The following is a 72,089-nucleotide window of genomic DNA, read 5'->3' as shown; positions in this document are numbered from 1 at the left end:
AAAGTGAGCTGAAGTACAGTACATGCACTTTCCCTTGTACCCTGCCTTCTGTAACACAAACTGGTTTTCCAGTTACAATTTTTCACCAAGTAACTTCTTACTCTAAGTCAGACACTTAGGAGTCTATTCATGAAGCAGTGAAAAGAGTGCAGAAGTGAGTCTGTGGAGAAGTTGTCCACGGCAATCAATCAGCTTCTCCGTACAATTGTATAGTATGCAAATTATAAATGTTACTCCAATGCTTATTGGTTGCCATGGGCAACTTCTCCGCTGGCTCACTTCTTCACACCTTTCACTGCTTCATGAATAGATTTCTTAGGGTTAAATTTACTAAAGCTACTAAAATTGAAAATTAGTGATGTTGCTCACAGCAACCAATCAGATTCTGTCTATCATTTCCTAGGATGCAGCAAAGAAAAGATAGACAGAATCTGATTGGTTGCTATGGCCAACATCACCACTGATCACTTTTAGAAGCTTAAGTAAAATCACCCCTTACTGTTGTTGTTTTTGTTGTTGTTGTTGTTGTTGTTGTTGTTGTTGTTATTGTTGTTATAAATATGGAATCCTACATCTCTCTAGAATTTAACATGACAAAAAAGCCTTATAAAATTGTGCAAAATAAGGCAAATCTGTTCTCTAGTTACTGTATAAATCTCTACAATGAGTTACTCTATACATCTCTAGAATGTCTATTAAACATAAATGTGCTATATTGAAACAATATATGTTTGAACTATATGAAACTGGACAATTTCAGTATCTTCCCACAGTATAATTTAATGTTGTAAAAATCCCCAAACAGAGATGTTACTGGACATAAACAGTGTTTTGTAGTTGGAGAATAGCTGAATTATTTGTAAGGGTTATTCTAGAAAACTGAAGAAGAAAAGCAAAACCAACACAATATGTATTGTACTGTGTGAATGCCTTGCTGGGATATGGCATCTCAGTAACAATGTGGTGATAGAAAATAAAGGATTTCATAACTGAGCTTTTATGCTCCCATCCTCCATCATATATACTGTTTTTTTAATGCTATTTTAAAAGTTTTTGAAGTTCAATTATGCTGTATGTCTTCCATAAACAATAATTTAACCCCCACCCACCAGTATTTTTAACTTTCTATTGTTATCTATTCAGAAATCATGGGGAATAATAATTTACATTATTAATAATAATTTTTTATTAATTGCAATGTTTATATCACTCTTTTATTTTCATTTTAATGTTTTATTTTAAAACTTACATACTGTAATTATGTAACAATAATACAATTTAATAATTTACAAATAATTATTCAACTAGTGTATGCATTTTTCATAGTTGCCTGGATATACTAAAACTTACAAATCTTACCCATTAACTTACCCACTCATATGCAGACATACCACTATTTTGGGGAAAGTCTGAGGCAATATTGTAGTACCATATTGAATATAATTAGAGATGTGCGCCGACCCCCATGTTTTGGTTTTAGTTTTGGATCTGTATTTTTTTTATAAATTGATCAAAACAGCTAAAATCATGTAGTGTTGGCCTTTTTTTGTTCCTATAGTAATAGTACCCTAAATAACAATTATTTCCAGTCAATATTGACAACCTCACAATATTTTTTTCATTCAGTTTAGAAAAGGCTGCAGCAAGCTGGCTGGTTACTACGCGACAGCGCAGTGGCACAAAACACCAATTTATAGTACATTGCCAAACAGCAGCGGAAGAAAAGAAAAATGGCTCAAGATGGAATTGTTCTTGGGACCTCCAACCCACCCTTATGTTAGATATTAAAAAGTACATGCACAGTTTAACAAACCAAGCACTTCAACAACAGGGACTGCCACTTTTGTGGCTGAAGTGTTTAATTTGTTTTGGCCCCCTACAAAACAAGCTAACAATCGACTTAAGACAACTAAATTAACAGTGCTATCAATTATCTCTACAGTGACAAGATGGCATTGTCATTATCATCCTCACTAGCATCAGTGTTTACATCATCTTCATACAATATTATTTCACCCCTGCTGGAATCCACCATTACAAAAGTCTCTGTACTTTGATGTAATTGCAGATAAAGGTCTTCTTTGTGGAATTTATAGTTTATTTTGATGAACATCATCTTTTCCACATTTTAAGGAAGTAGCCTTCTACACCGATCGCTCACAAGTTTCCCAGCTGTGCTGAAAACTCTTTCTGAGTACACACTGGAGGGTGGGCAGCTTAAGTAATGCAAAGTTAGTTTGTACAATGACCTCAAAATTAGCTTTTTTTAACTTCCAGTAGTCAAATGGACTACATCTACAGCACACATCAGTTGTACAAGTTGTATGGCACCTACAGTACACACAAGTTGCGTACTTACAGTGCTTATATTTATGAATGCCATTCAGCATGACACCTATTGAGCTTGAAAAAAAATAAAAACAGCTTTTTAAACAACTTTTTTTAATTAATGACAAATCATGGTGTTAATGTTTATGAATGCAGTAGTGTATGGCACCTACAGCACACACAAGTTGTACAAATAATACATATATTATTTAAACTTTTTTCACAATTGATAACTTGCACTGCAGTCACAGTGCTTCTATTTATATGAATGCAGTGTGGTACAGCACCTACAGCACACACAAGTATAAAAAAAATTAAACTTTTTTTGCTAGGGGTGCCAGCCCAGCACTGAGAACACTGCTGGCACTCCTGCACTGCTTACAATGCCAGCACTCCTGCACTGCCGATACTGCTAGCACTTCTGAACTGAGGACAAAGTTGGCATCCCTGCACAGCCAACACCGCTGGCACCCCCACACTGCTGACACCATTGGCACTGCTGACACTGCTGGCCTCCTGCACTGAGAACAGTGCTGACACTACTGCACTGCCGACACTGCTAACACTTCTGCACTGAAAACACAGATGGCATCCCTTGACAGCTGATACTGCTGGCACATCCACACTGCTGACACCATCTCACTGATGACACTGCTGGCCCCCTTGCACTGAGAACAATGCCATCACTCCTGCACTGTTGACACTGCCAACAGCCCTGCACTGATAACACTGCTGGTACTCCTGCCCTGAGGACAGTGTTGGCACCCTATGTCACAGTATGTGCATTATTGGAGTAGCCAACCTGTACTGTATCTGATGCACACTGTATCTGACCTGCACTGTATCTCACCCGCACTGTATCCGACACACACTGTATCTGTATGTGTATGCATATGGATTGTAATGCATATGCGCAAGGCCAAAGTGCAAAAGAATTCAGCAATTTTTGGTTGCTAGGCATACGCAAGTTGATTTACAGGAAAAATGCAGGCATTTCCAAGCATTTTCAGGGAGGGTGTGTGACATCAGCTCTGACCCCGAACAGCCTGTTGCTATCGCACTGCAGGAGGAGGTCTTGGGCTACGCACAGACTGATAAAAACATTTGATGATGAGTGAGTTGCGAACAGATTTGCAGTTGACAGGTGTACACATACCCCATAGTATGATTGTTGCTTTGTTTTCTCTGGAAAGTACTTGTGAGTTGGTTTTAATGGTTATTTCTTATAGATTACTGATTTGCAAAACATTTTAAAAATAAATAACTGCCATGTGTTTGTGTGGATCTAGGGCAAAAAGTCGACAATGTCTTGGTCGACAGTCACTAGGTCGACACCATATGGCTGACATTGACACAAGGTCAACATGATCAAAAGGTCAACCAAGTACTTTAAGGTTGACACTGGAAAAGGTTGACATGGACAAAAGGTTGACAGGTTCAAATGGTTGATATGCCAGTGGTTAACACACACATATAGTGGACACATGTTTTTTTGGGTTCTTTCATGTCTTTTGACTTTTTCCATCCTTGACTGTCCACATCACAAATCATAACCTTTAGTAACCTTGTGTTGAGCAGAGTGGAGTGAGACACCGTGCCTGAAGTGTGGCGAGCGAAGCCAGCCCACGAGAGGACGCATTTCTACAAATTGTGGTCCCAGATGAAAAAACTAACCACACTAACCCCAAAAATGCAAAAAACTGTCTTGACCAATTTTGTGTCAACATTTGTATGTCAACCTTTTGATCCTGTCAACCTTTTGTCCATTTAGATCTAACTTTTATAGGTCGAACTTTTGTCCATGTCGACCTAATGCATGTCAACTATTTCGGTTCAACCTAATCACTGTTGACCTAGTAGATCTTGTATACCACACTCATGTTTGTGCCGCTGATCTGTTGCTTGGTGTAGCCAGCCAGCCTTTGGTCTATGTTGGTGAACAATATTGTGAGCTGTGAGGTGGTCAAAATTGAGTGGAAATTAATTTTATTGGGGTTAATTATACTCTAGGAACCAAAATGGGCTCAAATTTTGTTGTTTTAGCTTTCTTTTTTAATATTTGGTGAAAAATCCAAAACCAAAACGATCCACGGCAGAAATCCAAAACTGTATGATGAAACAGTACCAAAACCAGCAAAAATTGCTGGTGCACATCTTTAGTGATTTAAGACTTTTTTGCTAATTTTTGGGTAAAATACAAAAACAAATCCAAAACCAGTCACAACCTAAACCCAAAACAAAATAAAAAACCAAAACAGACGCTGAATTAGAACCAAAACCAGCAAAAATGGTCTGGCGCACATCTCTATTCTGTAGTTGGAAGTTATGCAATTGAAACATTTTCCACATTGGAAAAAACACCCTTTGTTTTTGTTATGGTCAAAGAAGCTAGTGTGAGGCCTGTTGTTGATGGATGGTTATTGACAAATTTCTTTTTCAGATCTGTCGCTTTCTGAAGTCTACTCTTGGGGTTTGCGATAACTACTTTGCTACGGTTCCATCTTTAGTTTGAATGGACCAGTGTTTATGTAGAATCTGATTGATTTGCTTCATTGAGGAGCTGTACTGTGTTGTAAATCATAAGTTCAAATCACTGTCTGTTTTTCTTTCTGATCAAAAATCTAGTTGGTTTCTGTCTTTTTCCAAAATCTCTTGAAATGCTTTTTCCACTAAGGACTCAACATATTTCTTATGACTGAATTTGTTTTTGAGTTCATTTCTATGTTAAACAGTATAAAACACTCTATATCAGTACAGTTTCTATGGAGCCTGGTGCATTGACATTTAGGTATATTTTCTAGCCATTTTGAATAGTGTTTACTTGGCAAATGTATGAAGTGGTTAATGTCGATCTTCTTTCTGTACACTGTTTTCTGTTTTCTGAAACACACTGCACTAGGCCAACCTCCACATGTTACCCAAGTTACATCAAGACCATTTCATCAATACAGATTTGTTATCATACATCATTGCTGCATTTGCAGCAAACAGCACCTCTCTGAAAACTACTGTACATTTGTCAATGTAGAAACCATCCTCCAGCCTGAAGCCCATGAATCTGATAGAGCCAGGGTGCAGAGGAAATAGACTTAAAGGCAGACTCCACATGGACCTTGCCCAGCAACTCCCCAGGACCTGCGGCCTTAATGATGTCAAGAAAAGTTAGAGGATTGATAACACATCCTGGACAACACTTCCGAATGGCATTATTAATTGACCCACCAGGCAGATGGGAAAGGTTCTGGATAAACCAAAACTTACCCGGCACCATCTTTGGCACAATGCAGACCGGAGATGAAAAAGGTCCAACCATGCAGCCTAACTGAACCTCCTTCATCACCTTGTCCTTCACCACTGTTGGCATGTCAATCGCAGAATGCAAGTTCCTAGGGGAACCCACAGCAACAGTGCCACAAACAGCGAGCCTAAAACTGACAACGGAACCGTCCAACAAGAACTCAATGTCCTCATGCAAGGGATATGTAGACAACAAAGAGTGCATGGCACCCACTGCATAGGAGACACTGCCTTACTTTGGTGCAGCCCCATCACTGGACTTTGCAGATGCAGGGAATCCCACGGGAAATTCCTTGGCTGGGTGGGAAGCACCGCAGCATGACCTCTGCTCCTGGATGCACTTACAGCATGGAAAGGATGACTGCATAGCCTTCTGAATACACTGCACTTGGGTTAGGTTGAGTGACCTCCAACCACACCTCAATTTCCTGTTGTCCAAATGCCATGCTGTGAAGCCCGTGAATGAAGTACAAGTAATGCACAATATGCATGGCCTCATCCAGTCGCTTTGTCATATTACATGCAGCAAAAACATAGAAATCCTGCAGCCAATACAAGTAAGACTTATGCACGTTTCGCCTACACTGCCTTTTTTTTGCAGCGGGCAACGGCGTGACAGCTCTTATAGATAAGCGCAAAAAACATCAATGTATTTTCCTTTCTCAATGCACTTGCACATACGTAAATGCAAACCCCACAAAACTGATGTATTAGCACACTCCCCCACATTACCATGGCTAGATGAGGAACTGTCACCTCTGCTATCCCAGTGGTGGTGACTGTATCACTGACTGCAAACACTTGCACAAATGCCCGCTCCTAGCACACTTGGCCCCAAGATGCTTCCTGGCTCAAGAGTTTCTAGAGGTAGATGCAGAGGAAAACCAGGTCCCATTACTGCCACTCTCACCTGAATAGGTCACTGGATCCAGGATCAGTGGCAGCCACTGCTTCGGACAATATTCCCCCAGAACACAGGGCCCTAAACATAAGAGGGAGACACAGGGGGGAACAAGTGGCAAAGCAGCTGTCAACCTATGCCAAAAAGAAAGCTCAGCCACCACTGATACTGCCCTAGTAGGCAAAGAGGCCTGCACAACAGGATGAACAGGAGCACACAATGCAGTGAGTTGAGCCACCAGGGGTACAAAAAAATCCTAACATCACCACTAGGCCACACAATGCCAGGCAACATAGAAACAGCCAACATGAGTGTCAGCGGCCCAACCAAAAAACCAGCAAGCCAGCTATAGCTGGTAAATTGATGAGCACTGCTGGCCTAACCATCGGAAGTAACACTCCAGCAGGTGCAACAGGTCGCATGCCTAATTTAGAGTAACAATTCACCCACTGTTTACTAGGGGAGGACCAATGACTGGAGGACCTGCAATCAGCAGGCCCTGCAAAATCCCCAGCCACAGGAGTCACTCAGCTGCCACGCTCTTGATCAGCCCACGCTCCATGTGTGAGAGGCACCATGTCCAGGGGGCCACGCTAACCATGGACTGAGCCAGCAAACACAGGATCATCAGTGCTGGAAGATGGCTCTTGGTACAAAGAAGACACCAGAGCCCTCTTCTGATGTGCCCTCCTTCTTGTACTCACCACCAGCTGCTCTGCAGGCAGTGGAGGGACCGGATATGCAAACCCACAGTTCTGGAGGTCTTGGCCAGCCCAGCAGGCAGATGCCGACTGGAAGGACACTGAACATGGGATGATAGCCAGGAGGGTGAATGGCCCTGGCTCAGGTTAGCTGCCCTTGCCGAGTCAGCAAACCTGACCAGGGATCCCACAGCATGCCAAGGCCAAGACATTCTTCCCAAAAGCAAAGAAGACAGAAAGGGAGACAGGGAAAAAAAGTATGCAAGGACAGAAAAGAGCAAATCAGAAAGGGAGAAATGAAAGGAAAAAGGAAGACAAAGTCACAAACAATTAAGGTACTCACAGAAATACGTTTGCTCAGCTCAGGATCAAACTGATAAAGAGGCAGATTCCTGCCTCACCTCACACAAAATGGATGTCACCTATCAACACACCCCTAAGACTCTGCATTGGATAACACAAACTAACGATGGAAATACCTAACCAATCAACACCCTGTTCAGGTACACAATAAGTCACATTTCTAGGTGATTACATTCCCTCCTGCTCATTTCCGAGCACTCCCTCATCATTTGTTGTGAAGATTGTTTTAATTTCACAGACTAAATGTGATTACTAATAAACTAATTTGGAATTATCCTCAAGTGTTACTGTGGGTTATAGTCTATTTAACACCACATACATTTAAGTTTAAGATTAACTGGTGAGTTCTTATTTTACTTTTAATACTTGCAATAGAGTAAATACAAGACATTAGAGAAGTTCAAGTAGTATGTTTTTTGGTTCCACAATCAATAATGGCAATATGTTTAGTTAGCTATGACATTCCAAGGACAATAGGAAATGTCAGAGAGTATATAATATTAATAATGATAGTTTCACAGTGACATTGTATCATCTGAAATGATATTAGCTGTGTTTTCTGATTCACTAGACCAAGTATTATGGTGAAATTATTCATTATCTTTAGTGGTATACTAATTGTCTTGCTAGCCACAGGTATTGAGGTTTTTTGTTTATCAGTATAAATTATCATAGACTCTGAAGCTATGTATACCATAAAATACAATGTACTGTATTTGGATTGGATTGTCAGCAGTAAGGGAATATAACAGTCAGGAAGAAGTTTAATACTTTTTGTAGAAGGGCAACAACAGGACTAACCCCACTTTTCCTTCTTTATGGAGTTGGGGCCCTGGCATTTACAGAAAATGTATTTAGTTTCTTCCTCATAGGACATTTGGACAGAAAAAGCACAGTATTTGCACAGTATAAACACAGATACTGTACATCTTTCTGCAGCATTGTCATTCCTGAGTGGTCAAAGGTTTTTGGACACTGCCTACATCAGGGGTGGGGAACCTTCGGCCCTCCAGCTGTTGTTGAACTACACATACCAGCATGCCTTGCTATAGTTTTGCTATTTGGCCATGCTAAAACTGTTACAGGGCATGCTGGGATGTGTAGTTCAACAACAGCTGGAGGGCCAAAGGTTCCCCATCCCTGGCCTACATGCATTAGTTTTGGCTTAAGAGTTTTTGCCCCCGGTTCACTCGGATATGGGACACAGGAAATGTGTCAGTTTAACTAAAGAGGGTCATTTGCTTTCTCAGCTCACAGTTGTCATGGAAACACTGACAGCACATTGGCTCTAGTTTTAGAGTATGCCTCTTGCTCATGGACATTTTTATAATGCTTTCTGCAAAATGTGTCTTCAGCTGGGTACAGGGGCGGATGGAGTCAGCTGCAGCCGTGCTCCAGCCATTAAGGGGGCACTTGTACTCCATTGTCTCAGCCAGCTTCCAGGCCAGGTCACCCGCATCAATGGTGCTGTGCTGTTCACTTGTCCCCTGCTGTGCTCCCCAGGCCCTTACCAGCTGTGAATACAGTAACAGACAGTCTGGTAAGCCAGTGCAGCTCCACCTCCTCCAGGCTCCTGCTATGCTACCCTATCCTCCAGGGCAGGCAGAAGCTCCACCTCCCACACGAGGAGGGTAGCAGCTGCTTATAGTCACAGGGGAATAGTGGCTCACAAAGGGGGTCTCAGGGGGCCTGTCCAAGGCATCCCTCCTTCATGGGGCCATCCTGAAGAGAAAAAGAAGAAACAGAAATTGGCAGTGTCCCAGCAGGGGGCGGGGCTACCGAGTACTGTTTCCTGCAGTCATGCAGTGCCATATGGGACATACCTGTAGGAGTGATGGAGCTGCCACAGTCCCCACTCAGTGACACAACTGTCAGTATATGTAAGGTATGAGGACTATTGTGTCTGTGTAACTACAGTATTCATGTATATGATTACATATGTGTCTGAGTAACTATGTATGTGTCTGTAAATATATATGTGTATGTGTGTGTCTATGTAACTGTATCTGTGTAACTATATGTGTCTCTGTGTAATCCTGTCTAAGTATGTCTGTGTATTTAATGTGTCTGTGTATATACAGTATGTGTCTGTGTATATGTAAGGAGGAAATTACCAAGGTAATAGGTTCGGCGCTTTTAAGATGAGATGCTTCACGTTAAAAGCTGCTGTTTAAAGGGGTAGTTAGCCCCTGAAGATAACAAGAGAAAACAGTATATACAGCGCTTATAAACTGGATATGGAAAAACAATTATGTTTTATTACATAAAATTTGTTGCAACAACTAATTTAAAAATCAATTCATAGATGTACATCAATATATATGAAGAATATAAATAAACTTCAAAATATAAAATAATAAGAAATAGGGCAGGCACAGCAATAAGTTTGGTATATTACCATACAGGAAGTTGGGCAAAGATTGTTTGTATGGACTCCAAGGAACTTATGCCACAGTCCTGGTGGCAGTTTTCAATGCTGGCAGATAAAAGTCCACATTAATCATAAGGACAGACCTTAGCTTTGTTCCGAGCAGCAGCCCAGTCCTATTTGAAGTTTGGTCTCCTGTGCTTTTTGTGGATGTCTGCCGAATCCCCGTTTTAGCTCGTTTGATGGACTTCCAGGCTTGTTCCAAGTGTAGAGTAGTGGAGTCTGTAATGCCCAGCTTCTCTTAACCAACGCGTTTCGCTGTATCAGCAGCTTTATCAAGGTAATGTGTCTGTGTATATGTGTGTCTATGTAACTATCTGTGTATCTGTGTAACTATATGTGTCTCTGTGTAACCCTATCTATGTACCTTATGTCTGTGTATATAATGTGTCTGTGTATATACAGTATGTATCTGTGTATATGTGTGTCTATGTAACTATCTGTGTAACTATATGTGTCTCTGTGTAACCCTGTCTATATACAGTATGTCTGTGTATATAATGTGTCTGTGTATATACAGTATGTGTCTGTGTATATGTGTGTCTATGTAACTATCTGTGTAACTATATGTGTTTCTGTGTAACCCTGTCTATATACAGTATGTCTGTGTATATAATGTGTCTGTGTATATACAGCATGTATCTGTGTATATGTGTGTCTATGTAACTACAGGTTGAGTATCCCTTATCCAAAATGCTTGGGACCAGAGGAATTTTGGATATCGGATTTTTCCGTATTTTGGAATAATTGCACACCATAATGAGATATCATGGTGATGGGACCTAAATCTAAGCACAGAATGCATTTATATTACATATACACCTTATACACACAGCCTGAAGGTAATTTTAGCCAATATTTTTTATAACTTTGTGCATTAAACAAAGTGTGTGTACATTCACTCAATTCATTTATGTTTCATATACACCTAATGCACATAGCCTGAAGGTCATTTAAAACAATATTTTTAATAACTTTGAGTATTAAACAAAGTTTGTGTACATTGAGCCATCAGAAAACAAAAGTTTCATTATTTCACTCTCACTCAAAAAAGTCCATATTTTGGAATTTTCCGTATATTGCGGAATATTTGGATATGGGATACTCAACCTGTATCTGTGTAACTATATGTGTCTCTGTGTAACCCTGTCTATATACAGTATGTCTGTGTATTTAATGTGTCTGTGTATATACAGTATGTGTCTGTGTATATGTGTGTCTATGTAACTATCTGTGTATCTGTGTAACTATATGTGTCTCTGTGTAACCCTAACTATGTACCTTATGTCTGTGTATATAATGTTTCTGTGTATATACAGTATGTGTCTGTGTATATGTGTGTCTATGTAACTATCTGTGTAACTATATGTGTCTTTGTGTAACCCTGTCTATGTACGGTATGTCTGTGTATATAATGTGTCTGTGTATATAAAGTAATAGGTCCTACACACTGGCCGATATCACTTATAGATATGAACAATCTCCTTCATTAATGAGCGTCCATATCTTTCAGTGTGTAGGCACCATCGATGAACGATGCGTGTTCATCGATGGTGCTGGCTCGTTTAAACATGCAAGCCAGTATGGACAATCTCATCCATGTTAGCATTCAGTGCTATGGAGCTGGGTGAAGGGGGGAGTGAAGAAACTTCACTCCCCCATCACCCCCCGCCACCGGATCGCCTGGTGGCCGTATCGGCCATCAGGCACCTTGGCGGCGCATCGCACTGTGTGTAGGGCCCGTAAGTGTCTGTGTATATGTGTGTCTATGTAACTGTATATGTGTATCTGTGTAACTCTATATGTGTCACGCTGTGTGTAGGGCCCATAAGTGTCTGTGTATATGTGTGTCTATGTAACTGTATATGTGTATCTGTGTAACTCTATATGTGTCTGTGTAACCGTGTATGTGTATCTCTGTACATACAGTATGTGTCTGAGTAACTATATATGTGTCTGTATATATGTTTCTGTGTTTAGACAGTATGTGTCTGTGTACCTGTATATATGTGTCTGTGTAACTGTATATGTGTGTCTGTGTCACTCCGTATATATGTGTCTGTAACTACAGACGAAATTCCCAATTGCCAAATTATAATACCTTCCAGTTAATTTTATACCATATTAAAATGAGTAATTCTAGGTACATAATCAGATATACAGTATTGTAGGCCCCAAGGCTAAAGTTTGTAAGGGCCCTTATGTATCAACCAATGGTAAAAAAATGCATATACAGATGTCTCCTCTTACATCCTTGCTGCAGTCACGATCAACAGCCCTACAAGTCGTGACATGACATGGTGGGACTCGGTAGCGCTGAGCGGCTTTTTTCCAGTGTTAAATACAGTCGCAGTCACACACAGAATATAGGCATGCTGCATATTGGGGGTAATTCCAAGTTGATCGCAGCAGAATTTTTTTTAGCAGTTGGGCAAAACCATGGGGGTAATTCCAAGTTGATCGCAGCAGGAAATTTTTTAGCAGTTGGGCAAAACCATGTGCACTGCAGGGGGGGGGGGGCAGATTTAACATTTGCAGAGAGAGTTATATTTGGGTGGGTTATTTTGTTTCTGTGCAGGGTAAATACTGGCTGCTTTATTTTTACACTGCAATTTAGATTGCAGATTGAACTCACCACACCCAAATCTATCTCTCTCTGCATATGTTATATCTGTCCCCCCTGCAGTGCACATGGTTTTGACCAACTGCTAAAAAACTTCATGCTTCGATCAACTTGGAATTACCCCCCATGTGCACTGCAGGGGAGGCAGATTTAACATGTGCAGAGAGAGTTAGATTTGGGTGTGGTGTGTTCAATCTGCAATCTAATTTGCAGTGTAAAAATAAAGCAGCCAGTATTTACCCTGCACAGAAACAAAATAACCCACCCAAATGTAACTCTTTCTGCACATGTTATATCTGCCTCCCCTGCAGTGCACATGGTTTTGCCCAACTGCTAAAAAAATTCCTGCTGCGATCAACTTGGAATTAGCCTCATAATTTTAATCAGCAGAAGCTGCTTGTGCATCCTATTACATTACATTGCATCTTAGATGCATTTTTGTGGCAAAAGACACAAAAAAAATGCTTAGTCTTCGCTACTGAGTCACATGGTACTCACACATTATGTGTAACACCACTTGTAGTGCATGGAGCAAAGTTGTAAGATGACACATCTGTAACACATGGAATTTTCGGGGTAATTCAGAGTTGATCGCAGCAGCAAATTTGTTAGCAGTTGGGAAAAACCATGTGCAGTGCAGGGGGGGGGGGGCAGATTATTAAACATGTGCAGAGAGAGTAAGATATTGGTGGGGTGTGTTCAAACTGAAATCTAAATTGCAGTGTAAAATTAAAGCAGCCAGTATTTACCCTGCACAGAAACAAAATAACCCCCCCAAATCTATCTCTCTCTGCAAATGTTATATCTGCCCCCCCCCCCTGCAGAGCACACGGGGGTGATTCAGACCTGATCGCATGCAGGCGTTTTTTTGCAGTGCTATGGTCAGGTAGTTTACGCCTACAGGGGGAGGGGGTAATTGCTGTGCAGGGGTGCGATCGCTTGTGCAGACTCTGCACAGCTCAGGACTTACTCAGCCACTGCGATGTTCTGACCAGGAGCTAACGTCAGGAATACTCCCTCCAAACGACTGGGCATGCCTGCATTTTTCTGGACACTCCCTAGAAACGGTCAGTTGACACCCACAAACCGCCTCTTCCTGTCAATCTTCTTGCGATCGCCAGTGCAATCGCTTTCTTCATTAAATACTTCGCTGTCCAGCGATCCCCATTGCCAGCGGCTGATGCACATGCGCATTGCAGAGCATACACATGCACAGTTAAGACCCGATCACATCGCTGCAAAAAAAGCTAGCGTGCGATCAGGTCTGAATGACTCCCATGGTTTTGCCCAACTGCTAACAAATTTGCTGCTGCGATCAACTTTGAATTACCCCCTTTGACAGGAGAGGTAGGACTCTCTCAGTTCTGGGCCCCATAGTAGCTGCACTCACTGAACCCACAGTAGCTATGCCCTTGATTATTATCTAAGGCACATGTGACGACACGTGATGACACAGCCGGCGCTTTGTGTCGCACAGCATATTCGGCTGAGGGAGGCCTATTGTGAAGCTATGTTCATGGCTGCCCCAGTTATTTTATCAGAAAAGGATGTTCAGGAAGGGCCCAGTGTATCCCCAGCTACTGTATCTCCCCCAGAAGATTCTGGAGGTCTGTTCCCATTCAGTGAACTTGATGGTAAGGAGCTGCAGTCTGAATGCCAGAATCTTCCCTGTGACTCAGAGAAAATCCAGGTATCAGACATGGTGAAAATAGCATCAGCTCAGGAACTGGAAGGGAACATGTTGCTCTACTCTAGGGCACCTGAATGTGTTTTGGACTGGAATTGTGTGCAAGGTGAAATGACTGACTCTAACCAGGACAATGGTGTTCAGCCAGGACATGTAACAGTGAATGCAGTGAATGGAGAAGGTTATGCCACTGTCCCTGTGAACCTACATCCATGTTCCAGTACAACCATGGTCGAGTTGGTGGGTACACACAAGGAAGCTGAGCAGATTGTACTCCAGGCCAAAGCATACAAGACTCAGAGTAGGATCCCACAAGTTACCCAGCCAGCCAGGCTGGAGGAAGCATTTACCCAGGATAGCACAGAAGAAACTTCTGGCATGGAGAAATCCCCATTGTGCCCTGACAATTACCATACCCGTGGTTCTTGTTTGGAGGAGGGAAGCCACTGTCCTGATGCACCAGAGGTGATGGAAGTGGGGTTCCCATGGAATACATTGTTGGGGAGGGAGAGTAATGGCCCCAGAGATCAGATTTTGTTTATGGAGGAAAACTGTGACTATGTGAAATTTGAGGTTACCCAGTTGGGTGTAGGGGAATTATTAAATCCCCAGGTGCAGTTATTGGACTTATTGAATTACACTGTTGCACATGCTGTTACCCCAACCCAGCGGCTGTCTACAAAGGGGACTTTGATTAATGTATTTGGATTGGACACTGGGGGGAAATACAAGAACTATGGGCAGCTGATCACGTTTCCACCAGACCCTGGTAAGACTTTATTGAGTTATGTACTGTGGGCCACACTCCCACCAGACCGGGGAAAGAAATTCCCACACAAGCCTCATGACAATTACCACAGACTTTGGACATGGGACGCTGGTGGGCTCCTTCCAACTGTACAATGCTATTCATTAAACCACCAGACCCACTAGAGAAACCAGCCAGTCATTGTTATGACGGGGCACAGACTGTCTGATGTAGGAGAGCATCACTGCGCTCAGCAAGCTTCAGATACTTAGGACACAGGCCTAGAAAGTAGGGGGAGGTAATGTGACGACACGTGATGACACAGCCGGCACTTTGTGTCGCACAGTGGTAAAAGACACATGGTAACTTTCTAGTCCTGGTCCTACACATGGACTTCACCAATTGCCAATATGTTATTAGTTATATGCTAGGCAATATTGTATTGTATTGTGTGGTTATTATATTGTACATTTATATTTTATCTGTTATATTTGGTATATGTAGTTTATTTGGTTATTATATATTCAATGTAATTGCTAACTGAATAAGTATAGGCCAAAGTGTTAGTAACATAGTAAAATCAGTTAATTGTAATGTAAGTCCCCTAGCTGTACACTCAGATGTGATTAGGATGAGTAGGTTATGTAGTAAACAGATTCTGTATGGAGATGCAGGTAATCTGATCCTGTGCACTCCATTGTGTACAAGAGTCCAGACACCTCGTCTCCACTCCTGACTGACCAGCTTGTGTGATGAATAGACAGGGGAGGGTATAACAAGAGGAGTGAGCTCTGCTGGAGGAAGAGATCTGACAGAGAAGGTCAGAGAGTGGCAGGAGACTGGCTAAGAAGTAATGTTCTGTCAGGAGTTCCAGGAGGGATTGTCATGTAGAATTGGATCACAGAAGTGTGCTGAGCTGTTTATAACCCATTCTGTTCAAATAACCACTGTTGGTTTTTCATCTACCACCATGACTGAGTGATTTGGAACCCGTTATCCTCACAGCACATTTCCCTACATCTAAGGATTAGCATAATGTATATTGGATTTTATTGTACTTGTTTAACACAGGGTAGACTATATATTGTTTTTCCATTGGTACTCACAAAATATTTTATGATATTAGCGGTTGGAGAAGCATGAGAACTACCATCCCTACTACATAATTAATATGTGCCATACAATCATGGGACCAGCCCAAAGCCTTTAGTATAATTATGAAACACTTTTAATCATTTTAATTTCAAACTTGTATGTTTGCAGAAAATATACAACTAATATTTGCATCCTAGATGTAAAGCACTCAAAAGCTCCACCCTTTAGTAGGAATTCAATTGTTTCCCCCCTCCTACATCCTATTCCTCCCGCCAGTAGCTATTCAATTGTTTCTGTCGATGGGCACGATATCAGCATTTCAGCTTGCTACCCCACGAGGTGGTGAACTGAAATACATGCAAAGTGACCGTTTTGGGTGCCCACATGGGACTTTTTGTGATCGTGCCAATGACTTTAGTCAAGTTTAGCTGCTTTATGCAGCTAAAACTGGCTGCTATGGGTGTGATCGGGACAATAACGGAGGACAATTGAATATCACCCCTCGATTTCTCATCACTTTAGATGGGAGTTCAGGTATCATATATCAGCTAAATATCGCCCAAAGTCTGTTATGAGGAGTTTGCAACTATATTCCCTTTAGTTGTGGCTAACAGTATATATTTTAGCTTCTATCAATTTATATATTGCAAAACAGCTATAGGACTTTATTCAGGTCTCCCTTGCATGTAAGCATTGTAAGACCACTTGTATTATAGTGGGTAAACACCTACTGTATATTCTAGCTACTATACTGTAGGGGATTGTGTTTATCCTGGAGAGCAAGCCTCTTGACAAAGCAGTCCCGTGTGTGGAGAAACGCATGGAGGACACAGGGGACAGGAGTTCTAGAGCCAGTGGTGTTTACATATTATATTGGTTTGCTTACTACTATTACGGGACTTCCATATTGCCGCATCCCCTACCGAACAGCTAGCGGTAGACTGAATACCCGCAGAGTCGGATTGTCCCTGCCTGCCCTCACCTTTAACAATGGTGAGATGTGGAACAGGTGAACGGCTGATACAACATACTAACACGGAGCAGCACAAGTGGAATAGGGAGCCTTACTGTATACTCAGTATATCACACTGTGCGCTACAAGTATATCACCAGCGGATTACCATTCCACATTTTGTTGAATGGATCATTAACCCGGGCATCTTAACAATTAGCTAAGTGGATCTAGCGTTGAGACTGACTGACTACAAACTGATAGTCTCTGCTTGCTATTATCTAAAGTATAACAGTAATTATACTATACCTGAGCATATATCCAGTATCTGCTTTTTATAAACTCCAGAATCATCCCTCTGATATGCAAATTAATTGCATCTACGAGTCTAAGTGTCATTGTGTGATCATAAATTGGTAACACATGCAATATTTGTTGCATATTGCTAATTGTGATTTTATATATTTATTCTTTAGCGTCTTTATTGTGTTTAATAATTTGAGTTTTAATTATTAACTGTCTGCAGTATTAGGCACTACCTAGTAATCTTGTTTTTTTTAACATATTTTTGCAGTCTCGTGCATATGCACCTGCCCACAGGTGTGGTATATTATAACTGATATGTTGACATTGCAAGAATTTTGACATTACGATTTCACAGAATTTTAACAATGGCATTTAAAATGTAAAGGTACCCCTGAGCATAAAACAAACAGTAAACATAACCGGGTTCAGTATGACTGACTCGGGGACGGGATGCCGGTGGTCACAATATAGATGCCGGCATCCTGATGTTTGAAAGCCTGACAGGGGTGAGGAAAGTATGTTGCCCCCTCTCCCTTATCCCAAAAACCTCCCTTCCCACAGTCTAATCCTAACCACTCCCCTTAGTACCTAAGCCAAACCTCCCACCCAGCCCTAACACACCAGCTTTACTTACGTTTGGGATGCTGGCTGTCATGAAAACTGCATGTGCAGAAGTCATATAACAGATTTCACAAAACCTTTCCGATTAGTACTGTAAATGTAGAAAAATTATAAAAAAAAGTGCCTATCTATCTATCTATCTATCTATCTATCTATCTATCTATCTATCTATCTATCTTTTTCCAATCAGTTATACATCTTCCTCCAGATCTGTGCTGTGGCAGCTACAGCTACTGTGAAGGAAGAAGCATGTCTCTCTATCTCTGTGAGGAGAGGCTATCAGAGGGAAGGTAAGAAGTAGGGGCCATGGGCTATTGCAATAGGCTGCACATTCCCAACTAAGAGATGTACTGTAGTATATACCAGTTCCTTAATCAGGACTATCTACTACCATCTAATTACAAGTGCTGCACATGGACATGGGGGGTCATTCCGAGTTGATTGCTAGCTGTTTCGTTCGCTGCGCAGTGATCAGGCAAAAAAAACGGCACTTTTGCGCATGCGTACGCTGCACAATGGGCACACACGTCATACTATTACAACGAACGATGTAGTTTCACACAAGGTCTTGCAAATCTTTTCAGTCGCATTGCTGGCTGCAGAGTGGTTGACAGGAAGAGGGCATTTCTGGGTGTCAACTGACCGTTTTAAGGGAGCGTTCAGAAAAACGCAGGCGTACCAGAGAAAACGTAGGCATGGTTGGGTGAACTCAGGGCGTGTTTGTGATGTTAAAACAGGAATGTCACCACTGAGGGCTGGTGTCAGTAGCTGGAAGCCTCAGTTGTAGGGGCTTATGGGTACTGGAATTTAGGAGGTGAGAGAGGGCTCCTAGACATGCACTTAAAGCAGTAGCACCCAAATGCCCGAAGGCATAACCACGACAACAGGAGATGCCTTTGAGGGTTTTTATTAAATCATAAAATTCAAGGATAAGCAACCAAACAATAAGTGAAAACATAAGTCTCTGAAACACAACTGGTAGAGACCAGTAATCCGGAGTTGGAGTGAAAGTGCTGTATAATACTTGGGAGCCCAGGTGAGGTTAAAGGTGATGCTGGGAATCACAGGTGAAGCTTTGAATGAAGCTGGGGTCCACAGGTGAACTGAGAGCGATGCTGGGGTTCACAGGTAAACTGGGAACAAAGCTGGGGTTCGCAGGTAAACTGTGAGTGATGCTGGGGTTCGCAGGATTTGTATTCCCTTAGTATGGATGAATACTGGTTGGGAGGTAAACAGAGAACTGCTGGAGAGTGGCTGCTGGAAAGCTGGGTTCATACACTCTACTAGCGCTGGATGTGGGAACAAGTGAGGCAGGAAGCACCACAGAGCTTTAGCACAGGGGAGATGGAACTGCACCGCAGAGGGAAAGCACCAGGGAGTCAGGCTATACCACAGGGAAGGTCCACAGGAGAGTCCACAGAGAACTGCACTCTGGAATCGCTGGAGAGACAATTGAAGCACTGACAACCTTCTGGGTGCTGGGACAGGATATTTATACCTGCTGGATAGCAGGGATTGGCTGACAATTATGCCCTGGCTCCAGCAGCACTGTGGATAGGTGAGAATGGTGACGTGATCCAAGTCCAAAATGGCTGTGCCCATAGACAGAGATTGAAGGGGAAAGAAGCACTCTGAACCCATGTGTTAAACAACAATGGCGGCGGAGGCCGCAGCAGTAGAAACTCCACGTGCCCAGATGCGCACATCGACCACAGGAATGGAAGCGGCAGCCGGAGCACACAGAGGACGCACATCCAGCAGAGGACCACGGGCGCGGCAGTGAAAGCCGTGACGGGGCTAAGATCGCCACACCACAGCAAATGCATACACTGAGGAGGCCGCTAAAACCAGCGCTGCATGCCACAACTAAAAACATAGCTATAGCCCAGCCCTAGCTCGCTGAGCCAATCTCAGGAGGCACCTAACAGGTAGGAACCGGTGACTAGTTACCCGGATCGTGACAAGGAACTGAATAGTCTGAAGTTATCGCAAGCGCTGAGTAGGTCTGAAGCTACTCTGAAGCTGCACAAAATTATTTCGTAGCCGCTCTGCGATCCTTTCGTTCGCACTACTGCTAAGCTAAAATACACTCCCTGTGGGAGGCGGCATAGTGTTTGCACGGCTGCTAAATACTACTAGCGAACAACTCGGAATGACCCCATGTCTGCTGGTGATGGGAGAGGAAAGAGTCATTGTTGTCATAAAAATGGGCCAGTACTGGGGATGGGAAGACAAAAACTGACAATCCTGATATGGGAAGAGAAAGGTATCACTGCTAGTATGTAATTTACCATAATGTAAAAAAAATTAGATACTGTAAATTAGACCTTCAACTATGCCTAATCAAAATCCAATTTCATACACTTTGACAGTGTATACTTGGTACACACAACATTATTATTTTTGTATCCAAGCATTTCTGGAATTGTTAAATGTATCTGGTTAAACCCCCTTTTTGGACACCTAGGTGCAGAGGGGTCTACTCTACACACCATGCACCCATGTTTTTCAATTCTTGCCTCTCTGGAGTCCTGTATTAGCAGATGCAGTGTTACACGAATCAATGTGAAAATAACACTGCATCCATTTTCTTGCTATGTGCAAGCACAGTAGAACATTCACTGTGAATATGGTCACCAAGCCATTTTTTCAGAAACCTGCATACTGTGGGGTATATTTACTAAGCTCCCGATTTTGACCGAGATGGTGTATTTTCTTCAAAGTGTCATCTCGGGAATTTACTAAACTGAAATCACGGCAGTGATGAGGGCATTCGTATTTTTTTTACGGCTGTGTAGTAAAAATACGAATGAATACACCATCGGTCAAACACAGCAGTTTAGGTATAGAACTCGGTCATTTACTAAGCATTCATATTTGAAATCTCTTCCGTGAAAATGCATGTGCATCCGTGAAAAAATGCAATTCGTAAAATAAGCCTAAAAAAAAGTAGACCTGCTTTTGAGAAGTGTGTTTACATGTGTTTCCAATTCTACATTACTCACACCTGATTTTTTTGGACCTTTAAAAGGGACCCAAGCACATGTTTCACATCTCTCACTGTGAAATGGCTGCTACCGTGTGTAGTACTGATTTCGTGTTTGCTGGGGGATACCTGAGACTGCTCCATGAGGCTACAATAAAGCAAGGCCAGGAAACTGAACATGGTCAGCAGGTTGTACAGGTTCCGCGTAGGCTGGGCAGGCCTGTTTTTTTTAGGGGGCGTTTAAACTTGAACAAATTGGCCGATGACCAGGTTATATAGATGGTCCGGCTAAATAGAATAAACATTATCCGTCTATATGACCTTGTCAAACTGAACCTAGACCCTGAGACAGCACGCTCTTGCTCTATCTCAGGCCTGCACAAACTCCTGGCTGTGTTGCACTTTATGGCTACTGGCAGCTTCCAGCCTGTGACTGGCGATGTAATTAGTATCTCACAGGCCACCATTTCTAAATATTTAATTCAGGTGAGTTAAAACATACATACACGTCTATGTCTAAGTGGTGCTTCTGTTATGTAATATAACACAGTATTGTATTGATTACAGGTCATGACACTCACCTTAAATTTGGTAATGTCCACTCAGATTTTGGATGTCTTGGATGCCCACATAGATGCCTCTCTCTACTTCCCTACCCAGGAGTCGCAGTGGCATGCAGTCAGGGTATCTTTCTCTGAGCTTGCTGGCATGGCCAATGTGCTGGGTGCCATAGATTGCACACACGTTGAGCTGAGCCCACCTAGGGGCAGGCAATATATTTATACGAATAGACATCTGGGCCAATCCACTAATGTGCAGGTGGTTTGTGTTGCAAATTAAACATTACACATATTCCATGTGAATAATTTATTACCTTGAACACAGGCATTTTTTGTGTAACAAATTCAAAAACATTATTTGGAACAAACTATTTTCTGCAGGCGTCATTATTTTTTGTGTGTGTGTGTGTGCTGGGTGCAGAGGCTTGCCCTGGTTCGTTGGGCCGGGTTCTGCTTGAGCGTCTAACTGGGGAGTTAACTGGGGTCTGGCTTCGTGTAGTTGTTCCCGAGCTAGAGCTTAGTTGGTGTGATGCCAACACATTAAGGCTTTGGCTGAGGTTATTTAGGCTTGCAGTCATTTGGGTATTAGCGGCAGTGTTGTTTGCTATAATTCTGGACAGGTTTTCGTTAATCATTTGGTTGTGTTGAATCAGTTGAATTAGGGTTTGTTGTTGCCGCTGATGTTCATCCATGATGCGTTGCAGATTGGCTTGCATTTGGGTGTTGTCTGCCCTCATCTGCTCCATTGAATTGGAATTTCTGCCAACCTGAACTATAAGTCTGCCTGAGTTCCGACTGAGTCGCGGCAGATGATGGGGCAGACTGGCATGGTATTGGGTGTGGGTGTTCAGGCACGCATAGTGTTGCGCCTGTTGTGTGGCCCAACTGCTCCAAAACTCGGGTGCCATTTGTTGATGGGGTGGTGTTGGGCTCAATTGGGGGCTGTGGGATATTTGGGGTGGTTGGGGTATGTCCTGCGGCGTGGTTGTCTGGGTAGGATCTATGGCTTGCAGGTATAGTGTGTAGGTATCCTGCTGGTCACTTTCCTGCTGGGCATCCTCGGCCATGATGGGTGGTTCTGTATGGGGTTGAAGACAGCCACTATTTAGTCATTATTTAGCATTGGTCTAATTATAGCTTTACGTCAACATGCATTACTTCTTAATATTCATGTTGGTATTGATAAATAGATTGTTGGCTAAACTTCACAATTTAGCTCACCTTTTTGTATAAATATGTTGCTTTAAATGTTCACTACTCAGTTGAAAAATGTTTAAGGGAATTGTTGGACTCTGAGCCATAATTACTGTTCGTACACGAAGAACTCTAACAAATACAAATTACTACATTTACATATTGTGTATGAAGCTTCCTTTTGAAGAACACACACAATACAATAAATGTGTTGAGCCATACACTCATACATTGTTCAAGGCAGTCAGTGGTCTGGCCAAAACTTAAACAAATATAGTGGTAAAAAATGTAAACATTAACAATGGTGGAAAAAGTCTTAAGGTGTTGGGCATGCAAAACAATAGGATGAGACTTAACATTTATGTAGCTGTTTCTAGTAAACATTAAAAAAAAAATTGTTGCTATGCCCAACATCACCTCTGAAAATTATGCACAAAAAAAAACCCTAAACCCCCATGTGCTTGCTGTTGATGATTATTACAAGGATGAATATTTATTTGTGACACCTTTTTTTTGCTGTGCACAAACAGTGGGGCAGATGAATTAACCTGGAGAAGACATAAGGAAGTGATAAACCAGTGATATGTGCAAGGTGATAAAGGCACAAGCCAAACAGCTCCAATATGTAAATTAACAGTTAGGATTTGTTTGGCTGCTGCCTTTATCACCTTGCACATATCACTGGTTTATCACTTCCTTATGCCTTCTCCAGGTTAATACATCTACCCCACTGTTTTTTAACTTCTTTACAAGTAATTGTTATGTTTACTCACCAGACAGCTGAGGTGATTGAGGATCCTCGCTTTGTGGGCTGGCCAAAATGGCTTGTGGTGGCAGGGCCGACACTATGGAGATGCGCCGTTGGGGTGGTGAGGATGCTGCTGGTGATTCAGCCTCAAGATGGCGTCTCTTGGTTGGCCTCCTATGTTGAGGATCCGAGCCCTGTGATGGGCGCCTTAGTGGAGGGGGGTTTGCTGAAGAAGAACCTATGTGACAAGATAAACATTAACATTCTGCGTTTCTCTGTGTTTTCAGAATATGTGTTTACACTAAATTCTTACCTGCATCGCCAGCGTCTGCATCTCTTGGCAGTGTGTGATGTGGCCTGGCTGTGCTGCTTCTCTTTCGTACTGTAAAAATATGAAGAATGTACTAATGAACATACTATTATGTTTATCTGTTTATGCAAATTCCTTATTGTGATGTAAACATATGTGGAACCTGATGAGAAGTAAACTAAACTAAACTATGCTTATGCTTTTCTGCCTGACTTCATTGGGTGTGTATAGTTGAATTAAGAAACAATTTCACCAACCAATCCATACACAAAGGTGCATAATGCACAATATTATACTACTTAAAACCCAAACTTGGGGGTAAATTTACTAAGATGGGAGTTCTATTTGAGATGGGATGTTGCCCATAGCAACCAATCAGATTCCAGGTATTATCTTCTAGAAGGTGCTAGATAAATGTGAAGTAGAATCTGATTGGTTGCTATGGGCAACATCCCATCTTAAATAGAACTCCCATCTTAGTAAATTTACCCCTTGGTAGCTTGACACTACCAGAATATAGCACGATATGTTACTAAATTTTGCTGCTAACAACAAACCACTACCCACAAATATCTACAACAAATAGTAAGCATAAAAAAAAAATATGCTTGAAAAATCACATCAACCACACAAAAGAAAACCCAGATCAACACACAATAACCATAAGTCCATTGAAAAAATAAAAAATAAAAACTTTTCAGAAAACACATGAATCACACTTCATTAAAATACACCTACAACAATTTACTTTTGAATTAAAACACCAGAAAAAGGCAAAGACAACCTGCTAAATTGACAATACAAAGGAAAAAAACAAAAATAATTGTGATTAAAACTACATCACCAACACATTATAAGAATGAACCAACTTACAATCACAATTAGCTAGAAGACATTTCAGAAAACTAAGGACAAAGCACATATGTTAAAATTATAAATAAAAAACAATAATAAACTCACCATCCTGCCTTGGCCGATCCGAATCCCGGACATGAGTCGCACCAACCACTTCTGGCGGTATCAGAGTACGCACAGGCTCCTCCCAATCCCGATAGGACGCTCGGAAGGGGTGTCCACCCCCTGTTTGGCGGGCTGATTTAGCCTCCTTCGACATCTTAGCCTTGACACGGCGCTTGATGTTGTAGAATCGCTTACGACACGTGTCCTCGTTCCGCCTCACCACACCCTCACTATTCACAGCCGCAACAACATTCCCCCACAGAACAGTCTTCCTGCGTGAAGAAACCTTTGCAGCATCATGGCCAAACAGCTGTCAATGATGCCTCATCAGCTCCCGCACCAAAGCCATATTCTCAGCGTAGCCCCGTCTTTGTAGTGGTGCGTGGCTGCGGAGCCACAGCATCATCACTGTCACTATTACTGGAGGCCGCAGCAGCAACCTCCCCCTCCTCCTCACTAACCTCCTCCACCTCACTCACCTCCTCCCTCTCACTCACCTCCTCCACCTCACTCACCTCCTACCTCTCACTCACCTCCTCCCTCTCACTCACCTCCTCCACCACACTCACCTCTGACTGGGACATAATCAGGACAAACAACAAATAACACTGATAAAAAAAACCACTAAACACACTCCTCCACTACCACTACTCACCACACACCAAACACACACACACACACACACACACACACACACACACTCACTCACTCACTCACAAACAATGAAAATAGACATTAAAAAAAAACAAAGACAAAAAACTAGAGCTCCACCGTATCTGTGCTCACTCAGTGTGCTGCACTGCTGCATGATATATCTGTGCTGAGTGCACTGCTCACACTGCCTAATTGTGGGGACTGGGGAGCAGTTATAGCAGGAGTACAGTGCACAGTTTTGCTGACAGTGACCACCAGTCCAGTATACGTTTGTCTGCCTGAAAAACACTGTGGTGTTTTTTTTTTTCTTTCTTCATGCTAGTTTGTTAATAGCAGTCTGCTGACAGTGTCCACCAGGTCCGACCGTTATACAGTATATTATATATATAATTAAGCACTAAGCAGCAGTACGGTAGGCCACGGCTGTACCTATCTCTGTGTCGTCAGTGCACTCGTCGTCCATAAGTATAAGTAATACTATACTATCCATCCATCTACATTGTATACCTGTGGTGGTTTTTTTTTCTTTCTTCATACTAGTTTAGCAGTCTGCTGACACTGTCCACCAGGTCCGTTATACAGTATATTATATTTATATATAAGCACTAAGCAGCAGTACGGTAGGCCACGGCTGTACCTACCTCTGTGTCGTCAGTGCACTCGTCGTCCATAAGTATAAGTAATACTATACTATCCATCCATCTACATTGTATACCTGTGGTGTTTTTTTTTTCTTTCTTCATACTAGTTTGTTTAGCAGTCTGCTGACACTGTCCACCAGGTCCGTTATACAGTATATTATATTTATATATAAGCACTAAGCAGCAGTACTATAGGCCACGGCTGTACCTACCTCTGTGTCGTCAGTGCACTCGTCGTCCATAAGTATAAGTAATACTATACTATCCATCCATCTACATTGTATACCTGTGGTGTGTTTTTTTCTTTCTTCATACTAGTTTGTTTAGCAGTCTGCTGACACTGTCCACCAGGTCCGTTATACAGTATATCATATATATAAGCACTAAGCAGCAGTATGGTAGGCCATGGCTGTACCTACCTCTGTGTCGTCAGTGCACTCGTCATCCATAAGTATAAGTAATACTATACTATCCATCCATCTACATTGTATACCTGTGGTGTTTTTTTTTTTCTTTCTTCATACTAGTTTGTTTAGCAGTCTGCTGACACTGTCCACCAGGTCCGTTATACAGTATATTATATTTATATATAAGCACTAAGCAGCAGTACGGTAGGCCACGGCTGTACCTACCTCTGTGTCGTCAGTGCACTCGTCGTCCATAAGTATAAGTAATACTATACTATCCATCCATCTACATTGTATACCTGTGGTGGCTTTTAGTTGTGCGCAAAATATGGAGAACAAAAATGTGGAGGTTAAAAAAATAGGGAAAGATCAAGATCCACTTCCACCTCGTGCTGAAGCTGCTGCCACTAGTCATGGCCGAGACAATAAAATGCCATCAACGTCGTCTGCCAAGGCCGATGCCCAATGTCATAGTACAGAGCATGTAAAATCCAAAACACAAAAGATCAGTAAAAAAATGACCCAAAAATCAAAATTAAAAGCGTCTGAGGAGAAGCGTAAACTTGCCAATATGCCATTTACGACACGGAGTGGCAAGGAATGGCTGAGGCCCTGGCCTATGTTCATGGCTAGTGGTTCAGCTTCACATGAGGATGGAAGCACTCATCCTTTCGCTAGAAAAAAGAAAAGACTTGCGGCAAAAGCACAGCAAAGAACTGTGCGTTCTTCGAAATCACAAATCCCAAAGGAGAGTCCAATTGTGTCGGTTGCGATGCCTGACCTTCCCAACACTGGACGGGAAGAGCTTGCGCCTTCCACCATTTGCACGCCCCCTGCAAGTGTTGAAAGGAGCACCCGCAGTCCAGTTCCTGATAGTCAAATTGAAGATGTCAGTGTTGAAGTACACCAGGATGAGGATATGGGTGTTGCTGGCGCTGGGGAGGAAATTGACAAGGAGGATTCTGATGGTGAGGTGGTTTGTTTAAGTCAGGCACCCGGGGAGATACCTGTTGTCCGTGGGAGGAATATGGCCATTGACATGCCTGGTGAAAATACCAAAAAAATCAGCTCTTCGGTGTGGAAGTATTTCAACAGAAATGCGGACAACAGGTGTCAAGCCGTGTGTTGCCTTTGTCAAGCTGTAATAAGTAGGGGTAAGGACGTTAACCACCTCGGAACATCCTCCCTTATACGTCACCTGCAGCACATTCATAATAAGTCAGTGACAAGTTCAAAAACTTTGGGCGACAGCGGAAGCAGTCCACTGACCAGTAAATCCCTTCCTCTTGTAACCAAGCTCGCGCAAACCACACCACCAACTCCCTCAGTGTCAATGTCCTCCTTACCCAGGAAAGCCAATAGTCCTGCAGGCCATGTCACTGGCAAGTCTGACGAGTCCTCTCCTGCCTGGGATTCCTCCGATGCATCCTTGAGTGTAACGCCTACTGCTGCTTGCGCTGCTGTTGTTGCTGCTGGGAGTCTGTTAGGGTCTCCTGCCCTGTGCTGCCACGTCGTCATGGCAACCGGGAGACAAGTGCTAGTGGAGTAACCTGAGCGCAGCTGATACTCCGGTTCGGGTCTTTTGCTGTGCAGTGGTTATAGGCTCTGTGCACGGCAGGGGATCCGGTGCTGGTTTTTGTGCTCACAGTCTGTGAGGTCTGAGTGGGGCGTGGACAGCACCTGCTTTATAAGGCCTCTTTTCAGGGTAAGCAGATGCTGCTGAATCTCTGTTGGTTAGTCAGTTCATGAAAGTTAGCCAGTACTGTGTAGCTTTGTATTTGTTTGTTGCTTACTGCAAATAGGCCTGGGGATTTGGTATTACACTCTGCCAATCCAGACCTAGCAGTAAGACTGGAGTCAGTCGTTTAGCTTGCTGGGGTTCTGTTATTACTCTGTGAACTTAGCAAGTTTGCGGCTGTATTCTAACACTTGCCTGTCTAATCCTGTCTCACTGTGCTAGGTGTCAGGGGTCAGTTTAGTGGCAGTAAGCTTAAACCTGTGCACTGCAAGTGAGAATCAGGATTGTGGAGGCTCTCCTTGTGTCTATCATTCCATCTCTGACCAAGGAGTTTACTGCCACACCCGTTGGTAACCCTTTAGGGTTTTGCTGTTGCCCTTAGCAACAGCATTTCGGGTTCTCTACGTATTAAAACACAACATCTTGCTTTTTACATCTGAGCAGTTCTAATACAAGGGAGATACCCAGTTCCTTAGCCTCTGGGCTTCTCTGTTCACTGTGTGTGTATTTTATTACCCTATCACCTTCTGTGTACGTTATGTCATATTCCCCAGTTTGTCTGTGAGTCCATTTGTTTTGCATAACAGTTCAAACACCAGTACATTCCTGCAGACACTGGAGTGCATAACAGTTCTGACACTAGTACTTTCCTGCAGGCACTGGTGTGCATAACATATTCAGCAGCCTAATACTCCTGTTGAAATTTTGTGGGAATATGGAGCATACCCCTCAAAATACGTTGCAACAGGTGGTCGATCAGGTGCAGGTCCTGACTCGGCAATTTAATGATTTGTCCATTAAAATGCACACCTCCCAGGCTGCTGGCGGAGCTCCCGCAGCAGCAGCACCTGCAGGGGTTAAGGAGCCGAAAGTAAATCTCCCGGATCGTTTTTCTGGAGATCGCTCGCAGTTCTTTTGTTTCAAGGAGAGCTGCAAGCTATACTTCCGGCTTAGGCCTCAGTCTTCTGGGTCGGAGATTCAGCGGGTGGGCATAGTGATTTCCTTGCTACAAGGAGACCCACAGGTCTGGGCATATGGGTTGCAGCCTGACTGTCCGTCGCTTAAAAGTGTTGATGCTTTTTTTACGGCACTGGGCATGTTGTATGATGACCCTGACAAGACGGCCTCAGCCGAGGCTCAGATTTCGATCCTTAAGCAAGGGCGAAGGCCAGTTGAGGTTTACTGTACGGAGTTTCGGAGGTTGGCCCATGATACCCAGTGGAATGACCCAGCCCTGAGACACCAGTACCGAAGAGGTCTTTCTAACCAGATAAAGGACCAACTGGTACAATATCCCTTGCCTGATAGCTTGGATCAGCTCATGCAGTTATCCATCCGGGTGGATAGACGGCTGAGAGAGCGTAGGCTTGAAAGGGAGACTGAGATTTCCTTCCTTCCCAAGGGAACCTCAGACTCTGAGGAATTTTCTGAGGAGCCTATGCAGATTGGGGCTACCCGCCTCTCCTCGCGTGAGAAGACGCGGAGGAGACAGCAGGGGTTGTGTTTGTACTGTGGGAATAAAGGTCATGTGGTAGTATCATGCCCAGAAAAGCCGGAAAACTTCAGGGCCTGAGGGTGATGGGAAATATCCTGTCAGGCCAGAAGTCAGAATTTCCCAAGAAGACTTTTATCATTCCGGTGACCTTGAAGATCCTCAGTCAAACTGTCAAGACTGAGACCTTTGTGGACAGTGGGGCCGACGGGGTTTTTATGGACCGCCAATTCGCCCTAAAACACTCTGTTCCCTTAGTACCCTTGGCATCGGAAATTGAGATTTGTGGGTTAAACGGGGAACCATTATCCCAAGGTAAAATTACCTCTTGCACTAGCCAGATTTCTTTGTTTATTGGAGCCACACACTCTGAAAAATTGTCCTTTTATGTGACTGTCTGTACTTTTGCCCCATTGGTGTTGGGGTTACCCTGGTTAAGGGCCCACAATCCTCAATTTGACTGGGTCTCTGGGGAGATTCTTAGTTGGGGTACTGATTGTTTCAGGAGTTGCTTGAGCCTTCCAGTCAGGCTCTCGCAGCTAAGTTTGCCAGGATTGCCAGGGTGTTATGCAGATTTTGCGGACGTGTTCTCCAAAAAAGTTGCAGAGGTACTACCTCCCCATCGCCCCTATGACTGTGCCATTGATTTGTTGCCAAATGCTAAGCTTCCCAAGAGCAGGTTGTACTCCCTGTCACGTCCTGAGACTCAGGCTATGGCAGAGTACATTCAGGAGAACTTGGCTAAGGGATTTATCAGACCTTCACAGTCTCCAGTTGGGTCGGGGTTCTTCTTCGTGGGTAAAAAGGACGGTTCGTTGCGACCCTGCATCGACTTCAGGGAATTGAACCGTATCACGATTAAAAACTCATACCCACTGCCTCTCATTTCGGTCTTGTTTGACCAGCTTCGTACTGCCACCATTTTTTCTAAGATTGACCTACGCGGTGCGTACAATCTAATCCGAATAAGAGAGGGGGATGAATGGAAGACTGCCTTTAATACCCACTCAGGGCATTATGAATATTTGGTGATGCCTTTTGGGCTCTGTAATGCCCCGGCAGTCTTCCAGGATTTCATGAATGATGTGCTCAGGGAATATTTGGATAGATTCTTAGTTGTATACTTAGATGACATCCTAATCTTCTCCCATTCCCTGGAGGAACATCGGAAGCATGTACGCTTAGTCCTCCAGAAACTCAGAGACCACCGGCTTGGGGCGAAGCTGGAGAAGTGCGAATTTGAAGTTCAGCAAATCGCATTTCTAGGATATATTATCTCCCCAGAAGGTTTCCAAATGGAGGGTTCCAAGGTACAGGCAGTCCTGGATTGGGTGCAGCCCACTAGTTTGAAGGCGCTTCAGCGTTTCCTGGGCTTTGCGAATTTTTATAGACGATTTATCGCTGGATTTTCGTCTATAGTGGCGCCCTTGGTGGCACTCACTAAGAAAGGGGCGGATGTTGCTCACTGGTCTTGTGAGGCTAAAGCGGCTTTTGCCCGTCTCAAAAGGGCATTTGTTTCGGCCAAGGTGCTGCGACACCCAGATCCAGAGCGTCCTTTTGTGGTGGAGGTGGATGCCTCTGAGATGGGTATTGGGGCAGTGCTTTCTCAGATGGGAGTGTCTGATAATCGCCTTCATCCCTGTGCTTACTTTTCCCGTAAATTTTCGCCTGCCGAGATGAATTATGACGTGGGTAACCGGGAATTGTTGGCTATTAAGGATGCACTCGAGGAGTGGAGACACTGGCTTGAGGGGGCTAAGTTTGTGGTCTCAATTCTCACTGACCATAAGAATCTGGCATATTTAGAGTCAGCGAAGCGTCTCAATGCCAGGCAGGCACGATGGGCTTTGTTTTTTGCTCGCTTTAATTTTTTGATAACATATCGCCCTGGGTCAAAAAACATCAAGGCTGATGCGCTCTCGCGGAGTTTTGCTCCAATCCAGGAGACCACCGAGGAGCCGTTGCCCATTGTTTTCCCATCATGTATTAAAGTGGGCATTACCCAGGACCTCTTATCATTAGTCCTTAGAGCACAGGAGCAGGCTCCTCCAGACCTTCCGGTAGGTCTTTTGTTTGTGCCTCCTAGGTTAAGACAGCGAGTGTTCCTGGAATTCCATGCCAAGAAGTCGGCAGGTCACCCGGGTATTGCCAGAACTCGGGAGTTGCTATCTAGGGCGGTGTGGTGGCCCTCGGTGGCTAAGGATGTGGATCAGTGGGTTCGGGCATGTGACATCTGTGCCCGAAATAAGACTCCTAGAGGGGTTCCTGTTGGCCCATTACATCCACTCTCTATCCCATCTAAGCCATGGACCCACATTTCAATGGATTTTGTGGTGGACTTGCCCAAATCCTCGGGGATGACAGCCATCTGGGTTGTCGTTGACAGGTTTTCGAAGATGGCGCACTTCGTTCCACTGGTTGGGCTGCCATCAGCCAGACGCCTGTCTGAATTATTTATGCTGCATGTTGTGCGTCTCCACGGGTTGCCACTTGATGTGGTCTCTGACCGCGGATCCCAGTTTGTGGCCAAATTCTGGAGGGCATTTTGTTCCGATCTCCAGATTTCTGTCAGCTTGTCGTCAGGCTACCATCCGCAGTCTAATGGGCAGACTGAAAGGGTGAACCAGTCCTTGGAGCAGTTCCTCAGGTGTTATGTCTCCAAGTGTCAGACTGACTGGGTTGCTCATCTGTCCATGGCGGAGTTTGCCTATAACAACGCGGCTCACTCTGCTACAGGGATCTCTCCCTTCCTTTGTGTGTATGGGCATCATCCTAAGGCCAATTCTTTTGACCCCCTGGACTCCACGCCTGGTGGTTCCTCTGTGGTTTCGGTCCTTAGAGGTATTTGGCGGAAAGTGAAGAAAGCCCTTGTGTCTGTGTCATTAGTGACCAAAAGGGTTTTTGATAAGCGGAAAAGACCCTGCAGCTTCAAATTAGGAGACTTCGTCTGGTTGTCTACCAAGAATTTGAAGTTGAGACAGCCATCTCATAAGTTAGGGCCCCGGTTCATCGGCCCTTATAAGATCACCAGGGTTATCAATCCGGTGGCATTTCAGTTAGATCTGCCCCGTTCTTTGGGTATCAATAAAACATTTCATTGTTCCCTTTTAAAACGGGCGATTAGTAATCCTTCTTCCAGTGGAAGACCTTCCCCTCTTCTGATACGTGGCCAGAGGGAGTTTGTTGTTGAAAGGATTCTTGACTCCAAGGTGGTTCGGGGTCGGCTGTCATTTTTGGTGCACTGGAAGGGGTATGGCCCGGAGGAGCGGTCGTGGGTGCGCAGTTGTGATCTTCATGCCCCCAGACTGATACGCTCTTTCTTCTCGCAGTTCCCAGATAAACCCGGTGGTAGGGGTTCTTTGACCCCTCGTCAGAGGGGGGGTACTGTTAGGGTCTCCTGCCCTGTGCTGCCACGTCGTCATGGCAACCGGGAGACAAGTGCTAGTGGAGTAACCTGAGCGCAGCTGATACTCCGGTTCGGGTCTTTTGCTGTGCAGTGGTTATAGGCTCTGTGCACGGCAGGGGATCCGGTGCTGGTTTTTGTGCTCACAGTCTGTGAGGTCTGAGTGGGGCGTGGACAGCACCTGCTTTATAAGGCCTCTTTTCAGGGTAAGCAGATGCTGCTGAATCTCTGTTGGTTAGTCAGTTCATGAAAGTTAGCCAGTACTGTGTAGCTTTGTATTTGTTTGTTGCTTACTGCAAATAGGCCTGGGGATTTGGTATTACACTCTGCCAATCCAGACCTAGCAGTAAGACTGGAGTCAGTCGTTTAGCTTGCTGGGGTTCTGTTATTACTCTGTGAACTTAGCAAGTTTGCGGCTGTATTCTAACACTTGCCTGTCTAATCCTGTCTCACTGTGCTAGGTGTCAGGGGTCAGTTTAGTGGCAGTAAGCTTAAACCTGTGCACTGCAAGTGAGAATCAGGATTGTGGAGGCTCTCCTTGTGTCTATCATTCCATCTCTGACCAAGGAGTTTACTGCCACACCCGTTGGTAACCCTTTAGGGTTTTGCTGTTGCCCTTAGCAACAGCATTTCGGGTTCTCTACGTATTAAAACACAACATCTTGCTTTTTACATCTGAGCAGTTCTAATACAAGGGAGATACCCAGTTCCTTAGCCTCTGGGCTTCTCTGTTCACTGTGTGTGTATTTTGTTACCCTATCACCTTCTGTGTACGTTATGTCATATTCCCCAGTTTGTCTGAGAGTCCATTTGTTTTGCATAACAGTTCAAACACCAGTACATTCCTGCAGACACTGGAGTGCATAACAGTTCTGACACTAGTACTTTCCTGCAGGCACTGGTGTGCATAACAGAGTCGATCGTCATCCCAGAGGGGAAGTCGGAAGACCACTTGTACTACTTCCAGTAAGCAATTGACTGTCCAACAGTCCTTTGCGAGGAAGATGAAATATCACAGCAGTCATCCTGTTGCAAAGCGGATAACTGAGGCCTTGACAACTATGTTGGTGTTAGACGTGCGTCCGGTATCCGCCGTTAGTTCACAGGGAACTAGACAATTTCTTGAGGTAGTGTGCCCCCGTTACCAAATACCATCTAGGTTCCACTTCTCTAGGCAGGCGATACCGAGAATGTACACGGACGTCAGAAAAAGACTCCACAGTGTCCTAAAAAATGCAGTTGTACCCAATGTCCACTTAACCACGGACATGTGGACAAGTGGAGCAGGGCAGACTCAGGACTACATGACTGTGACAGCCCACTGGGTAGATGTATTGCCTCCCGCTGCAAGAACAGCAGTGGCGGCAACAGTAGCAGCATCTCGCAAACGCCAACTCGTTCCTAGGCAGGCTACGCTTTGTATCACCGCTTTCCAGAATACGCACACAGCTGAAAACCTCTTACGGCAACTGAGGAAGATCATCGCAGAATGGCTTACCCCAATTGGACTCTCCTGGGGATTTGTGGCATCGGACAACGCCAGTAATATTGTGCGCGCATTACATCTGGGCAAATTCCAGCACGTCCCATGTTTTGCACATACCGTGAATTTGGTGGTGCAGAATTATTTAAAAAATTACAGGGGCGTGCAAGAGATGCTGTCGGTGGCCAGAAGAATTGCGGGCCACTTTCGGCATGCAGGCACCGCGTACAGAAGACTGGAGCACCACCAAAAAAACCTGAACCTGCCCTGCCATCATCTGAAGCAAGAGGTGGTAACGAGGTGGAATTCAACCCTCTATATGCTTCAGAGGATGGAGGAGCAGCAAAAGGCTATTCAAGCCTATACATCTGCCCACGATATAGGCAAAGGAGGTGGAATGCACCTGTCTCAAGCGCAGTGGAGAATGATTTCAACGTTGTGCAAGGTTCTGCTGCCCTTTGAACTTGCCACACGTGAAGTCAGTTCAGACACTGCCAGCCTGAGTCAGGTCATTCCCCTCATCAGGCTTTTGCAGAAGAAGCTGGAGGCATTGAAGGAGGAGCTAAAAGAGAGCGATTCCGCTAGGCATGTGGGACTTGTGGATGGAGCCCTTCATTCGCTTAACCAGGATTCACGTGTGGTCAATCTGTTGAAATCAGAGCACTACATTTTGGCCACCGTGCTCGATCCTAGATTTAAAACCTACGTTGGATCTCTCTTTCCGGCAGACACAAGTCTGCAGGGGTTCAAAGAACTGCTGGTGAGAAAATTGTCAAGTCAAGCGGAACGCGACCTGTCAACATCTCCTCCTTCACATTCTCCCGCAACTGGGGGTGCGAGGAAAAGGCTACAAATTCCGAGCCCACCCGCTGGCGGTGATGCAGGGCAGTCTGGAGCGACTGCTGATGCTGACATCTGGTCCGGACTGAAGGGATTACTGACATGTCGTCTACTGTCACTGCAGATGATTCTCTCACCATTGAAAGAATGGTGGAGGATTATATGAGTGACCGCATCCAAGTAGGCACGTCAGACAGTCCGTACGTATACTGGCAGGGAAAAGAGGCAATTTGGAGGCCCTTGCACAAACTGGCTTTATTCTACCTAAGTTGCCCTCCCACAAGTGTGTACTCCGAAAGAGTGTTTAGTGCCGCCGCTCACCTTGTCAGCAATCGGCATACGAGGCTACTTCCAGAAAATGTGGAGAAGATGATGTTCATTAAAATGAATTATAATCAATTACTCCATGTAGACATTCACCAGCAGCAATTGCCTCCAGAAAGTACACGGGGATCTGAGATGGTGGATTCCAGTGGGGACGAATTAATAATCTGTGAGGAGGGGGATGTACACAGTGAAAGGGGTGATGAATCGGACGATGATGATGAGGTGGACATCTTGCCTCTGTAGAGCCAGTTTGTGCAAGGAGAGATTGATTGCTTCTTTTTTGGTGGGGGCCCAAACCAACCAGTCATTTCAGTCACAGTCGTGTGGCAGACCCTGTCGCTGAAATGATGGGTTGGTTAAAGTGTGCATGTCCTGTTTATACAACATAAGGGTGGGTGGGAGGGCCCAAGGACAATTCCATCTTGCACCTCTTTTTTCTTTCATTTTTCTTTGCGTCATGTGCTGTTTGGGGTAGAGATGAGCGGGTTCGGTTTCTCTGAATCCGAACCCGCCAGAACTTCATGTTTTTTTTCACGGGTCCGAGCGACTCGGATCTTCCCGCCTTGCTCGGTTAACCCGAGCGCGCCCGAACGTCATCATGACGCTGTCGGATTCTCGCGAGGCTCGGATTCTATCGCGAGACTCGGATTCTATATAAGGAGCCGCGAGTCGCCGCCATTTTCACACGTGCATTGAGATTGATAGGGAGAGGACGTGGCTGGCGTCCTCTCCATTTAGATTATAAGAGACTGAGAGAGATTTACTGGAGCTGACTAGGAGGAGTACTGTTACTGTAGAAGTGTAGAGACTGAGTGGAGAGAGTTTACTAGTGAGGACAGTGCAGTTTACTTTATAATCCGTTCTCTGCCTGAAAAAAGCGATACACAGCACACAGTGACTCAGTCACATACCATATCTGTGTGCACTGCTCAGGCTCAGGCCAGTGTGCTGCATCATCTATTATCTATATATAATATTATATATATCTGTCTGACTGCTCAGCTCACACAGCTTATAATTGTGGGGGAGACTGGGGAGCACTACTGCAGTGCCAGTTATAGGTTATAGCAGGAGCCAGGAGTACATAATATATTATATAGTGAGTGACCACCAGACACACAGTGCAGTTTATTTAATATATCCGTTCTCTGCCTGAAAAAAGCGATACACACAGTGACTCAGTCAGTCACATACCATATCTGTGTGCACTGCTCAGGCTCAGGCCAGTGTGCTGCATCATCTATTATCTATATATAATATTATATATATCTGTCTGACTGCTCAGCTCACACAGCTTATAATTGTGGGGGAGACTGGGGAGCACTACTGCAGTGCCAGTTATAGGTTATAGCAGGAGCCAGGAGTACATAATATATTATATAGTGAGTGACCACCAGACACACAGTGCAGTTTATTTAATATATCCATTCTCTGCCTGAAAAAAGCGATACACACAGTGACTCAGTCAGTCACATACCATATCTGTGTGCACTGCTCAGGCTCAGGCCAGTGTGCTGCATCATCTATTATCTATATATAATATTATATATATCTGTCTGACTGCTCAGCTCACACAGCTTATAATTGTGGGGGAGACTGGGGAGCACTACTGCAGTGCCAGTTATAGGTTATAGCAGGAGCCAGGAGTACATAATATATTATATAGTGAGTGACCACCAGACACACAGTGCAGTTTATTTAATATATCCGTTCTCTGCCTGAAAAAAGCGATACACACAGTGACTCAGTCAGTCACATACCATATCTGTGTGCACTGCTCAGGCTCAGGCCAGTGTGCTGCATCATCTATTATCTATATATAATATTATATATATCTGTCTGACTGCTCAGCTCACACAGCTTATAATTGTGGGGGAGACTGGGGAGCACTACTGCAGTGCCAGTTATAGGTTATAGCAGGAGCCAGGAGTACATAATATATTATATAGTGAGTGACCACCAGACACACAGTGCAGTTTATTTAATATATCCGTTCTCTGCCTGAAAAAAGCGATACACACAGTGACTCAGTCAGTCACATACCATATCTGTGTGCACTGCTCAGGCTCAGGCCAGTGTGCTGCATCATCTATTATCTATATATAATATTATATATATCTGTCTGACTGCTCAGCTCACACAGCTTATAATTGTGGGGGAGACTGGGGAGCACTACTGCAGTGCCAGTTATAGGTTATAGCAGGAGCCAGGAGTACATAATATATTATATAGTGAGTGACCACCAGACACACAGTGCAGTTTATTTAATATATCCGTTCTCTGCCTGAAAAAAGCGATACACACAGTGACTCAGTCAGTCACATACCATATCTGTGTGCACTGCTCAGGCTCAGGCCAGTGTGCTGCATCATCTATATATATTATATATCTGTCTGACTGCTCAGCTCACACAGCTTATAATTGTGGGGGAGACTGGGGAGCACTACTGCAGTGCCAGTTATAGGTTATAGCAGGAGCCAGGAGTACATATTATATTAAAATTAAACAGTGCACACTTTTGCTGCAGGAGTGCCACTGCCAGTGTGACTGACCAGTGACCTGACCACACTGACCACCAGTATAGTTAGTAGTATACTTATATTGTGATTGCCTGAAAAAGTTAAACACTCGTCGTGTGACTTCACTTGTGTGTTTTTTTTTTTTTATTCTATAAAAATAAAACTCATTCTGCTGACAGACAGTGTCCAGCAGGTCCGTCATTATATAATATATAATATATACCTGTCCGGCTGCAGTAGTGATATATATATATTTTTTATATCATTTATCATCCAGTCGCAGCAGACACAGTACGGTAGTTCACGGCTGTGGCTACCTCTGTGTCTCTGCACTCGGCAGGCAGTCCGTCCATAATTGTAATACCACCTAACCGTGGATTTTTTTCATTCTTCTTTATACATACATAGTTACATAGACATCTTCTCTTTATCAACCAGTCTATATTAGCTGCAGACACAGTACAGTACGGTAGTTCACGGCTGTGGCTACCTCTGTGTCTGCACTCGGCAGGCAGTCCGTCCATAATTGTATACCACCTAACCGTGGATTTTTTTCAGTCTTCTTTATACATACATAGTTACATAGACATCTTCTCTTTATCAACCAGTCTATATTAGCTGCAGACACAGTACAGTACGGTAGTTCACGGCTGTGGCTACCTCTGTGTCTGCAGTCGGCAGGCAGTCCATAATTGTATACTAGTATCCATCTCCATTGTTTACCTGAGGTGCCTTTTAGTTGTGCCTATTAAAATATGGAGAACAAAAATGTTGAGGTTCCAAAATTAGGGAAAGATCAAGATCCACTTCCACCTCGTGCTGAAGCTGCTGCCACTAGTCATGGCCGAGACGATGAAATGCCAGCAACGTCGTCTGCCAAGGCCGATGCCCAATGTCATAGTACAGAGCATGTCAAATCCAAAACACCAAATATCAGAAAAAAAAGGACTCCAAAACCTAAAATAAAATTGTCGGAGGAGAAGCGTAAACTTGCCAATATGCCATTTACCACACGGAGTGGCAAGGAACGGCTGAGGCCCTGGCCTATGTTCATGGCTAGTGGTTCAGCTTCACATGAGGATGGAAGCACTCAGCCTCTCGCTAGAAAAATGAAAAGACTCAAGCTGGCAAAAGCAGCACAGCAAAGAACTGTGCATTCTTCGAAATCCCAAATCCACAAGGAGAGTCCAATTGTGTCGGTTGCGATGCCTGACCTTCCCAACACTGGACGTGAAGAGCATGCGCCTTCCACCATTTGCACGCCCCCTGCAAGTGCTGGAAGGAGCACCCGCAGTCCAGTTCCTGATAGTCAGATTGAAGATGTCAGTGTTGAAGTACACCAGGATGAGGAGGATATGGGTGTTGCTGGCGCTGGGGAGGAAATTGACCAGGAGGATTCTGATGGTGAGGTGGTTTGTTTAAGTCAGGCACCCGGGGAGACACCTGTTGTCCGTGGGAGGAATATGGCCGTTGACATGCCAGGTGAAAATACCAAAAAAATCAGCTCTTCGGTGTGGAGGTATTTCACCAGAAATGCGGACAACAGGTGTCAAGCCGTGTGTTCCCTTTGTCAAGCTGTAATAAATAGGGGTAAGGACGTTAACCACCTCGGAACATCCTCCCTTATACGTCACCTGCAGCGCATTCATAATAAGTCAGTGACAAGTTCAAAAACTTTGGGTGACAGCGGAAGCAGTCCACTGACCAGTAAATCCCTTCCTCTTGTAACCAAGCTCACGCAAACCACCCCACCAACTCCCTCAGTGTCAATTTCCTCCTTCCCCAGGAATGCCAATAGTCCTGCAGGCCATGTCACTGGCAATTCTGACGAGTCCTCTCCTGCCTGGGATTCCTCCGATGCATCCTTGCGTGTAACGCCTACTGCTGCTGGCGCTGCTGTTGTTGCCGCTGGGAGTCGATGGTCATCCCAGAGGGGAAGTCGTAAGCCCACTTGTACTACTTCCAGTAAGCAATTGACTGTTCAACAGTCCTTTGCGAGGAAGATGAAATATCACAGCAGTCATCCTACTGCAAAGCGGATAACTGAGGCCTTGGCATCCTGGGTGGTGAGAAACGTGGTTCCGGTATCCATCATTACTGCAGAGCCAACTAGAGACTTGTTGGAGGTACTGTGTCCCCGGTACCAAATACCATCTAGGTTCCATTTCTCTAGGCAGGCGATACCGAAAATGTACACAGACCTCAGAAAAAGAGTCACCAGTGTCCTAAAAAATGCAGCTGTACCCAATGTCCACTTAACCACGGACATGTGGACAAGTGGAGCAGGGCAGGGTCAGGACTATATGACTGTGACAGCCCACTGGGTAGATGTATGGACTCCCGCCGCAAGAACAGCAGCGGCGGCACCAGTAGCAGCATCTCGCAAACGCCAACTCTTTCCTAGGCAGGCTACGCTTTGTATCACCGGTTTCCAGAATACGCACACAGCTGAAAACCTCTTACGGCAACTGAGGAAGATCATCGCGGAATGGCTTACCCCAATTGGACTCTCCTGTGGATTTGTGGCATCGGACAACGCCAGCAATATTGTGTGTGCATTAAATATGGGCAAATTCCAGCACGTCCCATGTTTTGCACATACCTTGAATTTGGTGGTGCAGAATTTTTTAAAAAACGACAGGGGCGTGCAAGAGATGCTGTCGGTGGCCAGAAAAATTGCGGGACACTTTCGGCGTACAGGCACCACGTACAGAAGACTGGAGCACCACCAAAAACTACTGAACCTGCCCTGCCATCATCTGAAGCAAGAAGTGGTAACGAGGTGGAATTCAACCCTCTATATGCTTCAGAGGTTGGAGGAGCAGCAAAAGGCCATTCAAGCCTATACAATTGAGCACGATATAGGAGGTGGAATGCACCTGTCTCAAGTGCAGTGGAGAATGATTTCAACGTTGTGCAAGGTTCTGATGCCCTTTGAACTTGCCACACGTGAAGTCAGTTCAGACACTGCCAGCCTGAGTCAGGTCATTCCCCTCATCAGGCTTTTGCAGAAGAAGCTGGAGGCATTGAAGAAGGAGCTAAAAGGGAGCGATTCCGCTAGGCATGTGGGACTTGTGGATGCAGCCCTTAATTCGCTTAACAAGGATTCACGGGTGGTCAATCTGTTGAAATCAGAGCACTACATTTTGGCCACCGTGCTCGATCCTAGATTTAAAGCCTACCTTGGATCTCTCTTTCCGGCAGACACAGGTCTGCTGGGGTTGAAAGACCTGCTGGTGACAAAATTGTCAAGTCAAGCGGAACGCGACCTGTCAACATCTCCTCCTTCACATTCTCCCGCAACTGGGGGTGCGAGGAAAAGGCTCAGAATTCCGAGCCCACCCGCTGGCGGTGATGCAGGGCAGTCTGGAGCGACTGCTGATGCTGACATCTGGTCCGGACTGAAGGACCTGACAACGATTACGGACATGTCGTCTACTGTCACTGCATATGATTCTCTCAACATTGATAGAATGGTGGAGGATTATATGAGTGACCGCATCCAAGTAGGCACGTCACACAGTCCGTACTTATACTGGCAGGAAAAAGAGGCAATTTGGAGGCCCTTGCACAAACTGGCTTTATTCTACCTAAGTTGCCCTCCCACAAGTGTGTACTCCGAAAGAGTGTTTAGTGCCGCCGCTCACCTTGTCAGCAATCGGCGTACGAGGTTACATCCAGAAAATGTGGAGAAGATGATGTTCATTAAAATGAATTATAATCAATTCCTCCGCGGAGACATTGACCAGCAGCAATTGCCTCCACAAAGTACACAGGGAGCTGAGATGGTGGATTCCAGTGGGGACGAATTGATAATCTGTGAGGAGGGGGATGTACACGGTGATATATCGGAGGGTGAAGATGAGGTGGACATCTTGCCTCTGTAGAGCCAGTTTGTGCAAGGAGAGATTAATTGCTTCTTTTTGGGGGGGGGTCCAAACCAACCCGTCATATCAGTCACAGTCGTGTGGCATACCCTGTCACTGAAATGATGGGTTGGTTAAAGTGTGCATGTCCTGTTTTGTTTATACAACATAAGGGTGGGTGGGAGGGCCCAAGGACAATTCCATCTTGCACCTCTTTTTTCTTTTCTTTTTCTTTGCATCATGTGCTGATTGGAGAGGGTTTTTTGGAAGGGACATCCTGCGTGACACTGCAGTGCCACTCCTAGATGGGCCCGGTGTTTGTGTCGGCCACTAGGGTCGCTAATCTTACTCACACAGTCAGCTACCTCATTGCGCCTCTTTTTTTCTTTGCGTCATGTGCTGTTTGGGGAGGGTTTTTTGGAAGGGACATCCTGCGTGACACTGCAGTGCCACTCCTAGATGGGCCCGGTGTTTGTGTCGGCCACTAGGGTCGCTAATCTTACTCACACAGCTACCTCATTGCGCCTCTTTTTTTCTTTGCGTCATGTGCTGTTTGGGGAGGGTTTTTTGGAAGGGACATCCTGCGTGACACTGCAGTGCCACTCCTAGATGGGCCCGGTGTTTGTGTCGGCCACTAGGGTCGCTAATCTTACTCACACAGCTACCTCATTGCGCCTCTTTTTTTCTTTGCGTCATGTGCTGTTTGGGGAGGGTTTTTTGGAAGGGCCATCCTGCGTGACACTGCAGTGCCACTCCTAGATGGGCCCGGTGTTTGTGTCGGCCACTAGGGTCGCTAATCTTACTCACACAGCTACCTCATTGCGCCTCTTTTTTTCTTTGCGTCATGTGCTGTTTGGGGAGGGTTTTTTGGAAGGGACATCCTGCGTGACACTGCAGTGCCACTCCTAGATGGGCCCGGTGTTTGTGTCGGCCACTAGGGTCGCTAATCTTACTCACACAGCTACCTCATTGCGCCTCTTTTTTTCTTTGCATCATGTGCTGTTTGGGGAGGGTTTTTTGGAAGGGCCATCCTGCGTGACACTGCAGTGCCACTCCTAGATGGGCCCGGTGTTTGTGTCGGCCACTAGGGTCGCTAATCTTACTCACACAGCTACCTCATTGCGCCTCTTTTTTTCTTTGCGTCATGTGCTGTTTGGGGAGGGTTTTTTGGAAGGGACATCCTGCGTGACACTGCAGTGCCACTCCTAGATGGGCCCGGTGTTTGTGTCGGCCACTAGGGTCGCTAATCTTACTCACACAGCTACCTCATTGCGCCTCTTTTTTTCTTTGCGTCATGTGCTGTTTGGGGAGGGTTTTTTGGAAGGGCCATCCTGCGTGACACTGCAGTGCCACTCCTAGATGGGCCCGGTGTTTGTGTCGGCCACTAGGGTCGCTTATCTTACTCACACAGCGACCTCGGTGCAAATTTTAGGACTAAAAATAATATTGTGAGGTGTGAGGTATTCAGAATAGACTGAAAATGAGTGTAAATTATGGTTTTTGAGGTTAATAATACTTTGGGATCAAAATGACCCCCAAATTCTATGATTTAAGCTGTTTTTTAGTGTTTTTTGAAAAAAACACCCGAATCCAAAACACACCCGAATCCGACAAAAAAAATTCGGTGAGGTTTTGCCAAAACGCGTTCGAACCCAAAACACGGCCGCGGAACCGAACCCAAAACCAAAACACAAAACCCGAAAAATTTCAGGCGCTCATCTCTAGTTTGGGGAGTATTTTTTAGAAGGGCCATCCTGCCTGACACTGCAGTGCCACTCCTAGATGGGCCAGGCGTTTGTGTCGGCCACTTGGGTCGCTTATCTTACTCACACAGCTACCTCATTGCGCCTCTTTTTTTTCTTCTTTGCGTCATGTGCTGTTTGGGGAGTATTTTTTGGAAGGGCCATCCTGCCTGACACTGCAGTGCCACTCCTAGATGGACCAGGTGTTTGTGTCGGCCACTTGGGTCGCTTATCTTACTCACACAGCTACCTCATTGCGCCTCTTTTTTTTCTTCTTTGCGTCATGTGCTGTTTGGGGAGTAGTTTTTGGAAGGGCCATCCTGCCTGACACTGCAGTGCCACTCCTAGATGGGCCAGGTGTTTGTGTCGGCCACTTGGGTCGCTTATCTTACTCACACAGCTACCTCATTGCGCCTCTTTTTTTTCTTCTTTGCGTCATGTGCTGTTTGGGGAGTAGTTTTTGGAAGGGCCATCCTGCCTGACACTGCAGTGCCACTCCTAGATGGGCCAGGTGTTTGTGTCGGCCACTTGGGTCGCTTATCTTACTCACACAGCTACCTTATTGCGCCTCTTTTTTTTCTTCTTTGCGTCATGTGCTGTTTGGGGAGTATTTTTTGGAAGGGCCATCCTGCCTGACACTGCAGTGCCACTCCTAGATGGGCCAGGTGTTTGTGTCGGCCACTTGTGTCGCTTAGCTTAGCCATCCAGCGACCTCGGTGCAAATTTTAGGACTAAAAATAATATTGTGAGGTGTGAGGTGTTCAGAATAGACTGAAAATGAGTGGAAATTATGGTTATTGAGGTTAATAATAAAATGGGATCAAAATGACCCCCAAATTCTATGATTTAAGCAGTTTTTTAGGGTTTTTTGTAAAAAACACCCGAATCCAAAACACACCCGAATTCGACAAAAAAAATTCGGTGAGGTTTTGCCAAAACGCGTTCGAACCCAAAACACGGCCACGGAACCGAACCCAAAACCAAAACACAAAACCCGAAAAATTTCAGGTGCACATCCCTAAGAGCACAGACACTCCTCCATCATGAATCAAACCAATCACGGACGAGTGACAAAAACGAAACTTAGAAAAAAACCGCAGCCGGAAACGGATTAACACTGCCGTAAACGAAAAATTACGCAGTCGTGAAAAAACCTCATAACACGGCCGCAAATCCTCAAAATCGCTCGCATTCTACCTTTGAAAAACACGAATGACATCGACATCGGAAAACACGAATATGAAAAATATGACAGCTTAGTAAATAAGTCGTAATAAATTCAAAAAGTTGCAACTTTACACATTCGATGTCATTCGTGTTGGAACTTTAATCTCATTCCGGAAAATACGATTTTTAGTACATATACCCCTGTATGTGCAATAGAAGCACAGAGCACATGGAATAGAACCACTACTGCCCTTTGACAAAGCTGCTGTGTGTGGTGAATCCTTGAGTAGGCATCCACATTACTGACACATTGCATCTGTTACCATTCTATCTTGGTTTATTTGGCCGATTTGAGGAAGAGTGTCTATTGCTGGCTGCTCTCATCTATGAGCTCTGAGTTGCGGATGAGCTCTCTAACTGCCGGTATTCACCTGCCCATGGTGCTTCATACATTGGTGCCTGTGAAAGCCCAGCCCCCTTTTAACTGATGGGAGCAGCGTTCCCACTGCACTGTCAGTACTCTTCCCCATTTGAGGTCAGGTACCAAACCTCACCAATTGTGTGAATAACTGACACCTCTAACCTGACTAGACCTTTAATGCAATCAAGTTAAACTGCATTTATTTGTGAAACACGCATTTTCCTGCTATACAGAGATCGAGGTATACCTGTTAAGGGGGCCCCATACAGGACAGTAACCTTCTCACCATTCGTGAACACCTGCTGTCTTCAGGCTGTAGGTGCTTGCACACTGCTGTAGGCTGTATATACACCTGATTACACACTACATTCCAAAAGCTTCTGCCTATTGTATTGTGGATATGGTAGACATTTGATATGCTGGCTGTCGTGATCCCAGCGCTCACCATACCGATGCCGGAATCCTGACAGCCGGTATACCAACAACTATTCTACCTCTTGGGGTGTCCACGACACCCCTGGAGGAAAAATAAACATGTGGCGCACATAGCGCGCCACTGTGCCCACAGCGTGGTGAGTGCATGCTGGCGGTCGGGATCCCAGTGCCGTTATGCTGGGTACCAGGATTCCAAGCGCTGGCATAATGTACTACACCCGATACAGGAGGCATTTTATATGCCGGCTGTTTGGATCCAGACCCAGTTTGGCATGTTACATTATTTCAAGCAGTTTTAATTTCTCTTGAACAAGGTATTTCTATATCATAGCACAGTTATATAAGAATATCTGTATTTACTTCCGGTGGGCGGACCTACGACTGGCCGCATTTTAATAGAGCTCTCTGTCCCCTTGCTCCCTTATCACCTATTAAGGGGATCAACACCACACTCCAGCCCCTCAAAATATCACGGGGCCTGGCGGAGATAGAGGTGGGCAAGAGGGTAACATCACCCCGGCTCCCCACCGCCTTCAACCCCGGATTTCGGACGCCAGCTGTGGCGTCTGCTGCCCGCGGCCGCCATTTTGAGAGTGGCCGGGCGCCCTGCTCCCCTTCTCCCCCGCTCTGCCTACCGCCCACGACGAGCGAAGCGGGTGACTGCAGACGGCTCCCCGCGTCCCCGTGCTCCGGCTCGTAGCAGCGGACGCTGCTAGGCAATGGAGCGGGACTAAGCCTGCGGAGAGAGGACGCCGCTAGATGTCTGGGGAGAACGCCGTTTAGCCCCCCCCCCCGTCCCCGCTCTACAAGTACAGTCTCTGGCCGCACCAGACCGCTCTGCTGAGCAATATAAGCCGGCAGCATAAAACTCACCAGCGGTGTGCTCTCCAACGTTACTGGTTGTGCCCTGTGTGATTCCCTGCTGCCTGAGTCCCTGCCTGGTGCCTCTCCCAGACCACAGGTGCCACAGGATCCATAAGCGCAGCCCTCCTACTCTGCTCCCCTCGGGAGGAGAGGGATACTTGCTCTCCCTACAATCCTGACTACCTTCCATTTGTGCCGACACATTTATCAGTGGAGAGGGAGGAGAGGTTATTGACCCTCGCACAGCTTCTGGAGTTGCTGCGTGCAGAATATATATTATCCCATAGGCGATTGACGTGCCGTTTTGTCGTCAGCTGTGCCCACGCACTTGCAACTCGACAGACATAATACTCCCTGCAGGGCAGGATAATTGATTTCATCTACTTTCTCATCGTGACACGACACATCCTCTTTTTATTGTCATGGATAAATATGTGGTGAAATCTCAGCGAGGGGGTCGCGGATCATCACCGGTGAAAACTAAGGAAACTAGGGCCTCGGCCTCCATGCATGCTTGTTCTCCACCTCCTTCACCCAACGCCAATGTCTTAGACAGTGTACCGGACCCCTCCAGATACACGGCAGACGCGGTGACCAGGGCGCAGGAAATCTCTGACATCCTCTCACCGCTGTTGGATAAGAAACTCGCTGGTCTGAAAGACGCCATTGACTCCACCATGACGCAGCTAAAAGAGCACAGCTCCCGGCTGGATGAGGCCGAACAACGAGTCTCGAACCTGGAAGATGATCTGACGGCGACACGTTCTGTCGTCGATAGTCAAGCATCCACTATCTCTGCCATACAAGAAAAGCTCGAAGATTTAGAAAATCGTAATCGTCGAAATAATCTCCGGCTGATCGGCTTGCCGGAATCCGTTAAAACCTCAGGAGTTGCTGTCCTTGGTTTCTGCCTGGCTGCCGACGGAACTTGGTTGCTTGACGGAAGGTGAATCCATGTTGATTGAGCGAGCTCACCGCATTGGTCCTGACTTCCAGGCAGATCGCTGCAGACCCCGGCCAGTCATATTTAAATTTCTTAACTACACGGACAAGGTCAAGACGATGGAAGCATACCGCAAAGCTCAAGGCCTCGCCTATCGCGGCGATAAGTTGCTTCTATTCCAAGACTTTTCGTATAATGTAGCCATGAGAAGGCGGGAATTCTCTCCAGCTTGCAAAATCCTATTTGAAGAAGGAATCCGTTTTGCCCTGCTTTATCCAGCAAAGCTTCGTGCTCAATATAATGGGAAAACGTATTTGTTCGACACCTCTTCAGCAGCCAAGACGTTTGCGGAATCGTTACGAGATCCGTCCTCGCCTGCCTCCAGAGACAAAGACTTATAACATGTTTTCCCATGGACTCAGAATATTACTCATCTTTCTTAATGCTTTCATGTTTGGTAATGTATGGCTGCTTACAAATTACCTTATTGTTATGATTATTGCTGCACAGTATATTTGTGGAACTGACTGTTCCTGGACATCCCAACCCCCCCTTCTCCCGCTTCTCTCTATTTTCTTAATCCTGATCCCCTTTCTTCCCCCTCTCTTTTCTGTTTATTTAGATAGAATTATGTTTATGGTTTATAAAGTGTCCTTTGGACCACTGTTTTGGGTTAAAAAAACAACATTAGAAAATGGACACACCACTATATTTTGCATACAACAGTTTTTCCTACTGATCACATGGTATAGATTCATTGGTATTTACAATAGTTGGGCCTCCCTACTCGCTGGGATGGGGGGAGCCACATGGTTTATTGTATTGATGTTTTGCACTTCCGACAGGACAGGCATCGGTTGATTTTTGTTTGAAATGGCGGTTTCTTCGGAGACTAAGACAAGCCTCAAGTTCCTTACTTGGAACATTGAAGGCTTAAATACCCCGATCAAGCGTAGGAAGATATTGCAGCACCTTAAGCGGCTACGGCCAGATGTTGCGATGTTACAAGAGACACACTGGAAATTAGGAGACCCTAATGTCCTGATGGACAATTGGTTCCAAGACTACAAATCGGCCTCGTTTACTTAAAAAAAAAGGGGTGTTATAATTATATTTCACAAATCTCTCAGATATACTATATTAGATACCCGTACTGATGACGAAGGCCGGTTTTTGTTTATAAAATTACAACTGGAAGGGGAACTTTACACCCTTGTGACTTTATATGCACCTAATTCAGAACATAACGCTTTCTTCACGGATATATATGTCCAACTTCAGGATTGGGCTGAGGGCAGGTTAATAATTGGGGGAGATTTTAATTCTACACTTCACCCTACTTTGGATAGATCAGATACATCTAGTGGCCGCACACATTCCACACCAGCCGCATTACAATTTCTATCGTCCTCACTTAATTTGGTAGACCCTTGGCGACATCAGCATCCTGTCGGACGAGAATATACGTTATTCTCACACCAACATGCTACTTCCAGCCGAATTGACTACTGGATGCTCTCTGATATGCTGCTCTCCAGGGTAGGCGACTCCAAAGTAGAAAACATTGCCATCTCTGACCATGCACCCACATGGTTCACATTAGATCTGCAGTCTCCCAAAACTACCTCTTTTAACTGGAGATTTCCCTTTTACTTATACACATCTCCTGAATTTAAGACTTACTTAGAGACTAATTTCATACATTATGCTAAAGACAATGCACAGCATGAAGAAGACATAAATCTCTTCTGGTCTGCCTCCAAGCCGTTGATGTGGGGTTACGTAATTGCATATGTTGCAAATAAGCGTAAGAATCTTAATCAGAGATATCGGGACCTGGGTCTGGCACTCACTAATTCATATGCACTACTGTTATCTTCCCCAACAGATGATAATCGTAGAACCTATACCGAAACGAAACACCTCTATGATACTCTCTGCACGGAAAGGGCACAATACGCCCTGGACTTTCAAAAACATAGATATTATAAGTGGGGTAACAAAGCAGGCAAGCTTCTTGCGAACATGGTTCGTAGTCAGCGCCCCACCCCAACTATTCTATCCCTGCATGCAGGCCCCCAACTATCCTCTGACCCAATAGTCATCGCTGACTCCTTCTTGACCTACTATAAGGAACTTTACACTGCCCCACCGGATGACCCTATTGGTGGCATGGCCTTACTCCGCTCTGCCGGATCTCCTACACTGACTGAAGACGACAGAGCTTCCCTCATGGCACCGGTCACCGACTTAGAATTATTAACGGTGGTTAAACAATTAGCTAACGGCAAATCTCCTGGCCCAGACGGTTTGAGCGCAGAGTACTATAAATTATTGTTACCCCATGTTACACCTCATCTCCTATCACTTATTAATTCCATTTTATCGGGAAATGTTGCTCCTCCTACTTTTAATCAGGCCCGGGTGATAGTACTACCAAAACCGGGGAAAGACCCCACCCAAGTTCAGTCGTATCGCCCAATTTCCCTCCTAAATCAGGACTTTAAGATTCTAACTGCTCTTATGGCGCATAGGCTGCAACTCATACTGCCCACGATATTACATCCGTCCCAGACCGGCTTCGTGAAGGGAAGAACTTCAGTACATAATATTAGACAATTGTTGGCGACATTGACCGCATCGACCCAGTCACCGGGGGTAACGTCCCTGCTGGTGAGTTGCGATGCTGATAAAGCATTTGACCGTGTGTCGTGGTCGCATCTGCTGCGAGTCCTTCACTGTCAGGGATTTGGGGCTGATTTTGTTAAATTTTTCCGCACTATCTATGCCTCTCCGGCCGCATTCCTCACAGTGAATGGAATGAACACTGATACCTTTATGTTGCATAGGGGCACGAGACAGGAATGTCCATTATCCCCACTTTTATTTGACCTTGCACTGGATCCGCTCATCAGACACTGTCACCTCAATACCACCTGGCGCGGGATTAAAATTGGTAATCAGGACCTTAAAGTCACGGCCTATGCTGATGACTTACTGCTTTACTTCTCGAATCCCAAAGATGCGTTTCCTAGCTTAATGTCTCTGCTGACGGTTTTTGAATCAATTTCTGGGTTCAAGATCAATAACTCTAAAACTGAGGCTCTAGCCCTCCATCCCGGTGCGACTGGGATGACCAATTCCCTTTTCAATGGGCAAAACAGACGATCACATACCTAGGCCTTAATATACCTATTAACCCAGCTGACTTATATAGATACAACTTCCCACGAGTCATTGCACGTATCCTTGACGACTTTCAGAAGTGGAAACACTTACCCCTCTCTTATCTAGGCAGATGTCAGTTGATTAAAATGATCACCTTCCCGAGATTACTATACCCCATTCAAATGTTGCCTTTACTGATTTCTGAGGCAGACCTGAAAACTCTCAACAGGGCCTTTAGTGAATTTATCTGGGCACATAAAAAACCTAGGATCTCGCTATTTAAGTTGTCCCAATCTCAAAAGTTGGGCGGTGTCAACTTACCCTGCATCAGAAGTTATATGCTGGCTGCGAATTATCGTTACGCAGTCGACTGGATATATGGGACGGAGGCTTTCGCTAACACCGGCTTGGAGCAGGCCTTTTGTCCTGGCACCCCACTCGTTGGCTTGCTGCACACACGTCCGTCCTCTTTCCCCCCTCAGATACAAAGTAACATCCTACTAATGTCAACATGCACGGCCTGGAGACAAGCACGTTCTAGGATGGGCGTCTCCAGCCATACCACCACCTTTCTCCCCTTATCACACAATCCAGATTTTCACGGGACGACCATACATAACACGTTGGTTGCTCTGGCACATCAAGACATTTGATTACTGTACCAGTTGATTGACCGAGACACTTACCAGATGTACACATATTCTACTCTTCGTGAGAGGTTTCCACAACTTCCAATCCCACTATTTGTATATCTTCAGATTCATAGCTATCTTCACAAATCGTTAGCCATAATGACAGTACAAGACAAAACTAACAATTTAGATGTCGTTCTACAAGCCACACCTAAGGTTCGCTATTCTACGGCCTTTCTTTACACATTTCTTAAAAGAATCATAGACTGGGAAGCTACACCATCAGGACTGACTAAATGGGCAGTGGACTTCCCAACTATCACCACTTCTGATATGCTCACAGCATTTAACAAAATCAACAAAACTCTCCCATCAGCATCTTATGCTGAAATGAACTACCAAATATTACATCGCTCCTATATCACACCGAAATTAAGATTCCAAATGGGTACGGCTCCTGACTCCAAATGTTTTAAATGCGGAGCGCCTGAGGCAGATATATATCACTGTTTATGGAGCTGTCCTGAAGTCCTCAAGTTCTGGGATTTAGTACAAAACTATGTTAAAAATAAACTGCATATCGATGTGGTGGCCACCCCTGGGTGGGCTATTTGGGACGTCCACTGTCAATCTTCAGCGCCTGGGCTGTCCCTTGGCCAGCGCAGGCTGTTGACCAAAATAGCAGCTGCAAGCAAAAAGGCTATCCTGTCACAATGGATAGCTACTGATTCATTGTCCCTAGCTCTGTTACTGCCAAGGTTATCATACCTATTTCATATGGAGTGGCTTGAGATGTCTATTGATAAAGAATGTAAAAGTGAAAAATTCTTTGATATATTTCTCCCTTATATACAGAGGCTCGATGATACTATCAAGATTCCCCTCCGACAGGCTGTAAAATATACCACTTGGTACAATCTTGAATTACTTATCCTAGGTCGCCCCCCTTTCTAGGAATTGTGAAACTGACATAGTTTGTAACTTGTTTCTTCCTTTGCCTGACCATTAATGTTTATTTTTCTATTATGCCATGTCGATCCGCTATTGTCACTTTCAGTTGTTGTATACTGTAATGTATGCGTATATTTTTTGTGAATGTCCAATAAAACATTTAAAAAAAAAAAAAGAATATCTGTATTTGTGTGTTTTATTGTCAGTAGGGACTCATTCCCATAAGTGAAGATTTATTGATTATATTTTTGTATAGTTGCACTCCCGGGAGCCATTATTATGATATTCAGTATTTATATATTTTTTGCTATTCTATTGCATATTGTTTGTATAGCCTGTGTTTCAGTGCCACCCCACAAATATTTTTGAGCATGCACAGTTCTAGAGTCCATGCATTTGCACAGCCAGCTAGAGAGGAGGGGGCCCGGATGGAAACTGCACATAGCCCTCTTATCTCTTAATACTGTATGCCTCTGTGTATAACTTAAAATATGAGGGTTTTTTAAGGCATACTGTGTATCAGAGATATACCTACTTACTGTAAATGAACCCAGAATATACAGGTAGGGATGTGCACTGACCCATATCTTCGGGTTTTGGGTTCTTGTTTTGGATCTGTATCTCATTCATGTTTTGGATACAGATGTGAGGCAGACACTTTTTGGGGTTTTGGTTTTGGATCTGGATCCCCACTAGTATTTTGGATGTGGATTGGTTTTACCAAAACCACCCTTTCAGGTTTTGGTTTTGGATCTGAAAGATTTTTTAAAAAAACATAAAAACAGCTAAAATCACAGAATTTGGGGGTAATTTTGATCCTACGGTATTATTAACCTCAATAACATTCATTTCCACTTATTTCCAGTGTATTCTGAACACCTCAAACTTCACAATATTGTTTTTAGGCCAAAAGATTGCACCGAGGTAGCTTGATGACTAAGATAAGCACCACAAGTGGGCAGCACAAACACCTGGCCCATCTAGAAGTGAGACAGGATGACAGTTTTAAAAAATAAACCCCAATGAGCACATAGTGCAAAGAAAAAAAAAAGGTGCAAGATGGAATTGTCTTGGGCCCTCCCACTAACCGGGCCCTCCCACCCACCCATATATTGTTTAACCAGGACATGCACAATTTAATAAACCCCTAATTTCAGCGACAGGTGGTCCCCCTGGAAAAAGCTTGTCAAGTTCTCCGAATCATAGCTAGCTAGAAAACATACCACCTCCATATCTGATGACGTTTAACATTATGAGAAGAGACAAGAGGAAGAGGACAGTGTCAAGAAGGTGATTAAAAATTAGAGAGGCACACACAATCAGGAACAATGCACAGGCTTTCACCTCCACTCCAATATTGGTGTGGAACAGAAAGGACTTCAACCAAGCAAATATATAATTATTAATTATTACATTAATGGACAAACTGAAAAACTAGGGGCCAAAGCCTCCAAATTTGTACCCCCTTCTCTATGTTCAGGGATTAAGATAATCTCGGATTTAATGCTGGATGCAAATAAACTGGTGTATATCACAGGATCAAGATTGGTTATTTTCCCCTGCACAGAGTCTGGAAACTTATTTTGTGAAAATCTCATGTGTTTCTCTTTTTACATTTTTTATTGCATTTTTATTTACATATTTTGTGGCAGATGCCTTATTTTTTTTGCACAGCTCCCAGTTAAACGTATGTGAGCATACCTGTGTGTCCCAGTTACATGCATGTGAGCATACCTGTGTGTCTTGTTTTTTTCATATTTAATTTTTAAATAAAGTAGCCCTTTAGATGTTTTAGCAGACCCTCTTGTGCCCCCACAGCAGCCCCGGATGAGGCAAGTTGAGTTCAGGTGGGTTCGGTAAAGTGCTAAGAACGACTGTGCAGTGAATTTTCTTGTTATTGAGCCCCTGCACTAGTGGAGCGTACCACTCTACAGTTGAAACTCATTTCATACTATAAGTAGGACTGTGGGAGGAAGCAATTCTAACCTCTGTCCCCACAGCATGTCTTAGTCTGACAAGCCAGACATCTTCCTGGCTGTAAGCCACCATGAGACTCCATACTGGGCCTTATTCAGTAACTGTGCCTCACAGGAGCTCCTGACCCATCTAGTGCTGCAGTGCAATGGAAAGCTGATGAAATGCAAGATCACTGAAACTGTTCTTTTAAAACCGCAAGGTCTTGCGATAACCCTATGCAGCCCTTAGGAAAAGAAGATCCCCGTACAACAAATGCGCATCTTCTAAATAAATAATCCCAAAATGTGGAAGATCAATAATAAATAGAAATTAAGGTTGACTAATTGGAGCCATTCATTTGAGTTAGACCATAACATGAAATAATTGAGAAGAACCTCTCTCTAATGCTCCGGCAGAAAATATAACTTTTAGCACTCCAGCAGTTGTGCTGGATTATGATTCTGTCTCTTCTGAGTCACACTGACTTTGGCCACAAGTGTGGTCTCTCCAACTTTATTTAAAAACACTTTGTCAAAATAGCAATTTCCATTTCCACCTTTGCGGCTATGTTTTCACAAATCTGTGATGTTGCAGCTTGTTTCATATCTGCTCTAGGCTTTCCTTTAAACCTAGGATCAAGTACAGCAGCATCCCTGGAATTATACGGCAGCACCCCTGGACTTATACAGCATTGGCAGCACCCCTGGAGAATTACACAGCACAGCAAATAGTCAACAGCACCCCTGGACTTAAACGGCAGTGGGGCTGAACCCCTGGAATTATAGGGCAGACCCCATATAGGGCAGCACCCCTGGAATGATGTGGCAAAGAAAAGACGTGCAAGATGGAATTGTCCTTGGGCCTTCACACTCATCCTTATGTTGTATAAGCAAGACATGCACACTTTAGCAAACCTATTATTTCAGCAACAGGGTCTGCCACATGACTGTGGCTTCAATGATTGGTTTGTTTGGGCCAATAAAAAAACAGTTAATCTCTCCTTGCACAAACTGGCTCTACAGCAGCAAGATGTTGTCTTCATCCTCAGATTCCCACCCCCCCTTCAGTGTTTACATCCTCATCCTCACAGAGAAATAATATTCAAACAAAACTACATAATTTAGGTGACAGTGGACTGCTTACGCTATTACCCAAAGTTTCTGAACTTGACAATGATTTATGATGAATACGCTGAAGGTGGTGTATAAGGGAGGAATTTCCTAGGTGGTTAACGTCCTTACCCCTACTTGTTATGGATTGACAAATGCAACAGACGTCTTGACACATGTTGTCCGGATTTGTGGAGAAATAATTCCACACTGAAGAGGTGGCTTTTTTGTTAGTTTGCCAAAGTATGACAATGGGCTTTCTCATCCCATGGACAACAACTGCCTCCACTGGTGCCTTATTCAAACAAACCACATCAACATCAGAATCTTCATTGTCATCTTCCTCTGCAGTACCACCACACCCATATCTTCCTCATCCTGGTGTACTTCTATAGTGACATCCTCAATCTCAATATCAGCAACTGGACTAGCGGTGCTCCTCCCAGCACTTGCAGAGGGTATGTAAATGGTGGTAGGAGCCTCATCTTCCCATACAGTGTTGTGAAGGTCAGACCTAGACAACGCAACCACGGACAGTGCCAGCACCCCTGTATTTTCACAACACACCTGTAATTTTACAGGATACAAGACAAGGCAAGTGTACATTTATTTTCACTGCATCCCTGTATTTTTACAGCATACAGGACCAGTGTACATTTTTTTCACTGCACTGTAGAATTTTTACAGCATACAAGACAGGGCCAGTGTACTTTTATTTTCACTGCACCATACCCCAGTATTTTTGCAGCATAATAGACATGGCCAGTGTACATTTATTTTCACTGCACCATAGAATTATTACAGCATTTAAGACAGGGCCAGTGAACATTTATTTTCACTGCACCCCAGAATTTTTGCAGCATACAAGACAGGGCCACTGTACATTTATTTTCACTGCCCCCAGAATTATTACAGCATAAAAGATAGGGAGAGTGTACATTTATTTTCACTGCACCCAAGAATTATTACAGCATTCAAGACAGGGCCAGTGAACATTTAATTTCACTGCACCCCAGAATTTTTACAGCATACAAGACAGGGCCAGTGTACATTTATTTTCACTGCAATGCACCCCAGAATTTTTGCAACATAGAAGACAGTGCCAGTGTACATTTATTTTCACTGCACCCCAGAATTTTTACAGTATTCAAGATAGGGCCAGTATACATGTATTTTCACTGCATCCTAGAATTATTAAAGCATACAAGACAGTTCCAGTGTACATTTATTTTCACTGCACTGCATCCCAGAATTTTTGCAGCATACAAGACAGGGCCAGTGTACATTTATTTTCACTGCACCTGAGAATTTTTGCAGCATACAAACAGGGCCAGTGTACATTTATTTTCACTGCACCTTAGAATTTTTACAGAATACAAGACAGGGCCAGCTTCCCTGTATTTTCATTGCATACAGGAGGACAGTGCCCCTGTCCGCTGTACAACACAGTGACAGCCAGGACAGCAACAGCCATGTTCAGGTTCAGCACACCTAACAGCATATGAAACACCAGTGACAGCCGGGACACCACCCCTAACAGCACAGGTACACCACAGTGATAGGAGCAGCACCCCTACAGAGCACACACTGACCTCACCCGATACCACCACCCACAGAGAGAGAAAGAGGTCTGTCTCCCTCATTCTCCAAGTCCGGGGTGAAAATGGCAGCGACACGCGGCTCCTTATATGGAAACCAAAACTCGCGAGAATCCAACAGCGGAATGATGACGTTTTGCCTCGTTCTGTTCTCTGAGACCCGACCCACTCATCTCTAGTTTTGGATGTGTACTTGTTTTGCCAATACCTCCCATGTGAGTTTTGGATTTGTCATTGTTTTGAATTTGTATTTTTTTTTATCATAAAAACCGCTAAAATCACAGAATGTGGGCAGGTTTTTGTTCCTACAGTAGTATTTACCTCATTAACATTAATTTCCACTCCTTTTCAGTCAATTTGACCACCTCACAGGTCACAATATTGTTTTCATCCAGTTTAGGTCAAAAGGTTGCACTGAGGTAGCTGGATGACTAAGCTTAGCGACAGCAGTGGGTGGCACAAACATGTGGCACTTAAACTTCCAACATGGCACATCTAGGAAACAGAATGGCACTAGAGTGGCAGACAGGGTGGCAGTTTAATAAACTATACAAATGTTTGTCATCACAGTCAGCAAAGCTCCACACAGCACGTAATGCAAAGAAAAGAGGTGAAAAATGGAATTGTCCTTAGGAGCTCCCACCCACCCATGGAATTGTCCTTGGGACCACCAACCCACCCTTATGTTGTATATATTAAACAGGACATGCATAGTTTAACAAACCAATCATTTCAGTGACAGGGACTGTCACTTGTGGCTGAAATGATTGGTTTGTTTGGGCCCCCACAAAATATTTTTTTAGAAGGACTTCCTCTGATAAGTAATGACTCTGAGGATGTTGCTGATGAGGTGTTATTTACATTAGAATTTTACAATATATTGCATGTCTTCACTGCAAATTACGTAACATGGAACAGGTGCCTAGATGGCTAATGTTCCTAACTCTACTAACTTTGACCTCACAAATGGAGCAGATGCTTTCACAAACATTGTCAAGAATGGGGTAAAAATATTCCCACTCCCAAGAGGTATCCTTTTTGGTCTTAATCCAGGGCATCACAATGGATTTCTTTTATATGATGGTCAACAACTGCAGCCACTGGTGACTGACATATACAAACAACATCATCAACATCCTCAGTGTCAGATAGTAGTAGTACACATATATCCCCCTCATCATGTTCCACTTCCACACATGAATCCTCAATTTTCTATTGTTCTCCTCCTCCTCATCATCATCATCATCTTTACTTGTACTATTCCCCACATGTGCACATGGTTCAGAAATGGTAGAAAGAGGTGAAAGAGGTTTCTCTATGAGGACATTGGGAGAAATATCAGACTCACACATAGCTGATGTGACTACCCCTAAACGTTTCTCATGAATGTGGTACCACCTTCACCCACAGCATCACACAATATGTGTGTGCATCAGAAATAGTAATCGAACACTGCAGTTGACCTTCACCAACAATGTCGCACAATACATATATATGCAGCGGTCTGAAAAGCAGTGTCACAGTACTTATGAAAATAATAAAAAAATGTTTTGTTCACTTGGGTACAGCTCAAACAAAAAAAATATATAATTATATTTTAGCCTTTTTGTTTTTAGATTTTATTATTTTAATTTTACCCTGGGGCGGAGCCCCTGGATGGATGCACAGATCACCCCTTTCATATACAGCAGACAGAGCACCCCTTTCATATACAGCAGACAGAGCACCCCTGGGCTGATACAGCAGACATGGCACCCCTGGACTGATACAGCAGATAGGGCACCCCTGGACTGATACAGCAGACAGAGCACCCCTGGACTGATACAGCAGACAGAGCACCCCTGGACTGATACAGCAGACAGAGTACCACTGGACTGATACAGCAGACAGGGCACCCACCCCATGCCAGACAACACAGTACTGAGACAGACATGTCCGTCCAGTACACTTTCTACAGCTGTAGTGAAGATGGCGCCGATCACCGGGGACTTTTATAAAATTCAAATCCTGCGAGAATCTGACAGCATGATTATGACGTTCATCCTCAATTTGGGATCCGAGTAACAAGGGAAGTCCCGAGCCGGACTCAAGTCCTGCCTTGGATTTCAAAGTTCTGGTGGGTATAGTTCTCGGAGAACAGGACCTGCTCATCTCTATGTACAGGTACATCTAGCATAAAGTAGGCTCATTTGAGAATGTACAGTTTATCAAATGCTATATTTCTGAATTAAAACTGCTAAAAATGACAAAAGCAATCTTTACACCATATTATAAATGAAGCAAATAATAATACTACATCAGCACTGCATATTTATGGTGTTTTGTCAAATCCTTATTAGGCACCCTATTTGTGATTTTTACAACTTTATTATGTGTATCAATTGTTTCTATATATAGTGAATATACTGTAACTTCAATAACTGTAAAAAGTTATTTTTTGACACTTGTTTATTACAACTTATTATGTAAAATTAATGTGCACTGTTACTGCACCTCTAATAGCTCATATTAAGCACACTGATTAAAAATAAATTTCCCTTTCATTTTAATCAATTAATCCAGTTTATTTTCAAGTAAACAAGCACATTTAAACACAATAAGTACTTTGTTAAAAAAATGAACAAAACAATATTTTATATGTATTATCCTTAAAATTATAAACAAAAAGAAAAACTGCTATTCATTTTTTGATCAAAATTGAATATTCTGTTTTGAGTAGGATAAAACAGAAAATACGCATTTGGCAACTATATGCAGGCATACTGTACTCAGTTAATAATAATTTTTTTTGCACCTTTAAATGAACATTTGCTTTCCCATTTTGCTTTCCCATTTTACCAAGGTTGCCCATTAAGAGCCTTATTTTTTAAGACATTATTTTAATACTTATACATTTTGCTTTTTTAATAAAAATGTAACGTATACTAATGCCAATGTTAACACTTGAAAACTTATTTTTTTTAAAGAATGAAAATATTGTTCACAGTTTATAAATAGTGGAGGCAGAGTAATATTTTTAATAGGAAAAATTGTAAATTTGTGGGCTTTATTAAAGTTTATAACCATATTTTTAAATGTAAGTATTACATAGTACTTTCATGCTTGTTTGGGGGGTGGGTGGGGGTGGATGTCGAAGACTTGCAAAAATTGCACAGTTGGGCCTTTACATTGTTTGAAGTAAAAAAAAAAATCTGCAAATAATAGATGTCTGCAATATATTTGTCATTTGTACAAGTACCTAATCAGAAGGGCTATATGTCAATTTTCTTTACAATGACACAGGAATGTAATACTGTTTCTACTGTATATACTGTACATCTACAGATATGATTACTGTCTTTTAAAATACAGTTTATCAATACTGTATCAAAAATACACAGATTGTAAGTAAATAAACTGTATATATTAGGCAACAGTTCCCATAGTTACATGTCATAGAATTGTCTATGCCAGCTTTTTCATATTTTAAAATTACCTTTGAATGACATACAATAAGTACTGTCATTACTTGTCTGGCATACTGATTTATATATACTGATTTATATATACAGTACTTTCACAATATACTGTATAGAAATTTGCAGGGTACAGTAGTAATAATAATAATAATAATAATAATAATATTTGTATTTATATAGCGCTCTTTCTCCAATAGGACTCAAGATGCTTAACAGATACATTGCATAATATAGTACAGAAAATAATGAAGTACAGAAAAGCTTTTCATAAAATACAGAAGCATGTAGATACTTAAGCAGTGTAATTCTTTTGCAGGGAGACCTAGGTAGAGGGCATTACAGTAGTCTAATTGAGATTATAGAAATGCATGGATGACTTTTTGCAGATCATCTGAGGAAATTAAGTGCTTGATTCTGGCTATGTTCCTCAGGTGAAAGAATTAGGATTTGATTGTGGCTGATATCTGATGTTTAAGTGTCAAGCCACCATCCAGGACAACGCCAAGATTCCGCACTTGATCAGTGGCTTGTAATTCTGAATCCCCAAGTGTAAGTCCATTTGGTTGGTGGCTATCCTGCAGTATTGTCCTTTGATGTTGCGGTCCTATCATAAGGAACTCTGTTTTATCCGGGTTCAGTTGCAGCCAACTGGCACTCATCAACTCCTGGAGAACAGCTAGACAGCCATTAATGTTGCTATTGGGGTATCAGTGACCAGAGCAAAAGACAAGTACAGTTGTGTATCATCTGCATAGCAGTGGTAGACCAGCCCATGGCACCTGATTATTTCACCCAGCGAGAGCATGTATACTGCAAAAAGCATGGGGGATTTTATAGAACCTTGTGGGACACCACATGGAAATGGCACTGATGATGATGAGTATACTCCAGACTATACTCTCTGTGATAGAAAAAAAGATAATGTGTGTACAGGTGCACTATCAACAGCTGCTGGTATAGGGGTGGTCTAAATCCCATATATAAAGAACAGAGTAGATAAATAGAAGTATACCAGCGCTGGATGTATATGCTAATAATTGACTATTAGGCTTGTTATATTACATCATATCACATTTATTGTTATAAAAAAAACATTAAAAATTTAATAAAAAGTTCACAAAAAACCCTCAGAGATTTACAGACCTGAATCTAATACCTGCCATTGAATATATGATCTTAGACTCTAAGGTTTTTTCCCTAGCCATACGTGAATACTGGGTGACCAGTGGCTTTAATTATTGGCACATATACAACATTTAGCTGTGAACTTTTTATTAAAATTGTAATGTTTATTTTCTAACAATAAATGTGATATGATGTAATATAACAAGCCTAATAGTCAATTACTGTATTAACATATACAGCCAGCGCTGGTATACTTCTATTTATCTACTCTATAGTCTCTGTGACCTGCCAGTGAGAAATCATTGAACCAGCTTAGTACTGTGCCATCCAGTCCACAAAAATGTATCAGTTACTCAATCAGAAGCCCATGGTCTACGGTATCAAATGCTGCAGAGAGATCCAGAAGAATTAATATTGAACAGTCACCTCTGTCTCCTGCCATCAGAAGATCATTTAACACACACACACACACACACACACACACACACACACACACACACACACACACACACACCAGGGCTGTTTCAGTGATTTGTCTTATCCTGAATCCTGATTGGAATGGATCATAGATAGCATGGGTTGTTAGGCCAGTTGATTTGCAACCACTTTCTCAATATATTTTCCTAGAAAAGGAAGGTTTGATACCGGTCTGTAGTTGGTCATGCAGTAGCTCACACCCAAATATATTTTAAAATGCATCATTGCTGTGAGTGACGGTAAAGTCCACAATAAAAAAATACAGCTGCGGGTGCCTACTTTTAGCAGTAAGACCATATTTAAATATTAAAAAAAAATCTGTAATATTATTCATCAGCACAACATGGTTTCTATCACATTTACCATCTGTATGGTTTCCTGGAGGGTTACAGAGGTTTCTAAACAAGCCAATGCTATCTTGGTTTAAATCAATCAAACCATCCAGGAGATTAATTGCCAGCAAGAACCCCATCATAAATGGCTAGAAAGAGCAATATGGAGGTAGGCACATATCAGATATGATGATGACAATTAATGATGTGCCTACCTCCATATTGCTCTTTACATTAATGGTCACCATCATGTCTGATATCTGTGAAAATCAGCCTTTTACCCTATCCCATAGCAGTGTTGTGGGTCCTGCTGTACTGTTTATTTATTTATTTATAGATGTAGCCCTCCTCATCTTTGCCATTAATAGGATTTATTGAGCCAGAGCACTCGGACTAAATCCCCTGCTGTAATAACTTAATCCCCTGATGTATTGTTCTCTCTATATTGTGTTGCAGCTGAGAACAATAGATGAAAGGCTTATGCTAATAAACCTTGGTGCACCTAGGCGCAGCAGAGAAGCCTAGATGAGCGTGGCTCCATCTGTATTAACAGTTTCTTATATAGTGCAGCATATTCCGTTGGGCCATGTGCCCATGGCTAGTAAAAGTGGGAAATTCTTGATTATGCACATGACTTTATGAGATACTGTAAAATAAAATGTAGAAAGGTCTACCAATTTACAAATTTGTACCTCATACACTTATCTTTTTTGTACCATATGGTGTAAAACACTTGCCACAATTCCCACATTGTCTACTTTTTACACAATTATGAAACTTTTAACTCAATTTTGTACATTAGTTTGAAAATAGTGTACTAGGTACTTAGGATTTTATTTTGGTAGTAAGCAAATTGGTATAAAGTCACAGTTTAGGCAGAATGATGCATGGCGCAGGTCACTTGTATCAGTCCTGTCTTTTGGAGGGGAGGTTAGTATTAGGCTGCAGGAACTGAGGGTTAGGTTTAGGTTGTGGGGAGGGAGGGTTAGTGGGAGGGAGAGGATTAGGCATAGCTCCCTTATGAACCACTGTTGGCATTTTAAACAGTTGGGATGCTGGGGTCGGTATTATGACCGCCAGTATCCCAACTGTCGAAATCCCATACCCAACCCATGCTGACACTTGATATACAAAAGACAGGAAAAGTAGAATGTGCTGAGACAGGTGTTGATACTTGTAGCATGTGAGTAATACACAGGAACAGAATAATGTGTAGAGACTTGTGTTGAAAATTAATACACAATAGAAAGGAGCAGACTTTTGCTTGTAGTGCACCAATAACAGGAACAGACTGTGACTAGTGCTGACAGTTTGATGTTCACTGGAGACAGGATAAGCAAGATGTGAACTTTATTCAGTAGCAGTGGGAATGGAATTGAAGAGCCAAACTCTGAACACGTAAGTCAGAATGGACATAGAGAATCAGCAGACGTTGCACTGGCAATGAATGATGCACCTATAGGGATTTAGATAGGATGTCCTGGCTGCAGATTGGCAGCAGCTGTCATGTGCAGCAAAGCTTGTACTGGATTTCAGGAATCACAGCTGACCACCAGCTCCATGCAAAGTGCTTGCTGGAAAAACTGTCCTGCAGGACAGGTGAGAGATAATCCACTATAAAGCTGCAGCAGTTGGTACACAAACGGGATCTCTTATGGCGATTTGTCACATTTCTCACGTTTTCTATTTTGTCTTACCACTTTTTTCTTCCTTGTGCTACTTTTTCCTCAATTTTGAGTATTAGACCACTTATATTGTATTAGGATTAGTGTTTTCATGTTGATAAGTAGCAGTCTGCAAACAATGAAGAAAATGCTACCAGTTGCAAAAATCATTTAGCAATCATCCAATCAGAATTAAATAATTAGTGTTGCTGACCATCATCATCATCATTGTGCATTTGTAACTAACCTCCAGCAGCCCCAACTCTAACAACTCCAAACATAAATAGAGTATCTGTGTCTTTATGCTACTTTTCCTCAGTTTGCTATTACACAAATATGTCAATATGTCATTGCCACAATAAAATACTCCATCCCTCTCAAATTCAGTTTCTACAAGTTGTAAGAAGGTGTGAGTGAGAGATATACCGATGGGTGTATACATATATTATTTTGTGTAGGTGGGGAAACAGCACAAATTTCTGTATTATATGCTATGCTGATGAGCATATGGCCAACTCCTCACTAGCCCCATAGTCTCAAAGTTGTGAGTGAATTTCCTGCATAATATTAAAGTTACTGGGAATAGGAACACACAAGCTAAGGTACAGATATATATATTGTTAGAAATTTAAATTGAGACCCACCAAAAATATTGGTTACATTTCATTATTGAATTATCAAGAGATGGGGGGGGGGTGCTACCACGGATACATAGAAGATACAATCACATTATTCAAAAGAAAACAATGTCCAATCTGTGGTGCACAGAAAGGTACACATTAGCTAAAATATATCCTTTATTAGTATTCTGAATAAAAATATATTCATAAAAAGCGAAAATTCAATTAGTTTAAAAAGTAATGAAGTGTCAAAAGAGATGAAAAAAGTGTGTCAAAAGTAGCTATATGTGAAAAGGCTCCATGAAGTTCTTCTATAACTGATTCAATAAATGGAGAGAGATCTGTACTTAATTTATTTGTGTGTTATAATATAATATCTAATTTTAACCACAATATCCTCTCCAAAAAGTATTAGTAACTGTTGGATCAAGGGGACCTTATGGGCTCATCTTCTACATGTAACTATCTATACACTTTATGATATGCCCTAGTGGGTAGAGTCCATAGAAAGTTCTGGATAGATTATTTTATGCATATAAGCTATAAAAGGTCCAGATAAATTATCTCTGTGTAAATAAATACATTTGTTTAGCACTGTGTGTATTATATTCAAATCATGATGACCCCTACAAGTCTATAGTGTACTTCCTAGAAGCTCATCTAAACAATGAATTGATAGTGAAATCTTAGCTTATTATTGCTACATTTTAAATTGTAAGATAGGCCTTTCATGCATGACCTCAAAATAATTCAATATATGTTGGTATTCATGGCATCTTGTTCAAGATGTATTGGCATTAGTAGAGCTATAATCAATCATTAGCAATTCTAAATTAAGGAACAGTTAGCATGCTGTTTTCATAATGCCATTAACAGTTAGAGTTGATGGTAATTCCTTTCAGTACATTTGATAAAATATCCTTAAACATATGTTATTCATGAGCAGTTCCAGTCATTTGTAAATAAGAGCCTTTTTAGGGGTTTGAATGAATACCAAGCAAATTTAAATGAAAGGAGAAATATATAATGCTTAAAGTACAGTAATCTAGGTTATTAGAATTGTTAACTGATTTAATAAAATGAGTCTGTGTTTGTAAACAATGGGTTGGTATTAAAATTTTGGTAATGTTATCACACTTTTATTGCACCATTGATAACTTGCAAACTGACATAAAGTGGGGTATTCAATTATCCGCAAATTCGCTGCAATTTTGCGCCCGAAAATTTTTTGCGGCAATCGGCCGAAAATTGCAGCGAAAACGCTCCGTTTTTCGACCTATTCAATTCCGACCGGGTTTCACGTGAAAATTCTTGCAGTGAAAAGTGCAGGTGAAAATGGGGATTTCAGCCTGTACCCCAAAAAATGCTAAACTAACATAGGAAAACAGAAGAGAAGTGTGTTAGAGATCACATTAGAGCGTTTTTGGGGACTTAAATTGTGTGAAATGGCTGTTATATGCATTTTTTTTAAAAATGCAAAAAAATTAAAGAAAGCTATTTTTTTTGAGCAAAAAAAAAGGCTCTCATTAAATTTGGGGTACATGAAAATGGGTATAAGTATATATTTGGGTCATTTTAGGGTACTTTTAAAAAAAGTGGAAATAGACTGATTACTCCCATCTGCAAGCCTAAAAAACACCTGTCCCACTCATAAAGCACCCCAATATACCTGTCCCATACCTTGAACCCCAATTTCCATGACTTTTTACTTTTTCACCCCAAAAATTACATGTCATTATTGGCCAATTAAAAATAATTAAAAACTTCAATGTGCCTAATTAGTCATTAAGGGGGGTGTCCCAGGAGTTCTGTACCATATCCAAACATTTTTACCTTAAAATAGTGACTTTTCCCAACTTTTCACCTGCTTCAGAGAAGGTGAAGTGAAATTAGTGAAAAAATGATCACCGATAAATTTTCCAGGATAATTGAATAGCCTGTAATTGTGTTTCACGTGAAAAGTCTGTTTTTTCACCCGAATACCGGACTTTTCACGTTAAAAGTCCGTTATCACTGCTAATTGAATATACCCCATAGTCACAGAAGTTTTACTATTCATGGGTTGTTTATTTGTTTATTTTTTTTTTTTCACTGATCATTCAAAATAAAGCTATTCAAAATGTAATTATTAGTACTTGGCTTCACTACCCTTCAAGATATATGACTAAATTGTTGCAAGGTAATACAGTATACAGTAGATGATTTATAAATTCATATGAGAACAGTTTACTACAGTATCTATTCTATACCATTTAGAGCTTATACAAGATAACATAAATGAGAGGCAACACATACAGTATTAATTACAGAAAGCATTTCATCAACTCATTTTAAAGAACATCTCTCAAGATAATAAAAAAATGTTTTTGTAGTATTTATAAATCATAAGGTGCTCTGCAAATAACCAGGTTTAATGTACAGATTTGTGGCTTTAGTTGCACTGTACAGCCCTTCTCAGTGTGCCAGGTCACGAGCGGCTTATTCGTGCAAGAATCTTTGTTGTTCAAAATGTGCATTGTATTCATATAAATTAGGCTGACCATATTATCCCTTTAACCTGGGACACTCGTGAATTACACAGGTTCTGTGGCTGACTGACTACAAGCCTTCATTTCACCTGGTTTTAAGCAGCCACAGAACCTGTGTAATTCATGAATGTCCCAGGTTAAAGGGATAATATGGTTAGCCTATATAAATAAAACAACTGGAATTGACAAAACTAAATTACTAGATTGCAGTGATCAATGTGATGTGGGATATTTGTACATCTGTGTGTGACTCAGTCTGAATCTGTATAAGAAGTACTATGACGTAGACGCCGTGGCTTTTTCTCACAGGTTAATCAGGTGTGATATCAAACTAAAAAAAGCACACTAAAACCATGTTGCGGGTTGGGCAGATGCAACATGTGCAGAGACAGTTAGATTTGACTGTGTTATATTGTTTATGTGCATGGCAAATACTGGCTGCTATATTTTAACACTGCAATTTAGATTTTAGTTTGAACACACCCCACCCAAATCTAACTCTCTCTGCACATGTTATATCTGCTCCACCTGCGGTGCAACATGGTTTTGCCATTAGTGTGCTTTTTTTGTTTGATAACAAACCTGAATAAGGCGCCAAGTTCTATTGTGCTTCATCTTCAAATTTGTACATTTAAAACTAATTCCTGTGCAATTAGAGTCACAGTTTAGCATCTATAGTACATTGTGAGAGATTTTTCTCTGATGCAAACTAGATGCAAATTGAAATAAAAAGATGGTAGACTCCTCAGTCACACCGTATGGAGAATTGTTTCTGATATTCCATTTTGATTGATACCATGACATTTGCCTTTATTATATTTCTAAATATGTACTGCTAATACTGCTTATTATGCTATTGTGGAGTCAAGACCTATGGGTTTCTACAAGGTTCAGCAAGGTTCACTATTGTGCCCATGATAAAATGTTCCCCTTACTGTTTTTTGAAAAGTTGATAATCATTTTCAAAATGCTTATTCATATAACAGTACACAATACGAGCATTAAAAAGCACTAAATATTGGGTAACAGCCAATACTATTATCTCTGATCAGTTGCACCCTCTTAAACCATCATGCTGAACATCCAGTATAATAATGGGAATAAAAGGTATTCCAATACTGCAGCTCTTTTGTGTCCAACTTAAACAAAATCTCAATTGTTCTTTATATTGACAGGTGACACAGACTCCTTTTATGCTATTTGGCCATTGGGCACTCACGTGACATAATAATAACTTTATATACTGTAGCACTTTTCTGCAGCAGGACTCAAAGTCAGAGGTGTCACTAATGATGGTGGCACTAGTGTGGGTGGATTCCTTGTGAATGCGGTGCAGTCATACACCCCCAATAACGGTCATGGCCTCATGGGTAATGGGCATGGCCTCATCAGTTAGCGGTGCTAGCCCCCGTTTCATCACTTCGGGGTCCCAATGGAGTGGGCTGCTCCCGGAGACCAGTGTGAGAGCAATGTCAGCTCTTACACAGTGACAGGAGCCGGGTGCTGCACGTAATGTCACAGAACAGCACCCACCTCCTGTCACTGAGGAAGAGTCAACTATTTAGTGTAACCCCTCGGCGGATGACACCTGAATGCGAACCATGCCCCCTGCACCCAGTTGTGGCACCAGTGCTCAAAGTTAAAAACATTAAAAACATTGAGAAATTTAGTATTACAGCATGACAAAAATAAACAAAAAAACAGTGAAAGCAGGAACATAATGGCACAATAAGTTTAATACAAGGTTAGTGCAGACATTTTGGGTAATACATTCCACCGGTTACATAACCCACCAAAGAAAGGTACCAGGTAGCCATTTTTGGCTGCTACATCGGTTACTCTGGGTGGAATTGGAAATGCCCAGAAGAGATGATACAAAATGGGGAAGTTGCAGCTTACTAGAGCTATAAGCAGAGCCCTTATATAACCAACAGCTCCAAGTATTTTTCATTTCACCCACAGTTGTACCAGGTGAAGAAGCAGCCATTGTGGGTGCACTACAAAGATTACAATATGTGAGATAAACCATACAAGAAATGAAGGGCCTAATTCAGACCTGACCGCTGTAGTAATGCGCAGGTGTGATGTCAAACTGCAAAAAAATCCTGCAACTTTTTTGATTGCTAGGCGAACGCAGGCTGAGTGACAGGAAGCGGATGTTTTGGGGTGGTAACTGCCTATTTTCTGGGAGTATCAGGAAAAATGTAGGCATTCCCAAGCATTTTCAGGGGAGGTGTGTGAGGTCAGCTCCAGCCCAATCAGCCTGTTTCTTTCGCACTGTAGGAGTAAGTCCTGGGCTACGCACAGATTGCATAGACTGTAAAAAAACATTTGATGGTGAGTGAGTTGCGAACAGATTTGCAGTTGACCGGCATTTGCAAAACCTTCTGCACTGCATAAGCAGACTTGCACAGGGTGTTTTTTCACTCTGTCTGGACGGAGACTATCCGATTGCAAACCTCTGCAAATTCGCAGAGGTGCAATCAGGTCTGCATTAGGTCCTAAGACATATACAGGTTACTTAAGGGGGCATGTACTAAGCAGTAATAAAAGTGGAGAAGTGAGCCAGTGGAGAAGTTGCCCTTGGCAACCAATCAGCTGCTCTGTATACTTTTATAGTATGCAAATTATAAATGTTACGTCAATGCCGATTGGTTGCCATGGGCAACTTCTCCACTGGCTCACACCTCCACTTTTATCTCTGCTTAGTACATGTACCCTAAAACATGTGTAGTATGATACACACTGAATGCATCCTGTCTAAGAATTAGAAATTGAGTAACATCTGGTGGTGGGGTAGGAAAAACAGTTTTAAAACAATGGGCCATGAAAATGAGACTGACACCAAACCCAGTCTCTAATGTACATGGTAACAACAGAATAATAACCACGGTAACATAAAAAAATGAGTGAGGACACTTATGGGAAAAAATAATAATACCACATAATGGTCCTACTGTACTTCCTATTGTAAAATATATATTTTTTCAACACTCTTCATATATATATATATATATATATATATTTACAGAAACAAATCTTTAACATGCTAAAAGTTATATTTTGTTGACTTTCAGTTCCGGTTTAGATGTGCTCTGTTACCAACACAGCCACTCACACTTTCATGTCCACTTGATGGCCTCAACATCATGCCCACCTGCTCCCGACACTGCCTAGAAGTGGGTGCCATCTGTATGGAGAAGTTGCCTTTTTAACTCTCCACAATCATGGAAACCTCAAAAAACCTAAAAAAATTGCACATAGGAATAGATTTACATGTGGTGTTTTAGGTGTAGGTTTCTATATTATATTATATATTAGATTTAAGTGTTTTTTAGGGTATTTTGTTACACATGATGTGGTATACATATGTATATGTGGTCACATTGTTTGGTACAGAATGCTTTTATGTATATTATGTAAACTTCCTACAACGGGTCTCCTAGTGCTCTCAGCATGGTCCTAGATAGCCCCTACTGGTTATATATGCAGTCATGTCATTTTCAGTTTTTATGATGGTATAAACATACACAGAAAAACGTTGCTTTTTATGTACATATGTTTAGGAGTATGGATATGCCCACATGTAGCCTATTTATGGTTCTGTATAGGCACCAGGTTTGTTGCACACTTCATATGACAGATTCCCTCGGTAATAGCCGTACAAATAATGTCCGCGGGTAACCATGACAACGGACAGTTGAATACACCTAGTGCACAGTGGCATATTGTGGCCGCAACCGGAAGTGACGCTGAAACTATCTATCGGCGTAACAGGAAGTGCGGTGCGCTCCATTTGAGTTCAATGGAGCGCAGGCTGAGATATCCTGTGTCTTGCTCTTGGGGGTGTGTTTTCGGGAGGTGGTGATGCGGGCAATACCCGCGAATTCTACAGGAAATGCAATGCGTTCCACCTAAGTGTATTGGAATGCACGCCAGCACCCTTGTTGAGGTTATCAGCACTAAATGTAGTGCTAGCCCACTTGTTTGGTAAGTACCATCTGAATAGGGAAATGTTGGTTTCCCACTTTTAACACTCAAACTCCTTGCTTTATTATGCTTTATTATGTTTAATTTTTTTCCCCCATTGCAGTTGGTATAGTCTGGGGATGCATTGGTTTCAATGATTGTTTGATAGACTGGGCTGTCCTTTGGAAGTGCTGGGGGTATTTTAGGAGGCTTGTTAGGCATTGACCATAAGATACTGGTGTATATGAACAGATGCAACTTGCTGTACGTGCTGTCCTTGTTGTATTTTCCTGATGATGATCCTGATGGATCGAAACGTTGAAATAAATTATCTTTCTGAGAAATCACCTTGATAAGTATAATTAAAATCAATGCTTTTTACGTGCAAATCTCTGGTGAGTGCCCCTTTATGCTGTTTTTATATATATATATATATATATATATATATATTTACAGAAACAAATCTTTAACATGCTAAAAGTTATATTTTGTTGACTTTCAGTTCCGGTTTAGATGTGCTCTGTTACCAACACAGCCACTCACACTTTCATGTCCACTTGATGGCTTCAACATCATGCCCACCTGCTCCCGACACTGCCTAGAAGTGGGTGCCATCTGTATGGAGAAGTTGCCTTTTTAACTCTCCACAATCATGGAAACCTCAAATAACCTCAAAAAATTGCACATAAAACACTGCCTAGAATCCCATATGGCAATCATGTATCCAGTGTTGCAGTTAGCACCCCTTCAAG

This window comes from Pseudophryne corroboree, chromosome 1 (assembly GCF_028390025.1).
Source record: "Pseudophryne corroboree isolate aPseCor3 chromosome 1, aPseCor3.hap2, whole genome shotgun sequence".
NCBI classification, from domain to species: domain Eukaryota; kingdom Metazoa; phylum Chordata; class Amphibia; order Anura; family Myobatrachidae; genus Pseudophryne; species Pseudophryne corroboree.
This window is presented reverse-complemented; position numbering follows the sequence as displayed.